This window comes from Ziziphus jujuba, chromosome 2 (genome assembly GCF_031755915.1).
Source record: "Ziziphus jujuba cultivar Dongzao chromosome 2, ASM3175591v1".
Taxonomy (NCBI): domain Eukaryota; kingdom Viridiplantae; phylum Streptophyta; class Magnoliopsida; order Rosales; family Rhamnaceae; genus Ziziphus; species Ziziphus jujuba.
In genome coordinates, this window is record NC_083380.1 from 32,142,306 (window position 1) to 32,214,394 (window position 72,089).

Consider the following 72,089-nt stretch of genomic DNA (forward strand, 5'->3'; position numbering starts at 1 on the left):
ATCCTTGGGTAGATTTGTCTATGGATTTTATTCTTGGTTTGCCTAGGTCAAGGACAGGTAAGGGTTCAATTTTTGTTGTTGTAGATAGATTTTCTAAGATGGCACATTTTATTGCATGTAATAAAACTAATGATGCATATAATGTAGCTAATTTATTTTTCAGAGAAATTGTGAGGTTACATGGAATGCTTAGGACTATTGTTTCGGATAGGGATACTAAGTTCTTAAGTTATTTTTGGAAAATTTTGTGGGCTAAGTTAGGTACTAACCTTTTATTTTCAACTATTTGTCATCCACAAACTGATGGCCAAACCGAAATAGTGAATAGAACTTTGTCTGCATTGTTGAAAGCATTAATTAGTCGAAATTTGAGAACTTGGGAGGATAGTTTGCCACATGTTGAATTTGCTCATAATAGGTATTTGCATTCAACAACTAAATTTACTCTTTTGAAATTGTTTATGGTTTTAATCCTTTGACTCCATTAGATCTAACACGTTTACCTTTAAGTGAACAAGCTAATCTAGATGGGAAACAAAAAGCTGATTTTGTTAAGCAGATTCATGAAAAAACTAAGGCAAATATTGAGAGGAGGACCGAGCAATATGCAAGGAATGCTAACCAAGGCAGAAAATAGGTTGTTTTTGAACTTGGGGATTGGGTTTGGTTACACTTGAGGAAGGAAAGGTTTCCTGAACAGCGGAAATCAAAATTGATGCCGAGAGGCGATGGATCTTTTCAAGTTTTAGAGCGGATAAATGACAATGCTTACAAACTTGATTTACCAGGTGAGTATAATGTTAGTGCTACATCCAATGTTGCCGATTTGTCTCATTTTTCTCTGGGTGATGACTTTGATTTGAGGGAAAATCCTTTTCAAGAGGAGGGGAATGATGCAAATCCACCCGAGCTTGCACAATTGACAACTCACTAGGGTACTGATCCGATATGGATGAAGACCGAACCGATCACTAGGGCTTAAGCTAAGAGGTTTAAGGACAACCTTGCTGCCTTTATCCAGGAAGTAATTCATTCTCAAAAGGGCTTATCCAAACCTAAAGATAAAAGACCTGTTTTAAGCATCCAAGTGGTGGAGGTTGATACATCGGACACCCATACATCGGACATCTGACTTTGGACTTCGGACTTCGGACATCAGGCAGACATAAGTTAGCTCGGACAGACATAAGTGAGCTCGGACATCAGACAGACATAAGTTAGCTCAGACATCAGACATAAGTCAGCTTAGTTGTCAAACTAGTCAACTCATTTTCTAATTTTCGTTTGACTTTTTGGGTTTTTATTTATTTATTTGCTGGACAAATAAGTTTAGGAAAGTTATTATTTTATTATTTTCATTGTAAATTAATTAATTCTTACGTCAAAAGAAGGGAATTAATTAATCCAAATTAGATTAGGAAAGGATGTGAAATTAGGCAATATCCTAATTGGATTCTATGTTAGCCGAAATTTCCTAATCCTTTTAGGGTTTTATTTTGTTCATTCAAAGCCTATTTAAAGGCTTATTTTCAATGAGAAATGAAGCTTGAATTTTATACAGAAAATTATTTGTGAGATTGAATTCTCTTTGTTCTTTTGAACACCTAAAACATCATTAGTAAATGAGTGTTTTACCTTGACTAATCAATAGGCCTTCCATCATCTATTGTGGCGTCCTCATTATATACTAAGGTTTCTAATCATAGGTTGGTTAAGGGTCAAGATGACCATTAGAACCTGAACATAATTAGATCCGGGCTTTTATAATACGGGTTTAGGAGTAGGTCATCCTAGGTTCGTATCATAGTTGACCCTCGAATTACCTAAAACCATGAAGATAAACCACATGAGTATGGAAGACATGCTATGTAGACAACAACACAGCCACCAAAATTAATTTTTTATTCCATGTCAACATCAATATATCAACTTCAAATGTTCTAATAAACATGCAAGCAAAAGAGAAATTAGGCTCTGAAATAAAGCATTCGACCTTAGAAAAGAACTTTTGAGCGTGACTTCGAATCTGAACTGCAGTTTTGGTTTCTACATGCTCTACATGAAAATAAAGTAACTTCCTATCACTGGCCTGTGAAAGAGGAAATTTTCTAAATAGATTAAAATACACTAAGCATACCTTCTATTTGATGCCAACCACGACCACACAAGTTCAAGTCTTCAAGGAACTTCTGATGCTCCTCCTTTGTCCATTTTTCTCTTTGTTTTTTGATTGTACGAGGCTTCCTGGCCTAAGAAGAAAAGAACACAATTTGAATCAAATTAAAGACTACTAAAACCATCATTCGAATCAATACATAAAGTTTTAGACTAAACTGAAATATTCTCCACAAGAAAAGTTATGAGTTTAATGGTACCTTGGCTGAATAGTAATTCCCAATTGAATATATCTCCTTCACCGGGATCTCCGATCCAGATTTTGCATCGCCCATCAAATTGAAATGACCAGCCACAACAGTGGTGTTTAACCCCATGCCTTAACTCTAGTCCTGTGTCCAAAAAATTATAGAGATTGAGATTAAGACAACCTTTCTCTCAACAATATGCATTTGAGTGAAGTACTGTTATTCAACGAGGCATAATTCAGTTGCTCAAAAATCCATTCCATCTACAATCTATTTAAACTTATAAAACTTTTCAATTTGGCTTTACTCTAAAAGCACATCACTTGCAGAATTTAATACAAAGTTTCATGGCCTCGTAAATGAGAATTTGTTTCTAAAACAAGTAAGGGAATAAAAGCATATATTTGTTTTAGTAAATGTGAAATTAACAAACCTACCATTCTTATACTTTATCTCTTTAACTTGATTCTATAATTTGACTAATGTCTTCGGAGCCGTCATGACATGAAGTTGTAGTTGAGTCTCTTGAATCTAATTTCACCCCTTCATTATTTATAGGCTTTACAGGCTTTATAGGCTTTTCTTGTGGACATACATAAGGCTCTGGAGGCATTTGCAGGCTTTCAACATCTCCTTCAAGCATCTCTTTGACTCTGCTCATTATCGGTCGATCATTTGGATTCATATGTATACACCACAATGCAACTATAATAATCTTCTTTCTTATTTTTTATTCATCCTCTATTCCACCATCCATTTCAACGTCGTTTCCTTCTTTGAATTGATCATAAATCCATGAAGGAATGTAAATTTGACTTGTATGATCTGCACCAGCATTTAAATTCTTTCTTCTACTAGCCATTTCCATCAATAGCATTCTGAAACTATAAACATCTGCTTTGATAGAAACCGCACCAATATTCTTGTAAAGCAACTCTAGAGCTATGTACCCTATGGTTCCTCTTGCTACGGTAAGAGAGACAATGCTATTGCCTAAGGGAGATAATCTTGCCAGCTTGAAATTAGAAACCCTTGGAAGAAAATTCTCATCCAAAAGAACATTTTACGGCTTAATATCAAAATGTAGGATTTGCATTTTGCATCCTCGATGAAGATATTTAATACCACAAGCCACTTCACATGAGATTTCACACATTGTCTTGCAATCTAAGGAGTTAATTCCTTCTTGAGGAAAAAGATATTTGTCAAGAGATCCATTTGGCATAAAATCATATACATGAGCACATTTTGATCCCTTAGCACAGAAACCAACAAGTTACACGACATTGACATGGTGAATGCTTCCAACAGTAAAAACTTCATTGTTGAATTCTTGCCCATTAGCCTTGGATTTCTCTAACATCTTGATTGCTACAAAACGTCTACTTCGAAGCTTTCGTTATAGACAGAACCATAACCTCCTTCACCTAGTTTGTCCATGAAACCGTTGATCATCTTTCTAATTTCGGAGTATGAATACCTTATAGGCATAAGATCATTGTTAGTTTGTAAGAATTCTTCAATAATATTATACATTGATAAATGCCGCCTTCGCCATTTGCATATAAGAAATGCAATTGCAAATGGAGTCCCAACTACAAGTTTGACTCCAATCCCTAAAGACACTGTAGGAAAATATATACCAAAGGAGTTATTAGCCGATATATATGATCATAGAAATTCTCACAAATAAACTATCAATAATCAGATTTTTCATATTTATCAAGAAATTTGTGCAAACTGTTTCTTTATGGGATTGTAATAGCATATTAGGATGTTGAGACTAGAGAGAGGATCCTCACCGCCAATTCCGTAAAGAAACATAAATTAACACTGTCAACTCAAACCATTATTATATGGTTTTTTCTTTTTCTTTTTTTTTTCTTTTTTGGCTATGCCCCTAGGCACCCCTTACCCCCTCAGTGGACTAGAACCCCAGACCATGATTATATTGTATATCTTAAAGGTAGTGGAAACTATATTAATTCCATAATTTAAAAAAAAAAAAATCAGGCTTCTAAATATCCTTACAATAGAACGTGTTGTTGTAACGCATGGCATAGCATGTTAAAGGCTGTTTTAGCATAGTCACGTGCTTGCTTTTCAGTTGCACGTGTTTTTCATTTACTCAGTTAGTTAGCTATTATTAAGCTATTTTAATATAAGAAGACTGGTAATAATTCTTTCAAGTTGGGTTAGTTAGTTAAAACTGTAATGAGCTATATTAACTGGCTCAAAACCTCTTTTCGTTTTATGTAATCATTTTGTCATTTTTCAATTGAAAGGAACTCTCTGGTTTTTTGTTTCATTTTCTCAGCTTTTCTTTATCTTTCCTTCTTACCAAACGCTAACCTTCAGAGCCTAAGTTTGTTTTCTGAACTTTGTCATGGTGTCAGAGCCTTATTCCATGGCGGAACTGCACAATCCGATCTTAACTATTTCTCCTTTTCTAAATAATATCATCAAGCTTGATGATTCTAATTTCTTTATTTAGAAATCACAAATTTTACCTGTTATTAAAGGTCATAGATTTCTTAAGTTTCTGTTTCCCTTCTTGTGTAGATTATTTGAAAGATCAGAGATCTGATTCCGCTCAGCCAGAAGCAATTTCACCAAGCTCATCGACTAGTTTCAATCAACTGAATAAAGAAGATTGGGACATTCAGGATAAATTTCTTGTTAGATGGCTGTGAAGCACAATTGAAAAATAAGTTTTAGGGCATTTCAATGGAAAGGATACCTTATTCAGTCTCCGGAATGCTATTGCTAATAGGTATGCTACTCAATCTCCTACTAGAATCTTGCACTATAGACAATTGATTCAAAGTACCAAGAAGCATGGTCTTACCATAGATGCTTATATACTGAAAATGAAAACTCTAGCTGATAAACTAGTAGCTGCTGGCGATACTGTTACTGAAAGAGATTTAGTGTTGTATATCTTTGGGGGATTAGGTTCTGATTTTAAGCCAATCTCCACTGTTTTACAAGTTAGACCAGAACAGTACACATTAGATGAAATTCAATATCATCTTTTATCCTTTAAAGCTCAACTTGAGGAGGAAAATATTGCTCTTAACTATGAAGTGTCTCATAAGGCTGCTCACATTGCTTGTGATTCTGGTATGGTCTCGAAAATTATGTTGATACCAAATTTGGTGCTAATCGTGGATCTGATAATGACTATATTTCTTATGGTGGATTTCATAATAATGGTGGTTTTCATAACCAGTTTCAAGCTTTTCAGAGTGTAAATCAATATCGTGTTGTTGGTTTTCAAGAGCCAACCTTTGAAAGTCAAGTTTTTAATACTGTCCAACAAATCCTTGGTCAAGGAAGAGGTAGAAGTAGGACTTTTGGTAGAGGAGGTGGTAGAAATTCTAAGCCAACTTGCCAAATTTGTCAAACTTATGGTCATTTAGCTGCTTACTGCTATAAGAGATTTGATAGTCAATATGTGGGAAATACCAATATCAATTCTGGTTATAACTTAAATTTTCAGTTTAAAACTCGGCAGCTTGTTCCTTTTCAATTTCATAGACAACAGCAAGCTATCAATCAGCCATTTGAAGTCAACATTAATCCTCAGCAGGTTGTTCCTTAGTAGGTTGTTCCTTCTCAATTTCATAGACCACAGCAGGCTATCAATCAGCCGTTTGAAGTTCAATCTCAGAATTCACCTTTTCCCTTCCCTACTTAACATCTTCCTTTACCAGTAGCTTCCTCTGGTTATAACAAGGATTTGCCTGCTTACTCTCAACTTTCAAACTCTCAGATTTAAGGACACTTGGTCTGCACTAATGATACTTCTCAACCTTTAGGAGGACATAATACAATCTCACCTATTGTCACTCTTTCTGAAAGTTTGTTGGGGCTTGTCAAGTGGCCAATCCAATGAATCTTGCTGATTCTTCATGGTATCTTGACAGTGGAGCAACAGATCATGTTGTAGCTGATGGCACCTCTTTACTTAATCAAGTTGAATACAAGGGGCCCAATAAACTAATGGTTGGCAGTGGAGCACACATATTGGTAATAGTCTTATTCCCACCTATCATTCTAATATCAAATTGTTGCACGTGTTAGTTGTGCCTTACATTGCTAAAAACTTACTTAGTATTTCAAAATTGACTCATGACAATAATATGTCTGGAATTTTATTCATTTCATTGCATGCTAAAGGATCATCAAGGGAAGCCAATTCTTAAAGGAGTAAGAAAATGAGGGCTTTATAAGCTGTTACTTCTTTCATCTCTAGCTTCCAAGCACAACATCATTTTAGCCACTGGTCTCAACTGCCAATACACCAAGTTTCTTAGCCACTGGTCTTAACTCAGCCAATACACCAAGTTTTTGTTCCAGCCATAATTCTTTGTTATAGCCTCCTTTTTCTCTAACTAATGATCATTTAGTTAGTATAAGTCGAATTCTAGTGTTCCTGTGTTTTCTTCTTGTATCTCTACTTTAGTTTCCCCTTATATTTCAGTTTCCACTTGTAAATGTTCTAGTTTAGATTCATGTTTGAATCATGATAACAATGTTTGTTCTTCTAGTTCTTGCATTTCAGCTACTGTACCTACTTTTTCTGTAAATAATAATAATAAAGGCACACCAGTTAGCAATTTTTCTTCTTTGTTATCTAACTCATTGTCTCTTGTTGCTACAAACACAGTAGATGTTAATATACTACACAAAAGACTTGGTCATCCTTCCTCTAATGTTCTTACTAAAGTTTTCACTTTATGCAATCTTAAATCAAATTCAATTCCTCTTCATTTTTGTGATGCCTGCCAACTTGGTAAACAACACTTAATCTCTTTTCCCAGTTCATCTTCTTGAGCTTCTGTTCCATTGGAATTAATACACAGACTTATGGGGACCTTCACTTGTAGTTTCCTCAGAAGGCTTTAGATACTATATTCAGTTTCTTGATGACTTTTCTAGATATGTTTGGATTTATCCCTTGAAACTTAAATCTAAAGTTCTTCCCATTTTCCTTAAGTTTCAGAAAATGGTTGAGTTGCTTTTTGGTCATAAAATTAAATCTATTCAATCAGATTGGGGGGGGAGAGTTTAGAACCTTTTTACGTTACCTCACTTCTCAAGGCATACTTTTTCATCACTCTTGTCCTTATTTACATTCATAAAACGGAAGAGTTGAACGAAAACAAAGACACATTGTTGAAGTAGGTCTAAATTTATTAGTTGAGGCACATATGCCTTTAAAACTATGGTGGGATGCTTTTAGGTGCTCAATTTATCTTATTAATCGGCTTCCTACCCAAGCTTTGCACAATCAAATACCTTTCCAACTTTTGTTCAAGGAACAACCAGATTTTAACTTCATGAAAGTTTTTGGCTGCACCTGTTATCCTTTCATTAGACCCTATAATGCTCATAAGTTTGAATATCATACCCAAAAATGTGTTTTTCTGGGCTATAATCCTGACCATAAAGGGTATCGATGCCTTCACCATATTGGTAGAATTTATATCTATAGATCCAAATTTTATTTCAATATTATCTTTTTCTTCTACGTCATTTTCCAATACTATTGATACTCCTTATGCTTCTCTCTTCATTTATCATCGACCTTCTATTTCTCCACCTTATAGTTTACCACTCATAAAAAATTCTCAATCCATTCCAACATCTCCTTCTTTGCATCCTCATTCTTCTCCTGTTCAATCAGTTGTTGTTTTACCTTCTACTTCTTTCGGTCCTTTGCTTCCTAATTCTTTTTTTTTTTATCAACCTCTTATGTTCATCCCATGATTACTAGATTTAAAACTGGGTCTCTCAAACCTAAAAGTTTTCTCTCTACTAAATATCCTCTGCCTTCAGTTTCTTTTGCTTCCATACAAGAACCCTCAAATGTTAAATAGGCTCTAGCTGATCCTACTTGGAAACAAGCAATGACTCAAGAGTGTAATGCTCTTTTTCAAAATAACACTTGGACATTGGTGCCTTATGATCTTAGCATGCATTTGGTTGGATATAAATGGGTCTTTCGAACTAAGTATAAAGCTGATGGCACCGTTGAGAGACCTAAAGTTAGAATTGTATCAAAAGGTTTTCATCAAACTCCTGGGATAGATTATATAGAAACTTTTAGTCCTATGATTAAACTAGGTACCATTCATATTGTTTTGTCTTTAGCATTGTCAAATCATTGGGAAGTAAGGCAATTTGATTTCAACAATGCCTTCCTTAATGGTGACTTAACTGAAGCTGCTTTTATGGAGCGACCTCAAAGGTTTGAAGATTTGCAGAAACTCAATTATGTTTGCAAGCTTACCAAAGCTCTATATGGACTTAAGCAGGCTCCTCGAGCGTGGTTTGAGAAATTAAGAACAGTTCTCCTACATTTTGGTTTTAAGAATTCAGTCTCAGATTCTTCTTTGTTCATTCTAAAGACACCTTAAGCTTATGTTCTTCTTCTTGTTTATGTTGATGATATTCTCATCATTGGAAATAATTCAATTTTTGTTACTCAGCTGATCAACCAGTTACATGATATCTTCTCACTAAAGGATTTAGAAGCTTTGCACTATTTTTTAGGAATTGAAGTTACTAAAACTGATTCTTCAATGTTCTTAAGTCAAGCTAAGTACATAACCAATTTGTTAAAGAAGTCAAACTTAGATGGTCAAAGACCAATCTCAACTCCTATGTGCTCAAGTACAACGCTTTCTAAATATGTTGGAGATCCTTTCCATGATCCTGCAGCCTATCGAAGAATTGTTGGTGCTTTACAATATCTCTCACTTACTCGGCCTAATATATCCTTCACAGTAAGCTCTCTCGGTCAGTTTCTAATAGCTCTTACAACTCAGCACTGGGAAGCTTGCAAACATGTACTTAGATATCTCAAAGGAACTTTATCCTATGGTTCAAAGCTTGTTGCTAATTATGTTCTTCAAGTTCAAGGGTTTGTAGTCTCAGATTGGGCAGGAAATGTAGATGATCGAAGATCAATAAATGGATATTGCATTTATTTTGGCTCAAATTTGGTATCATGGGCTCAAGGAAACAGCAAGTGATTGCAAGGTCTAGCACAAAGGTAGAGTATCGTGCTCTAGCACATATAACCTTAGGAATTTGTTGGCTCCAGAATTTAATAAAAGAACTTGATCATCATCTTGATTGTCCTATAGTTTAGAGTGATAATACAGGAGTTGCTGCTTTAGCTCCAAAAACTTGATGGTTGATATACGATGATTTCGCAAGTATACAAATCGTATCAAGTAATAGAGTGATGAGAGAATATCGTTCCCACGAGGATTGGTTTTAATAATAACTAATTACCAAAATTTTGACTAATTGTTTTTATCTAGGCACCCAATTTATATGAGAAAATTGAAATTAAAAGCAAAGTAAGAAATCAAACAATGAATTAAGTCACAAACACACAATTCAACAACTTAAAATGGAATTATAATGAACTAAAAGCCTAGGATGTTGATGTACCTTCTACCCTTCCTATATTTAACTCATTAGGTTGACAAAATACCAAATTTTACCCAATTTCTAGCCTAGAGAAATTCAAATTTAATCTAATCCCTTTTTCTAAAGTAAAATTAGAATCTATGAGTCCTTAATAAAAATTAGAAATTTGTTCCTAAAATTCCTAAGTCCTCATGCCTTGAACCCTCTCTTTTGTAGCTACCCAAATCCTAGTTAAATTTTCCAATATTAACTAGGGCCTAGGTTGTGTCAATCTAGTGACCAATTCACCAAATTAACCTTCCCAAGTATAAAATAATGAATCTACCCAATACCCAAGAAAATTCCCAAATGCAAAAGTATATTGAATAATAAATACAAGATTCATACAAGCAAATTGGATAAAAAGCAAAATAAAATTCAACCCATTAATTAAATATCATCCAAGTAGAGGTTCCATCAAAAACCTAGATAGAAATTTAGCTACACATGTTCTTTGTAAATACCATAACAAAAATCAAAGAAAAACCCATAAAGGAAGACATAATATTCAAGAAAATATTCAAATAAATCCAATACAAATAAGAGAAAAGGAGATGGAGAGGAAAAACTAAGTAGTTGAAGAATCTTGATGTTATGTCTTGAACAGCTTCAATCTCCTTCAATCCAAGGTTTCTCTCTCTAATTCTTCTTCTTCTCTCTCTAAAATCTTCCTTGGTAAATATGCCTCCCTTTTTTCACCTCCTTTCTAAAATGGTGGCTGCTCCTTTCATTAAACCCTAGCCAAGATTGAAGATCCACCCTTGTTTTTTTTTTTTTTTTTAATCAAAAACCTTCCCTTTTTGACACCTCATCATCCAATTTTTATCCCTAAAAAAATGCTTCAAGTAAAAAAAAATGTGGTGTGGAGCTAAAAAGTACACGCCATTTTGGTGTGGCTCCACGCCACTATCTCTGTGAAGAAAGATTGCTGTTAGCGTGGACTCAAGCGTGAACCATGGTGTGGAGGGGAGTTTTGGATTGGAGGGTGGTCTTGGCGTGAAGTGGGCTGGTTTTGGTGTGGAGCATGGGGTGGATGGTGGCGTGGAGCATGACTTGGTGTGGAAGGATATCTTCTAGCTTGGAGCTTGGCATGGAGGATGGAGTGGAGCATGGGTTCACTCCATTTTGGCATGAACCATGGCGTGGAGCAAGGGTACATGCTATTTTGGCGTGGAGCCTTTCCATCTTTTGCCAAAATTGCTCCAAACTTGTCATTTTCCTCAATAATATGCCATTATCTCCAATCTAAAGCTTTCCTTCAAGATTTTCAACAAAAAGCATTAGAAATAAAATAAAGCTTGAGTTTTTTAAGCCATTAATCAAGCATTACGGGCTAAATAAGTGAGTAAAAATCTCACTTATCACTGTCAATCCAGTTTTACATCAAAGAGTGAAGCACATTAAGATTGATCTTCATTTTTTCAGGGATAAAGTCATCTAGAAAAGCTTAGTGGTGGTGCGTTATGTTTCAACACTTGACCAAGTAGCCTATATCTTCACTAAACCTTTTGGTCCTCTTCGTTTTCAGCTACTGCGAGGCAAATTGCATGTGGAAAATATTAAGAGCAACATTTTTTCTTTGTAGCAAAACACTTGAAGTTTCTAAGGCTAGAAGAAGAGGTTACATCTAATGGGGAATGTTAGAGTCTGTTTTAGCATAGTCACGTGCTTGCTTTTTAGTTGCACATGTTTTTCATTTACTCTGTTAGTTAGCTATTATTAAGCTATTTTAATTTTTCCACGTGTATAACGAAGACTGGTAGTAATTCTTTCAAGTTGGGTTCGTTAGTTAAAACTGTAGTGAGCGATATTAATTGGCTCAAAACCTCTTTTCGTTTTATGTAATCTTTTTGTCATTTTTCAATTGAAAAGAACTCTTTGGTTTTTTGTTTCATTTTCTCAGCTTTTCTTTATCTTTCCTTCCTGCCAAATGCAAACCTTCAAAGCCTAAGTTTGTTTTCTATACTTTATCATAGCAAAGCCATCTACCTTTTTTAGCAAAACTTGGAAACCATGAAAGCTCAAAGTCGTATACAAGTTGATTTTGTATGTCTCTGTAGGAAATGTCGGTGCTGCTGTTTTCCCAAATTCTCTACAGTCGTGATGTGATCATAACCATCAGCTTTATACAGCAAGAATCCTTTAACTCCGATGTATTTGTTCCACCAACCTTCACATAAGAGTAGTATTCCTCTTTGGATAAGGTAGTACGAGCAGCACCGCTACTATTAATGCATGGATCAGTGAGTACATAAAGAGGAAACTCAACTGGATTTTCACACTTGATGAATATTATAGCCTCTAAAAGTGAGATGTTATTCATAGTCATTCTGCTATAATTCAAAAATGATCCTAAATATGGAGATTTGTCAGTGAAGTTATACGCGGCCAAGGGGTAAAGTGGTACGGTGGAGCAATTAGCCTTGTTAATATTGACATCAGCCAGTCGCATTGTGTAGTTATCGTAATCAGGAAAACAAATGTCACCGAGATGACCGAGAATTCGTCGATATTATCGGTTGTCGTCCACTGCCGACACCAAAAGGGAGGGGAAAAAGTTTCTGTCATGGTTGCCAGAGGAATGTCATCGGAGTCGACGCATATCGCCTGAATCGCCAGGTGTCGGTTGGAGTTTCGCTTTTGGGTGGAAACAATGGAAAAAAGATGGAGAAATCGGCGGCTTGTTGTCGGTTGTCAGGATCTCGGCCGATGTGTGTGTATATTTGAGATATGATCTGAAAATGGTCTATGTATTGTGTGTTTGTGTGTTTAGGCCGAGAAAGAGAGGGGGGAAGACGATGAAGGGAAGAGAGGAAGAAGAAGAAAGGATAAGAAAGAAATCTTTCTTCCCACATGGGGGAAAAAGGAAAAAGAAAGAAAAAAAAATATTTGGTATATTTCCAATTTGGTGGACCGGTTTGGGGCCAAAAAGGGTAGATTATATTTGGTATATTTCCAATTGAAGATGTAAGGAAAAGATGGTGATCATGATGTTTTACATAGCTAGTTTGAAAATGGAAAACCATCAAAATAAGAAAGATGAAGCTGCCTAGGCCTATCAATGGTGAAGAAGAGGGTCTTCCAATCTCCATATGTTGGGGGGAGGGATTGAAGAATATGAATTAGGGGATCTTAATTATCATAAACAATTTCTCTATCTTCCTCTTCTTCTTGTTTATATCATCCACATATATGTACCAAGTCTGACTGTAAGGGAATTTTATGTTAAATATTGACACAAACATTTCCGTACGTTGACTGCCTCTGTAAGCGAATGTTACGCCACTTTCGTAGCTCATTCCCCCAGAAAATTTTTTATGTGGGAACCTCAGGTACCCTTCTTCCTAGCTCATTCCTAATTGGAAAGTAAGTAGAAAGTTCTAATATATATATATATAGCTTTTTGAGAAAAAGACCTCTTTCACTGGCAGAGACTAATTATTATAAGTGAAAAAGCAGCGACAAAGGGCATCAATGAGTGTATTCCAATTGGGTCTCTGTCATTACTTTCTTCTGATTTTCAAAAAAGAAAACAAAATTTGTACGTTATTGTGTATTTCTAGTGTTAGACCTAAAACATGAGAAAGATCCTTGTATGATATTCGGTCTCTTTTATTTTTTCTTTTTCTTCCTTTTTTTTTTTTTTTTTTACTTTTTTTCCCTTTTTGTTTGTAAAGTTTTTGTATTACTAGTGTATTGTCCAATAACTTTTATAGACTTTATAAATAGAACTATATAATTACTTCAATTTGTAATTGAGTGTCAAATATAAATATCAAACCTCACAATTTATAGCTTATTCACTAACAATGACTTTTGAATATTTTTGGAATCTCTCCAACTTAGTTTACTTTGCACACCATTTTTGTGGCATTCACGTTCTTCCTCTTTCTGTCTCTACTCCAACCGCAGAAAACCAAAGCCCAACAAAAAGTAAAATGCCAAGAATTTTTGAAGAGGATTCGTCCACATATCGGCGAGAGGGGAGCTATGAGTCAGTCACCTGGGGCACCAATTTGTCAGTTGGTTGATTCTCGAAACCATACAAAGAGAAATAAATTAACAAAGGAAATTGCATATCATAGTGCTCCTCTACTAAATTTGTCAGGACCTGTCCAAAATTTCTCACCGGAACCCTAGACAAGCCCTGATCCCAGGGAAACCCTACCAGACCCTCCAATGGAAAATCCGGCAGAACCTCCCCTAAAGGTTGGACTTACCACAAATTCCTGCACTGAAAACACACTTCTATATTCCTCCCCTTATTCCTCCCACATTACTACAATATAATTCCACAAATTTTCAGTGCTCCAAGTGAATAACAGGGAAACAATGCAGTATTTAATAAAATACGTCCAATACAGTATACAGAGCATTATACAAATAAATATGAAATTAATACGATGACAGATAAAGAAGTAATACAAGATGAAGAGGAAAAAGGGAGGAAATACTTCTTGGACTTTCGGCAATGAACTGAGACGTCGAGTTCGCCTTGGACGATCAACGTCTCCCAACCTGGACTTAGGGGAACAGAATTTAAAAATATGAGATGCTAATCATCTTAGTGAGTGACCCTATCTACTGAACACCTTTAATATTAATAATATAACAAATAAAGGAATTTAATTAATATCAACAATTAAATAAATAAATAATAATAACAATTGAAGTAATATTTTCTCTCAAAACCCTCACTATTCACTCTATTGGAAATGTTCCCCTTTTAAAATATTTTCTCAAAACCCGACATTCATATTTTCCGAAAACCAAGGGATCAATTAATTTAATAAATAATAGATAAATACCCCAAATATAAATAAAATGTAATAATTTATAATAAATAATTTTTGAACACTTTGGGGTTTGAAATTTCTATCCGAAAATTTATACTTGACGCACCACACCATATACCAGTGATGCCCTCTGATACCCAGCGTCCCAAGCACCGACTAGCGGGAGATTAAAGAGAGAAACTTGCATACGGCACTTCGGCGTCCCGACAGTACCGCTGCTAAAACCGTCATCCCAGCCAAGGAGGGGGGCGGCTATGTGCACTATAAAACTTGTCTGCCCTCGGTCCAATGGCAACCCACGGGAAACATAATAACTGCGCGCTAACCACATATATACCGAAACACCAATACTGTATGAGTGCATCTAAAATAATTACTAAATTAATTATAACCGTACCGATTTTCCAAAATCACCGTGGGAAATATACCAGTTTTCAAATTTACCATCCTACATATTTTCCTTTAACATACCTGGTACGAAACCATCATTAACAAAATAAAAATAATTTTTCTCGTGACACAAGGTCCAACAAATAATATTCCACGGGCATAATTATAAAATTTAAACCACCAATTTAAACAAATAATTTCCCTAAAATATTTAAACCAATTATGCCCACAAAATAATATAAAAATCCAGACACAAATTAATTTATGAAAATACCTTGCTCATGTGTAATAAATACAATTAAATCACAATAATAATAATAGTCGGGAATTTCTTAATAACCCAAAATTCCGTTCAGCACCAACAACATATACGTACTTATAAAATAATAATTTTCCACAATTATAATTAAATTGCACCACATGAGCATAATTTCAAATATCAATTAAACACCAAATAAATATAATTAATTACCCCAAAATATTTTTAAAGGTGGGTCACTCACCTGGAGCACGCACTTAACCTAAGATCCTCTATGGGATCAATTCCACGACTCACCCGTGCTCCTAGAACAACAACATTACACATCTCAAATAAATTAATATTTTATTCGGATAAATAATACCCAGTACCCGGGGGGATCTAACACAAATGTTAACCAAAATTGATAAATTATATGTCTATGGAAAGCTTACGAGATGAGGAACGTGAAACCAACCTTCGTCGGACCCATTTTGACCGGCGGTGGCCGGAATTTACACCGTGAAGCACCGGTCGAAATTCAACTCCTCATATCTCGCAAACCGCTTCGAATTTAAACAATTGGAGACCATAATTGAACTCAAAGGACCTAAAATAGGGGGAAAGGGGTGGCAATTTGGACTGGGCTGGCCAGAAACGGCAAGAATCGCCGGAAAAATTCAACCCGCCCCCGTCGACTTCACCAGCCCGATCTGGGCACGTCGCCGGTTGGCCGGCCGCCAAATTTGGCTAGTGAGCTCACTGGCATGTGGTCTTGGACGGTGGCCGGTGCGTGTGGCTTGTGGTGGCCGGAGAAAGATGAACACGGGAGAGAGAGAGAGATGGCTGGTGGGAAGGAAGAAAGAAGGAAATAAAGAAGAAGAAGAAGAAGGGGAAGGGGCCCGTGGCCCTTTTTTCCCACGTGGGGGAAAAGAAAAAAAAGAGAAAAAGAAAAGAAAAAGAAAGAAAAAGAAAATAAAAAGAAAATAAAAGAAATAATTAAATAATAACAAAATAATATTATTATATAAAATAACAATAATAAAATAATATGGTATTAAGCATGGTTGACATGTGGCATCTCAACATGGTGACACATGGTCACATTTATTAAGTCACACGTGGCACATTGTTACACGTTTAAAAAATAATATTAAAATAATACAATATTTGAAAAACTCTACAAGTCCATAACTTTCAAACCACATGTCCAAATCGGACGTGCCGCTAGTCTATGGACTAGTGTCGACGAGTAGTTTACAACCATGCATGAGTCAAAGCTCAACTTTGCATGAATAAAAAAGTCAACTCCGGCATCCCTTGGACAGTTTGGACCTCAACTTGTTTTGCTCATAACTTTCAAACCGTAGCTCCGTTTTCGACGTGCTACTAGTCTATGAACTCGTGCCAACGTGTACTTCGTAACGGTACCTCAGTCAATCTAGAATTCCATCAGAGTTAAAAAGTCAACTTTTGACCCCTTCGTCAACGGTCAACCTCGGTCAAAGTTGAAAAATTTTCATTGTACTTTGGGACGGGGTGTTACAAAATTTCCATTCAATTTTCGCACATATTATTTATAATTCATCATCATTGTTATTAAAGCATAGCTATCCCACAATTAATTAGCCTTTGCATTATCTTTTTTCATCCCTCTCTATATCAACCCTCTAGTCTAACATTGTTGTTAGTGGCCATTCTGGTTTCAGACTAAGGTATCTTTACAATTAATTTGAAATGCAAAAGCCATTAGAAAGTGGACCTAACTCTGCATATGCAAGCCACTTAAATAGATACAAAACAAAGTATCCAAAAAAAAAAAAAAAAAAAGACACTCAGAATAGGAAATGACCAAGACAAACTGCAAAGCTTCCCCAGCAATTTGTTTTGGTCAATTAACTACAATTCAATAACAAACAAGTGCCATTAGGCATCATAAAAAATGGTCATGGGCCTCATGGATGACCCATGAATAAATCCTCAATGATCACCATCTGGATCTTCACCAGGTCAGCCACTGCTCCTTTGAACTCTGTTTTGTAAGATGGAAGCGTGTCCTGTATCCTTGAATGGTGAGCCTATGCTAGAATTCTTCTGTACCCTTTAATGGTGAGACTATGCTACAATTCTTCTCCATGGGAGGTTCTGACAATGTAATAGTTAAAAATTGGAGCTTTCATAAGAGCTATTCAATTCACCTCTTTTAATGGCTTGTACATAAGACTTCTTTGGTTGGCAGCTATTCTTATATTATTCTAAACCCCTACAGTCCTTTAGTTGTAACACTAGAGGCATTTATAGTTACTAGAGGCATTTTTAGTTGTGACACTTCAAAGATAATCAAAAGAAAGTCGGCACACAAATCTACCGAAGTATTGGCATTAAATCCTTGACCAAGGAAAAGATTAGGTGTATTATCTGAACCACATCATTATAGAGTTGAAGTGATCTCCAATGTCCAAGTGACTGACTGTAATTTACCCTGACAAGGGGGCTTATCCAATTTATCAGAAAGAACTGAGGTATGATTTCTCCGTTGCATGAATATATATTACTAGAGAAAAGAACAGTCTACCACATCATAACTCTAGAAAGAATAGCTCTAAGCAATTAATGCCACGCTTACTAGTTTTAGTCCTCAACATTGCTTTCCCATAGGAATTATAACTACAAGAAAATGGCATGTAAATGCTTAAATGTGGCGAGCCAATAATCAATGCATTCAAAGGAGAAAAGAACAGGAATTTTTCAAGAAAAGAAATTTCTCCAATGAAAGATGTGAAGCTTTTGTACTCATCTATGTCATTTAAGTCCTTGAGTTGCTTCAGGCCCACAACAAGTCAACAACTATTTGTGTAGCTAGCAAAATAACAACTTTATACTAGATTGAAACTAATGTACACTCCAAGCCTACTTATTTTCTAGGGATAAATTGCAGTCAACCAATAACATAAAAAACAGAACAATCTGATCAATGAATGTTAAAAAGAAAAAGAAAAATACGTTAGAAATACATTGACAATCATATTTGTATTGTAGGTAAAAAGCTGCATACCTCAACTTTAGCTTATGGCTTTTGTTGGCTAACTGATGTTCAAGTTAACTCCTAAACTCCGGTACAGAATCAGCATTCACAGCCTACCCATAGAAGGACAAGTCTAACATAAACATATGTATAAACTTGATATGACTGTACATTGAGAATTCAGTCATCAATTCACTTGTGCCTAATAAAACACTTCCACACTCTGAAGCAAGTAAGTACAAGAACATATATAAAAATGCTACATTGAACCATGTTTGGAGAGAGAGAAGGATACATTGACTATACCAGGCAATGTCCAAATGCGCCACTTACAAGAGCAATCTCATATGATTGACCGAAAGAATCATTTCCTGCCTTTAGGATAAGCTGGCCAATCCCTGACTAATTACATCCTCCAAATTCAAACAAAGCAACTGCAAAAACCTTATACACCCAAATAAAGAGAGTGAAACTTTTAGCTTTATAGCTTCAACAAAAAATAAAAATAAAAAATAAAAAAATCAACCCTTAAAAAACAAATTACCTGCTTGAACAAGGATGGATTCAAAGTTCAAACCCACATCGAATCAACATTCAAATCTCTTAGACCACTACCAGCTCTTTCCTTGAAATAATCAAAAGCAATAGTAGCTCCATTCCTTCGGATATCAATAACCCTCTCCACATTCTCACCAACTGAACAAGAACTCTCACCGCAAAGACTCTCCATTGTGGTCTAGTGATGATCCAAAACCACCATTTGCTGACCTTGGAAGAGATTTCCTGAACAAACCCAGATGGATCCACGAAGTTTAGAATATCGTTGATTACAGCTAGAGGGAGCTGATTGGAAGCGATGGGGTTGTAGACGGTGTTGGGGAAGAACATCACCAGAAGACAAGCAGCAGAGAAGAAGAGGTGAGCTGCTAAAGCTGCAAAAGCTCCGTCTGGGCATTGATAGTGGCATAGAACCACAGGTTTCTTCTGCATCATCATCGTAATCATAGTGGTTATGGGCTTGGCTAAACCCAAACCTTCAAGAGCGTTCAACGCCATGTTTGGATGCTCTGCTTCAGAGAGAGTTTCGAGGGAAAGAAGAGAATGGCTTGGCAGCTTTAGTGGAAAACATCTATTAATTTAAGTGAAAGAAAGTACGAGAACTAGATTTTTGGGCTTTGAAAGCTGTACTTTCATATTTTGGGAACCTGAGCTTCTTGTTGTAAACAGAGTCATAGACTTCGAATCAGGGAAAACTACCAAAGCGAAGTCAGAGCTCAGAACACGCCTATTGACAATAAATGAATAATTTTTTTTTTCTTTTTTGCCTAAAAGCAATTTGTTTATTTCTATTTTTTTGAAGATTAATTACAATATTCCCTTATTAAAATACAAATTTTATTTATTTTTTTTCCCTTTTGAAAGGAAAAAATAATGATTATTAACTATCTTCATACATTTTTAATTAATAATGCCATTAGGCATAAAAAAAATTTACCAAATGATGTAGCAAAATAACATTGTATTACTTTGTTGATTTTGATATTTAATTACATTTATTTATCAAAAAGTTAAATAAATATAAAAAAATTTACTTATCTATATTTAAATTATATATAGAAGAAAATTCTACGGTATGGACCACACTTAAGCCGATTGCTGTGTATGTGTACATAGCATACACAGCAAAGTCGATATTTTTTTTTTCAAAAAGCATCAGCTTAAATATGATCCGCACCGTAGAACTACTATATATATATATGTATATTTATCAATCAATAGAATAATAATACATCATTTTTGCCATATAAACTTTTTAGTATCTACAACACTATTAATTATTAATTGGTTTCCTCCGTTTTAAGTCATATGAAATAATGAGAAGAACCATGAGTTTGATGACTTCCAAACAAAGAAGTATAGAATTTTTTATTTTTGAAGTACTGATTAAATCATTAAAATAATGATCTTTGTAAGCAATAAGTGCAATTTTTATGATCATTCTTATTGTCTTATATTCATGGTCTGTTTTTATTAAACCAATCCGAATCATCCCCCAACATAGAGATTACTATACCTCTAAAATGGAAAAGACAAATTTAATACAAAGTCTCATGGCATTGTAAATGAGAATTTGGTACAAAAACAACTAAAGGGATAAAAGCATATATTTGTCTTAGCAAATGTGAAAACAACAAGCCTACCATTCTTAGACTTTATCTCTTTAACTTGATTCTATAATTTGACTAATCTCATTGTAGTCGTCATGATATGAAGCTGTTGTTGAGTATCTTAAATCTAATTTCACCCCTTCATGATTTACAAGCTCTACAGGCTTTTCTTGTTTACATGCAAAAGGATTTGGAGGCATTTGCAGGCTTTCAACATCTCCTTCAAGCATCTCTTTGACTCTGTTCATTGTTGGTCGATCATTTGGATTCATTTGTATACACCATAATGCAACTATAATCATCTTCTTTCTTATTTTTGACTCATCCTCTGTTGCATCACCCATTTCAACGTTGTTTCTTTCTTTGAATTGATCATAAATCCACGAAGGAAAGTAAATTTGACTCGTATGATCTACACCTGCATTCAAATTCTTTCTTCTACTAGCCATTTCCATCAATAGCATTCCAAAACTATAAACATCCGCTTTGTTAGAAACTGCTCCAATATTCTTGTACAACAACTCAGGAGCTATGTATCCCATGGTTCCTCTTGCTGCAGTAAGAGAGACAATGCTATTGCCTAATGAGGATAATCTTGCGAGCCCAAAATCAGAAACCTTTGGAATAAAATTCTCATCCAAAAGAATGTTATGCGGCTTGATATCAAAATGTAAAATTTGCATGTTGCATCCTCAATGAAGATATTCAATACCACAAGCCACTCCACATGAGATTTCACAAATTTTCTTGCAATCTAAGGAGTTAGTTCCTTCTTGAGAAAAAAGATATTTGTCAAGAGATCCATTAGGCATAAAATCGTATACAAGAGCATGTTTTGATCCCTTAGCACAGAAACCAACAAGCTGCATGACATTGACATGGTGAATCCTTCCAATGGTAGAAACTTCATTGATGAAATCTTGCCCATTAGCTTTGGATTTCTCTAACAACTTGATTGCTACAAAACGTCCACTACGAAGCTTTCCTTTATAGACAGAACCATAACCTCCTTCACCAAGTTTGTCCTTGAAACCCATAGTCATCTTTCTAATATCAAAGTACGAATACCTTACAGGCATAAGATCATTGTTAGTTTGTAAGAATTCTTCGATAATGTTATACATTGATAAATGTCGCCTTCGCCATGCATAGAAAAGAAATGCAATTGCTAATAAAATCCCGCTGAACAAAACTGTAAGAAAATATATACCAAAGGAGTTATTTGATAATTATCAATATATAGTTTTAAAACTGCATGTATAAATTTTCTTAACACATAGAGCAATAGTTAATCGATGTCACAAATTTGAATTGTTAGTATATTTACTTTTCAGCAAAATATTATGTTCAAGCAATAAAATCATTGTCCCTTCTCAGACAGCCTCAATGTCAAAGAATAATAACGATAAAATGATAAAATCATGAATCTAATTGACCTTGTTATATTAATTCCTTATTCTCATATTTTTACATATTTGAGATCCTTTACTTGTTTTTCATCTATGCTTGTTTTTTAACACTTGAAATATATGTCCACACATATTTAATTTGAATTTATTTATCTTTCCAATTTTTTATTTTTTATATTTGTTGATAAAATGGTTTTGTATCGTTCATTCAATTGACAAATCAGGATTGAAAAACAAGTATAGGACAAGGATAGGAAAAAAAAAAAAAAAGGATTCTAATTCAATTTATAATAAAATAGATAGATGTAAGACACTGATTTGCATACAGAGAGTTAAATTGTTAAATTACACATGTTAGACAAATATGGGAGTTGTAAATTAAGGATTTACCGATAAATAGGATCATGATAGCGACGAGCACTACAAGACCAAAAAAGAACAAATAAAAGAGGTTAATAAATTAGATGTCCAAAAAAAATGATCCTGAATAAATCAATCAAGTAAAAAGGCTTTGTGTGTGCAGCTTTAAATATTAGCCTATATATATATAATCATAGAAATTCTCACAAAAAAACTATCAAAAATCGATTTTTCGTACTTCTCAAGCCGTTTGTGAAAACTGTAATGGTATATTAGGATGTTGAGACTTGAGAGAGGATACTCACAGGGAATATCAAGAATGCCCGGAAAAATAGTACTCCAATCATCGCCTACAGTAAGAAACAGAAATTAACACTATCAGCTCACACCATTGTTATATTATATATCTTAAATGTAGTGAAAACTATATTAATTCCACAATTTAATTAAAAAAAAAAATTTTCAGGCTCTTTATATCCTTACAATGGACCATGTTGTTGGAGCCATTGACATAGCAAGTGTAACCAAAATGAACATCATTAACAAAACTTGGCAACCATGAAAGCTCAAAGCCATATACAAGTTGATTGTGTATGTCTTTGTAGGAAATGTTGGTGCTGCTGTTTTCCCAAATTCTCTGCAGTCGTGATGTGATCATAACCATCAGCTCTATACGGCAAGAATCCTCTAACCCCGATGTATATGTTCCACCAACCTTCACATAAGAGTAGTATTCCCCTTTGGATAAGATAGTAGTAGCAGCACCACTACTATTGATGCATGGATCAGTGGGTATGTAAAGAGGAGACTCAACTGGATTTTCACACTTGACAAATGTTATAGCTTTTGAGAGTGAATATGATTCATTGCCTATATTCATCTTAATTAAATATGGATCTCTGCAACTGAAGTTATAATTGAACAGAGAATAAGGAGGTACGGAGGAGCAATTAGCCTTGTGAATATTGAAATCCGCCACTTGAATTGTGTAGTTATTGTAATTGATTGCATGGACATGGTATTTTCCTGAATACAAGTTTAAGACAGTGGAATGGTTGTTATTCTCACAAGATAGTTCATACCTTTTCTTCCCGCAGTTTGGTGGATCGGTTTGGAGCCGAAAAGGGTAGCTTATATTGTGTATATTTCCACATGAAGATGCAGGGCAATGATGATTATGATGTTTTGCATAGCTAGTTTGAAGATGGAAAACTATCAAAACAAAAAAGATGAAGCTGCCTAGGCCTATGAATGGTGTAGAAGAGGGTCTTCCAATCTCCATTTTAGGGGAGGAGGTAGGATCAGTTGGGGTTTTTCCTACTTTATTTTCTTCCAATCTTCTTCATATATATATATATATATGAAGTCTGCCATATAGGGGATGTTTATAGATCTATATATGTAGAAAATTAAGTTTGTTGACTATCACTATCCATATGGATGATTTTCCCTAGGTTAGGACCACAGGAGTCCGGTCTTCTTAGCTATTCAGCATTGAAAAGCCAAAACTAGAAAAATAAACTCTCTTAGTCAAACATAGAAACAGTTCCATTATATCATATCTAAACTATCTAAAAATTCTCTTATCCAACAAAAGAACCTCTAAAATCGTATGGCAACATTGGTGGGATGAGTTTCCTGACAATCTGATCAAAAATTTCTTGAATGAGAGAATTATTATCCATTAGTGCTATAGGGATATAATATAGGATCCATTCCTTTTGTAAGAGATAAGTTTGTAAATATGCAAGAGCATTTCTCTAATCAATATCATTTCTATTCCCTTTATATATTTATGGCATCAAAGCAGAGTTTGTTTCTCAACCAGTTCTTTCTCAAGAAGCGAAATGCCTCTTTTTGAAGAAACCCAAACTTTCCATACAGTCGTTTCATCAATGCTCAAGTTTAAAACAAGAAAAACGAGGCCAAGGCCTATGAAGGGTGAAGAAGGTCTTCCAAATAATTGCCATTTAAGGAAAGAGGAAGAATATATGAATTATATATTCATAGCTCTTTAAAACAAACAAACTAGAGTCTATGTATATCAACTACTTCATATCAACCACATATATGAAGTTTATCTATACTGGATGACCACGTTATGTGTAGAAAAGGTTTGTTGACTGTCACTATCTATATGTAAAATTTTTCCAAGGCAAGGACTTCTTCCTAGCTCGTTTATAATTGGAAATTCAAAACTAGAAAAAACTCTGTTTGATCTGGTCAAACATAGAAAAACTGAATATTATTAATATCTTAAATATATATATATATATATGGATTTTGATCTGTTGGAAGCATTTCTTTATTCTGGGAAGTTAAAGATGTGGGAAGTACTTTAGCAGAAAGCGTTGGTTCATGATGATTATGGCTTTTCTTGGCTAATTGATGAACAAGTTCCCTCCTCAACTCCGATACAGAATCAGCATTCACAGCCTACGCATAGAAGGACACGTCCAACATAAACAAATGTATAAACTTGACATGACTGTACACTAAGAATTCAGTCATCAATTCACTTGTACCTAACACAACACCTCTACACGCTGAAGCAAATAAGTACAAGAACATATATAAAAATGCTACAATGACCCATGTTTGGAGAGAGAGAGAAGGATACATTGACTATACCAGGCAATCTCCAAATGCTCCACCCACAAAAGCAATCTCATATGATTGACCGACAGAATCATTTCCTGCTTTTAGGATCAGCTGGTCATATGATTGACCGACAGAATCATTTCCTGCTTTTAGGATCAGCTGGTCAACCCTTGACTAAGTACATCCCCAAAATTCAAAAAAAGCAACTGCAAAAGCCTTATACACCCAAATAAAGAGAGAATTTTTTAGCTTTACACCTTTAATAAATAAAATAAAATAAAATAAAACCAATAAACCCATAAAAAGCAATTTACCTGCTTGAACAAAGATGGATTCAAAGTTCAAACCCGCATCGAACCAACATTCAAATCGGTTAGACCACTACCAGCTCTTTCCTCGAAATAATAAAAAGCAATAGTAGCTCCACTCCTCTGGATATCAATAACCTTCTCCACATTCTCACCAACTGAACAAGAACTCTCACCGCAAAGACCCTCCACTGCGGTCCTGTGGTGATCTGAAACCACCACTCTGCTGACATTGGAAGAGATTTCCTGAACAAACCCAGATGGATCCACGAAGTCTAGAAGGTAAATATCACTGATTTCGGCGAGAGGCAGCTTATTGGAAGCGATGGGGTTGTAGATGGTGTTGGGGAAGAACATAACCAGAAGACAAGCAGCAGAGAAGAAAAGATGAGCTGCTAAAGCTGCAAAAGCTCCGTCTGGGCATGGATAGTGGTATAGAACCGCAGGTTTCTTCTGCATCATCGTCGTAATCATGGTGGTGATGGGCTTGGCTAAACCCAAACCTCCAAGAGCGTTCAACGCCATGTTTGGTTGCTCTGCTTCAGAAAGAGTTTCGAAGGAAAGAAGAGAAGGGCTTGGTAGCTTTAGTGGAAGAGATCTATTAATTTAAGAGAGAAAGAAAGTACGAGAATTAGATGTTTGGTCTTTGAAAGCTGTAGTTTCGTATTTTGGGAACAGAGTTAAATGACTTCGAATTGGGGAAAACTACCGAAGCGAAGTCAGAGCTCTGAACACGCATATTTACAATAAATGAATAATTTTTTTTTTTCCTTTTTTGCCTAAATGCAATTTGTTTATTTATATATTTCTTGAACATAATTACAATATTCCCTTATTAAAATACAAGTTTTGATTTTTTTTTTGTTTTTTGGCCCTTTTGAAAGGAAAAAATAATGATTACTAACTATCTTCATACAGTTTTAATTAATAATGTCATTAGGTATAAAAAAGATTTACCAAATGATGCAGCAAAATAACATAGTTTTATTTTATTGATTTTGATATTTAATTACATATATTTATTAAAAAGTTAAATAAATATAAAAAAATTTACTTATCTATATTTAAATTATATATATATATATATATATGTATATTTAATAGAATAATAATACAATTTTTGCCATATAAACTTTTTAGTACCTATAACACTGTTAACTATTAATTGGTTTCCTCCGTTTTACATCGTATGAGATAATGAGAAGAGTCATGAGCTTGATGACTTCCAAACAAAGAAGTACAATTTTTTTTTTTTCATTTTTGAAGTATAGATTAAAACATTAAAATAATGATCTTTGTAAACAATAAGTGTAATTTTTTTGATCATTCTTATTGTTTTATATTTATGGTCTTTTTTTACTAAACTAATCGGAATCATCCCCAAACATATAAATTACTTGACTTCTAAAAAGGAAAAGACTAATTTAATACAAAGCCTCATGGCATTGTAAATGAGAATTTAGTTCTAAAACAAGTAAAGGGCTAAAAGCATATATTTGCCTTAGCAAATGCGAAATGCGAAAACAACAAACCTACCATTTTTACTCTTTATTTCTTTAACTTGATTCTATAATTTGACTAATCTCATTGTAGTTGTCATGATATGAAGCTGTTGTTGAGTATCTTGAATCTGATTTCACCCCTTCATCATTTACAAGCTCTACAGGCTTTTCTTGTGGACATACAAAAGGCTTTGGAGACATTTGCAAGCTTTCATTATCTCCTTCAAGCATCTCTTTGACTCTATTCATTGTTGGTCGATCATTTGGATTCATCTGTATACACCATAATGCAACAATAATCATCTTTTTTCTTATTTTTGATTAATCCTCTGTCGCATCACCCATTTCAATGTTGTTTCCTTCCTTGAATTGATCATAAATCCACGAAGGAAAGTAAATTTGACTCGTACGATCTGCGCCTGCATTCAAATTCTTTCTTCTACTAGCCATTTCCATCAATAGCATTCCGAAACTATAAACATCCACTTTATTAGAAACTGCTCCAATATTCTTGTAAAACAACTCAGGAGCTATATATCCCATGGTTCCTCTTGCTGCGGTAAGAGAGACAATGCTGTTGCCTAATGGAGATAATTTTGCAAGTCCGAAATCAGAAACCTTTGGAATAAAATTCTCATCTAAAAGAATGTTGTGCGGCTTGATATCAAAATGCAGAATTTGCATGTTGCATCCTCGATGAAGATATTCAATACCATGAGCCACACCACATGAGATTTTACACATTGTCTTGCAATCTAAGGAGTTAATTCCTTCTTTAGAAAAAAGATATTTGTCAAGGGATCCATTAGGCATAAAATCGTATACAAGAGCACGTTTTGATCCCTCAGCACAGAAACCAACAAGCCGCACAACATTGATGTGGTGAATCCTTCCAATGGTAGAAACTTCATTGATGAAATCTTGCCCATTAGCCTTGGATTTCTCTAACATCTTGATTGCTGCAAAACGTCCACTACGAAGCTTTCCTTTATAGACAGAACCATAACCTCCTTCACCAAGTTTGTCCTTGAAACCCTTAGTCATCTTTCTAATATCGGAGTACGAATACCTTATAGGCATAAGATCGTTGTTAGTTTGTAAGAATTCTTCAATAAATGTCGCCTTCGCCATTTGCAGATGAGGAATGCAATTCCAAATAGAATCCAGCCAAAAAAAACTGTACGAAAATATATACCAAAGGAGTTATTTGATAATTATCAATGTATAATTTTAAAACTGCATGTATTAAAATTTTCTTATCACATATACCAACAGTTAATCGATGTCACAAATTTGAGTTGTTTAGTATATATATTTGCTTTTCGGTTCAAAATTATGTTCAAGTAATAAAATCATCATCCCTTCTCAGACAGCCTCAATGTCAAAGAATAATAATGATAAAATGATAAAATCATGAATCTAATTGATCTTGTTGTATTAATTCCTTATTCTCATATTCTTACATATTTGAGCTCCTCTACTTGTTTTCATCTATGCTTGCTTTTTAACACTTGAAATATATATCCATTAATATTTAATTTGAATTTATTTTTATTTTCGATTTTTGATTTTTGATTTTTGTTGCTAAAATGGTTTTATGTTATTCATCGAATTGACAAACCAGGATTGAAGAACAAGTATAGGACAAGGATAGGAGGAAAAAAAAAAACAAAAAAAAAAAAAACAAAGGATTCTAATTCAATTTATGCATAAAGTAAATAGACAGACGACACTTATTTGCATACAGAGAGTTAAATTGTTAGATTACTCATGTTAGACAAATATGGGTGTTGTAAATTAAGGATTTACCGATTAATAGGATCATGATGGGGACAAGCACTACAAGTAAAAAAAACAAGTAAAATAGTTAGTAAATTAGATGTCCAAAAAAATGATCCTGAATAAATCAATCAAGTAAAAAGACTTTGTGTGTGCAGCTTTAAATACTAGCCTATATATATATATATATATATATGACCATAGAAATTCTCACAAAAAAACTATCAGAAACTAGATCTTTTGTATTTTTCAAGCAGTTTGTGAAAACTGTTTCTTTCTAGGATAGTAATAGTATATTAGGATCTTGAGACTTAAGAGAGGATACTCACAGCCAATTTTAAGATTGGTCGGAACACTAGTACCCCGGTCAAAGCCTACAGTAGGAAACAGAAATTAACACTGTCAGCTCACATCATTATTATATTATATATCTTAAAGGCAGTGGAAACTATACGAATTCCACAATTTAATTAAAAAAAATTTACGCTTCTATATATATATATATACTTACAAACGACCATGTTGTTAGAGCCATTGACATAGCAAGCAAAATCAACAAAACTAGTCAACCATGAAAGCTCAAAGCCGTATACAAGTTGATTGTGTATGTCTTTGTAGGAAACGTTGGTGCTGCTGTTTTCCCAAATTCTCTGCAGTCGTGATGTGATCATAACCATAAGCTCTATGCGGCAAGAATCCTCTAACTCCGACGTATTTGTTCCACCAACCTTCACATAAGAGTAATATTCCTCTTTGGATAAGGTAGTACTAGCAGCACCGCTACTATTAATGCATGGTTCAGTGGGTACATACAGAGGAGACTCAACTGGATTTTCACACTTGATGAATATTATAACCTCTGAAAGTGAGATGTTATCCAAAGTTTTTCCGTTATCATTCAAAAATGATCCTGAATATGGAGATTCATCAGTGAAGTTATATGCGGCCAAGGAGTAAAGTGGTACGGTGAAGCAATTAGCCTTGTCAATATTGACATCAGCCAGTCGGATTGTATAGTTATCGTAATTGATTGCACGGACATGGTATTTTCCTGAATACAAGTTTAAGACAGTAGAACGGTTGTTATTCTCACATGATAGTTCATACCTTTTCTTCCCGCAGTTTGGTGGATCGGTTTGGAGCCGAAAAGGGTAGCTTATATTGGGTATATTTCCACATGAAGATGCAGGGCAAAGATGATGATCATGATGTTTTGCATAGCTAGTTTGAAGATGGAAAACCATCAAAACAAGAAGGATGAATCTGCCTGGGCCTATGAATGGTGAAGAAGAGGGTTTTCCAATCTCCATATTTTGGGGGAGGAATAGAAGAATATAAATTAGGGGATCTAAATTATTACAAACAATTGCTCTATTACAGTTTATATCATCCACATATACATACCAAGTCTGACCGGGAATTTTATGTTAAATATTGACGCAGACATTTCCGTACGTTGACTGCCTCTGTAAGCGAGTGTTAGGCCACTTTCGTAGCTCATTCCCTCGGAAAGTTTTATAGGTAGCAACCTCAGGTACCCTTCTTCCTAGCTCATTCCTAATTGGAAAGTAACTAGAAAATTCTAATATATATGTATATATATATATATATATATAGCTTTTTTAGAAAAAGACCTCTTTCATTGGCAGAGAGTAATTATTATGAGTGTAAAAGCAGTGACAGAGAGCATCGATGAGCGTATTCCAGTTGGGTCTGTGTCATTACTTTCTTGTGATTTTCAAAAAAGAAAAAAAAAAATTGTACGTTATTGTGTTTTTCTAGTGCTCTTAATAGACCGAAAACATGAGAAGATTTATGTATGATATTAGGTCTTTTTTATTTTTTTCTTTTTCTTCCTTTTTTGTCTGTAAAGTTTTTGTATTACTAGTGTATTGTCCAATAACTTTTATAGACTTTATAAATGGAACTATATAAACACTTTGTTGTTTTTTTATTCTAAATTAACGATGAACATGAGAAGTTGATGGGATGAGGTTTGGTGATAAAGGGAAGAGAAAGAAAGCAAGAAAAAAAACAAATAAAATTATGATTTTGCCCCTCTTTAATGATATATTAGCCTAGAAATTCGAACCATAACAGATGAGAGGCTTTTCTACTGGTTTTAGAGAGAAAAACAGTGGGTTTTTCAAAATCCCATCACTGTTACTATGCTCTTGGTGAAAAATCATCATCTCAAAATCCCATCAATGGTACTATGCTCTTAATGAAAAATCATCATCTCTTTGTTTGTCGGTGGACGTAAATCACCTTGATCGAACCACATAAAAACATTTGTGTGTTTTTTGTTCTCTCTCTCTCTCTCTCTTCTCTTATATTTATGTGTTTTGTCTCTTTTTCTCTCTAGATTTTTCATGAGTTTGTTATGAGATTTTCTATTTCATCAATATTTGTTTGTTTGTGGATTTTTGTGGGTTGTGTGTTGCTTGTGGATATATATATTGCTTGCTATATACAGGTTGAATCTCTACATACTTCAATTTGTAATTGAGTGTAAAATATAAATATCAAACCTCACAATTTCTAACTTATTCATTAACAACGACTTCCGAATATTTTTGGAATCTCTCCAACTTAATTTACTTTGCACACCATTTTTGTGGCATTCCCGTTCTTCCTCTTTCTGTCTATTCCAACCGCAGAAAACCAAAGCCCAACAAAAAGTAAAATGCCAAGAAATTTTCTCTCTTCTTCATTGTATACCCTCAAAACAAACAATTCTTGTTTTGACTAAAAAAATGGATATACACTTGATTGATGTTAACTTCACTTTTTAAGTAAAATGTCTCCTGAAGCATTTCATTATTGATGGTAAGAGGAATCACAGAGGATGATAAAAATTTTACAGTGGAAGAACCTCTTATATTCTTATATTCGCCTTTACTGGTTCTTTTTGAAAAGTTTTATTTGCTTTTACGTCAATAATGTTGCAGCACATGAGTTAGCAAAGTTTAATTTAGTAAGGGCCCTAGTAGCTTATTCTTCTTGTTTGTGTTATTTATTTTCTTATTATCTTATATTTATTTTTTAAAATGTATATTATACTTTTCTTTAATATAATTTCATTTGTTTCTTTGAAACAATAAACAAAAAAAATAAAAAAATAAAGTAAAATGCCTCCTTTATTTTTAAATTTTTAAAAAATTTAAAACGAAATAAAATATTTTTATTCACATGAGGTATATATATTTTTGTTACAACAAAGTATATATTATATTTAGTAGTCAATGAATCTTTATCAATGTCAATGAAAACCTATCAATACCTATAGAATTCGTTTAAAATGAAAATATATAAAGAGTTTGATAATTTTTCATAATTCTGTTAACTCTATAAAAGTTAATTGAATTTATTTAACTTTGCAAAAGTAATCACTTAAAAATACTTCATAAAAATATTCAAAAGTCTATATTAGATCTACTCCAGTCATTGCGATAAGGGTGGTCAACGAAGACTTATAGAAGCCCTTATCGAATTTGAAGAGGAATGGTCCACATATCGGCGAGAGGGGAGCTATGAGTCAGTCACATGGGCCACCAATTTGTTGGTTGGTTGATTCTCGAAACCATACAAAGAGAAATAAATTAACAAAGGAAATTGCATATCATAGTGCTCCTCTACTAAATTTCCATTAAATTTTCGCACATATTATTTAAAATTCATCATCATTGTTATTAAAGCATAGCTATCCCACAATTAATAAGCCTTTTGCATTATCTTTTTTTCATCCCTCTCTATATCAACTCTCTGGTCTAACATTGTTGTTAGTGGCCATTCTGGTTTTAGACTAAGGTAGCCTTACAATTAATTTGAAATGCAAAAGCTATTAGAAAGTGGACCTAACTCTGCATATGCAAGCCACTTAAATAGATACAAAACAAAGTATCAAAAAAAAATAAATAAATAAATAAATAAGACACTTAGAACAGGAAATGACCAAGACAAACTGCAAGGCTTCTCCAGCAATTTGTTCTGGTCAATTAACTACAATTCAATAACAAACAAGCGGCATTAGGCATCATAAAAAATGGTCATCGGCCTCATGGCTGACCCATGAATAAATCCTCAATGATCACCATCTGGGTCTTCACCAGGTCAGCCACTGCTTTTTTAAACTCTGTTTTGTAAGATGGAAGCATGTTCTGTATCCTTTAATGGTGAGACTATGCTAGAATTCTTCTCCATGGGAGGTTTTGACAACGTAATAGTTAAAAATTGGAGCTTTCATAAGAGCTATTCAATTCGCCTCTTTTAGTGGCTTGTACATAAGACTTCTTTGGTTGGCAGCAATTCTTATATTATTCTGCAACCCCCTATAGTCCTTTAGTTGTGACACTAGAGGCATTTTTAGTTGTGACACTTCAAAGATAATCAAAAGAAAGTAGGCACACAAACTTACGGAAGTATTGGCATGAAATCCTTGACCAAGGAAAAGATTAGGTGTATTATCTGAACCACATCATTATAGAGTTGAAGTGATCTCCAATGTCCAAGTGACTGACTGTTATTTACCCTGACAAGGGGGCTTATCCAATTTATCAGAAACAACTGAGGTATGATTTCTCTGTTGCATGAATATATATTACTGGAGAATAGAACAGTCTACCACATCATAACTCTAGAAAGAATAGCTCTAAGCAATTAATGCCACGCTTACCAGTTTTAGTCCTCAACATTGCTTTTCCATAGGAATTATAACTACGAGAAAATGGCATGTAAATGCTTAAATGTGGCGAGCCAATAATCAATGCATTCAAAGGAGAAAAGAACAGGAATTTTTCAAGAAAAGAAATTCCTCCAATGAAAGGTGTGAAGCTTTTGTACTCATCTATGTCATTTAAGTCCTTGAGTTGCTTCAGGCCCACAACAAGTCAACAACTATTTGTGTAGCTAGCAAAATAACAACTTTAGACTAGATTGAAACGTACACTCCAAGCCTACTTATTTTCTAGGGATAAATTGCAGTCGACCAATAATATAAAAAACAGAAAAGTCTAATCAATGACTGTTAAAAAAAGAAAGAAAAATATGCTACAAGTACATTGACAATCATATATGTAGGTAGATAGCTGCATACCTCCACTTTAGATTACGGCTTTTGTTGGCTAATTGATGAACAAGTTCACTCCTCAACTCTGATACAGAATCAGCATTCACAGCCTACCCATAGAAGAACAAGTCTAACGTAAACAAATGTATAAACTTGATATGACTGTACACTGAGAATTCAGTCATCAATTCACTTGTACCTAATAAAACACTTCCACACTCTGAAGCAAGTAAGTACAAGAACATATATAAAAATGCTACACTGAACCATGTTTGGAGAGAGAGAAGGATACATTGACTATACCAGGCAATGTCCAAATGCGCCACTCACAAGAGCAATCTCATATGATTGACCGAAAGAATCATTTCCTGCTTTTAGGATAAGCTGGCCAATCCCTGACTAATTACATCCTCCAAATTCAAACAAAACAACTGCAAAAAACTTATACACCCAAATAAAGAGAGAACTTATTAGCTTTATAGCTTCAACAAAAAAAATAAAAAAATAAAATAAAATAAGCCCTTAAAAAACAAATTACCTGCTTGAACAAGGATGGATTCAAAGTTCAAACCCACATCGAATCAACATTCAAATCTTTTAGACCACTACCAGCTCTTTCCTTGAAATGATCAAAAGCAATAGTAGCTCCACTCCTCCGGATATCAATAACCCTCTCCACATTCTCACCAACTGAACAAGAACTCTCACCGCAAAGATTCTCCACTACGGTCTAGTGATGATCCAAAACCACCACTCTGCTGACCTTGGAAGAGGTTTCCTGAACAAACCCAGATGGATCCACGAAGTCTAGAAGGTAAATATCGCTGATTACGGCCAGAGGGAGCTGATTGGAAGCGATGGGGTTGTAGACAGTGTTGGGGAAGAACATCACCAGAAGACAAGCAGCAGAGAAGAAGAGGTGAGCTGCTAAAGCTGCAAAAGCGCCGTCTGGGCATGGATAGTGGTATAGAACCGCAGGTTTTTTCTGCATCATCATCGTAATCATAGTGGTTATGGGCTTGGCTAAACCCAAACCTTCAAGAGCGTTCAACGCCATGTTTGGTTGCTCTGCTTCAGAGAGAGTTTCGAGGGAAAGAAGAGAAGGGCTTGGCAGCTTTAGTGGAAAACATCTATTAATTTAAGAGAAAAAGAAAGTACGAGAATTAGGGCCTTGAAAGCTGTAGTTTCGTATTTTGGGAACCTGAGCTTCCTGTTATAAACAGAGTCATAGACTTCGAATTGGGGAAAACTACCAAAGCGAAGTCGGAGCTCAGAACACGCTTATTTAGAACAAATGGATAATTGTTTTTTCTTTTCTTTTTTGCCTAAATGCAATTTGTTTATTTATATTTTTTTGAAGCTTAATTACAATATTCCCTTATTAAAATACAAATTTTGATTTATCTTTTTTTACCCTTTTGAAAGGAAAAAATAATGATTACTAACTATCTTCATACATTTTTAATTAATAATGCCATTAGGCATAAAAAAATTTACCAAAGCAAAATAACATTGTATTTCTTTATTGATTTTGATATTTAATTACATTTATTTATCAACAAGTTAAATAAATAGAAAAAAATTATTTATCTATATTTAAATTATATGTATGTATAGGAAAATTTTATGGTGTAGATCACATCTAAGCCGATTATTGCGTATGTGTATACAACGTACACAGCAAAGTTGATATTTTTTTTTTAAAAAAACATCGGTTTAAATGTGGTCCGCACTGTAGAACTACTATATATATATATATATTTATCAATCAATAGAATAATAATACATCATTTTTGCCATATAAACTTTTTAGTATCTACAATACTATTAATTATTAATTGGTTTCCTCCGTTTTAAGTCGTATAAAATAATGAGAAGAACCATGAGTTTGATGACTTCCAAACAAAGAAGTATGGAATTTTTTTATTTTTGAAGTACTGGTTGAATAATTAAAATAATGATCTTTGTAAGCAATAAGTGCAATTTTTAGGATTATTCTTATTGTCTTATATTTGGGGTCTATCTTATTAAACCAATCGGAATCATCCCCCAACATATAGATTACTCTACCTCTAAAATGGAAAAGACAAATTTAATACAAAGTCTCATGGCATTGTAAATGAGAATTTGGTACTAAAACAACTAAAGGGATAAAAGTATATATTTGTCTTAGCAAATGTGAAAACAACAAGCCTACCATTCTTAGACTTTATCTCTTTAACTTGATTCTATAATTTGACTAATCTCATTGTAGTCGTCATGATATGAAGCTGTTGTTGAGTATCTTAAATCTAATTTCACCCCTTCATGATTTACAAGCTCTACAGGCTTTTCTTGTTTACTTGCAAAAGGCTTTGGAGGCATTTGCAGGCTTTCAACATCTCCTTCAAGCATCTCTTTGACTCTGTTCATTGTTGGTCGATCATTTGGATTCATTTGTATACACCATAATGCAACTATAATCATCTTCTTTCTTATTTTTGACTCATCCTCTGTTGCATCACCCATTTCAACGTTGTTTCCTTCCTTCAATTGATCATAAATCCACGAAGGAAAGTAAATTTGACTCGTATGATCTGCACCTGCATTCAAATTCTTTCTTCTACTAGCCATTTCCATCAATAGTATTCCAAAACTATAAACATCCGCTTTGTTAGAAACTGCTCCAATATTCTTGTAAAACAACTCAGGAGCTATGTATCCCATGGTTCCTCTTGCTGCAGTAAGAGAGACAATGCTATTGCCTAATGGGGATAATCTTGCGAGCCCAAAATCAGAAACCTTTGGAATAAAATTCTCATCCAAAAGAATGTTATGCGGCTTGATATCAAAATGTAAAATTTGCATGTTGCATCCTCGATGAAGATATTCAATACCACAAGCCACTTCACATGAGATTTCACACATTTTCTTGCAATCTAAGGAGTTAGTTCCTTCTTGAGAAAAAAGATATTTGTCAAGAGATCCATTAGGCATAAAATCGTATACAAGAGCATGTTTTGATCCCTGAGCACAGAAACCAACAAGCTGCACGACATTGACATGGTGAATCCTTCCAATGGTAGAAACTTCATTGATGAAATCTTGCCCATTAGCCTTGGATTTCTCTAACATCTTGATTGCTACAAAACGTCCACTACGAAGCTTTCCTTTATAGACAGAACCATAACCTCCTGCACCAAGTTTGTCCTTGAAACCCATAGTCATCTTTCTAATATCGAAGTATGAATACCTTACAGGCATAAGATCGTTGTTAGTTTGTAAGAATTCTTCGATAATGTTATACATTGATAAATGTCGCCTTCGCCATGCGCAAAAAAGAAATGAAATTGCTAATAAAATCCCGCTGAACAAAACTGTAAGAAAATATATACCAAAGGAGTTATTTGATAATTATCGATGTATAGTTTTAAAACTGCATGTATAAATTTTCTTAACACATAGAGCAATAGTTAATCGATGTCACAAATTTGAATTGTTAGTATATTTGCTTTTCAGTTCAAAATTATGTTCAAGCAATAAAATCATCGTCCCGTCTCAGATAGCCTCAATGTCAAAGAATAATAACAATAAAATGATAAAATCGTGAATCTAATTGACCTTGTTATATTAATTCCTTATTCTCATAGTTTTTACATATTTGAGATCCTCTACTTGTTTTTCATCTATGCTTGTTTTTTAACACTTGAAATAATATCCATACATATTTAATTTGAATTTATTTATCTTTCCAATTTTTTATTTTTTATATTTGTTGATAAAATGGTTTTATATCGTTCATTCAATTGACAAATCAGGATTGAAAAACAAGTATAGGAAAAGGACAGGAAAAAAAAAAAAAAAGGGATTCTAATTCAATTTATAATAAAGTAGATAGATGTACGACACTGATTTGCATACAGAGAGTTAAATTGTTAAATTACACATGTTAGACAAATATGGGAGTTGTAAATTAAGGGTTTACGGATAAATAGGATCATGATAGCGACGAGCACTACAAGACCAAAAAAGAACAAATAAAAGAGGTTAATAAATTAGATGTCCAAAAAAAATGATCCTGAATAAATCAATCAAGTAAAAAGGACTTGTGTGTGCAGCTTTAAATATTAGCCTATATATATATGATCATAGAAATTCTCACAAAGAAACTATCAAAAATTCGATTTTTCGTATTTCTCAAGCCGTTTGTGAAAACTGTAATGGTATATTAGGATGTTGAGACTTGAGAGAGGATACTCACAGGGAATATCAAGAATGCCGGGAAAAATAGTACTCCAATCATCGCCTACAGTAAGAAACAGAAATTAACACTGTCAGCTCACACCGTTGTTATATTATATATCTTAAATGTAGTGGAAACTATATTAATTCCACAATTTAATTAAAAAAAAAAAAATTCAGCCTCTGTATATCCTTACAATGGACCACGTTGTTGGAGCCATTGACATAGCAAGTGTAACCAAAATGAACATCATTAACAAAACTTGGCAACCATGAAAGCTCAAAGCCGTATACAAGTTGATTGTGTATGTCTTTGTAGGAAATGTTGGTGCTGCTGTTTTCCCAAATTCTCTGCTGTCGTGATGTGATCATAACCATCAGCTCTATACGGCAAGAATCCTCTAACCCCGATGTATATGTTCCACCAACCTTCACATAAGAGTAGTATTCCCCTTTGGATAAGATAGTAGTAGCAGCACCACTACTATTGATGCATGGATCAGTGGGTATGTAAAGAGGAGACTCAACTGGATTTTCACACTTGACAAATGTTATAGCTTCTGAGAGTGAATATGATTCACTGCCTGTATTCATCTTAATTAAATATGGATCTCTGCGACTGAAGTTATAATTGAACAGAGAATAAGGAGGCACGAAGGAGCAATTAGCCTTGTGAATATTGAAATCCGCCACTTGAATTGTGTAGTTATTGTAATTGATTGCATGGACATGGTATTTTCCTGAATACAAGTTTAAGACAGTGGAATGGTTGTTATTCTCACAAGATAGTTCATACCTTTTCTTCCCGCAGTTTGGTGGATCGGTTTGGAGCCGAAAAGGGTAGCTTATATTGTGTATATTTCCACATGAAGATGCAGGGCAATGATGATTATGATGTTTTGCATAGCTAGTTTGAAGATGGAAAACTATCAAAACAAAAAAGATGAAGCTGCCTAGGCCTATGAATGGTGTAGAAGAGGGTCTTCCAATCTCCATTTTGGGTGAGGAGGTAGGATCAGTTGGGGTTTTTCCTACTCTATTTTCTTCCAATCTTCTTCATATATATATATATATATATATATATACACCATATAAGGGGATGTTTACAGATCTATATATGTAGTCAATTAAGTTTGTTGACTATCACTATCCATATGGACGATTTTCCCTAGGTTAGGACCACAGGAGTCAGGTCTTCTTAGCTATTCAGCATTGAAAAGTCAAAACTAGAAAAATAAACTCTCTTAGTCAAACATAGAAACAGTTCCATTATATCATATCTAAACTATCTAAAAATTATCCAACAAAAGAACTTCTAAAATCGTATGGCAACATTGGTGGGATGAGTTTCCTGACAATCTGATCAAAAATTTCTTGAATGAGAGAATTATTATCCATTAGCGCTATAGGGATATAATATAGGATCCATTCCTTTTGTAAGAGATAAGTCTGTAAATATGCAAGAGCATTTCTCTATTCAATATCATTTCTATTCCCTTTATATATTTATGGTATCAAAGCAGAGTTTGTTTCTCAACCAGTTCTTTCTCAAGAAGCAAAATGCCTCTTTTTGAAGAACCCAAACTTTCCATACAGTCCTTTCATCAATGCTCAAGTTTAAAACAAGAAAAACGAGGCCAAGGCCTATGAAGGGTGAAGAAGGTCTTCCAAATAATTGCCATTTAAGGAAAGAGGAAGAATCTATGAATTATATATTCATAGCTCTTTAAAACAAACAAACTATAGTCTATGCATATCAACTACTTCATATCAACCACATATATGAAGTTTATCTACACTGGATGACCACGTTATGTGTAGAAAATGTTTGTTGACTGTCACTATCTATATGTAAAATTTTTCCAAGGCAAGGACTTCTTCCTAGCTCGTTTATAATTGGAAATTCAAAACTAGAAAAAACTCTGTTTGATCTGGTCAAACATAGAAAAACTGAATATTATTTATATCTTAAATATATATATTTATATATATTGATTTTGATCTGTTGGAAGCATTTCGTTAGTCTGGGAAGTTAAAGATGTGAGAAGTACTTTAGCAGAAAGCGTTGGTTCATGATGATTATGAAACGTTGAACCCGTAGAAAACCAAAGCATAACAAAAAATAAATTGCAAAGAATTATACTTTCTTCTTTGTTGTATACGTACCCTCAAACAAACAGTTCTTTTAAAAAATAAAAAATAAAAAACAAACATGGATATACAATACAATTAATGGATAATGTTTTACTTCGCTTTTTAAGTAAAATGTCTCCTGATTCACCCCCAAAAAAATGTTAAATGCCTACTGAAGCAATTTTTTTATTGGTGGTAAGAGGATCATAAAAGATGGTAAGAACTTTCCAGTGCAAGAACCTATTATATTCCTCTTTACTGGTTCTTTTTTTAATTTTTGTTTCCTTTTGCTTATAAAGTCAATAATGTTGTAGCATGAATTAGCAAAGTTTAATGCGAAAAACATGTATATATGATTTAGATTGAGTAAGGGCCTTAGGTTGCGGACCTATCGAGATGCTTCCTTATTCCATTTCTTCTTTCATTTATTTATTTATTTATTTTTTATGTTTATGCTACTTTTCTTCAATACAATTTCATTTGTTTCTTTAAATATATAAAAGTAAATTGCTTCCTTTATTATTAAATATCGGACAAATTATAAAACCAAATAAAATATTTTTATTCACGTGAGCAATATATACAATTTTGTTAGTAGAAAATATATATTACATGTCGTAGTCAATACTGAAAGTTTATTTTTATTCACTAATACCTATGGAAATAATTTAAAATGGAAGTCTATAAAAATCTGATAATATTTTATAATTCTGTAACTCCATAAAAGTTAATAGAATTTCAGTAACTTTGACGTTACAAAAGTAGTCACTTAAAAAAGTTCACAATAATATTTAGAAGTCTAGATTAGATATACCCCTAGTCTTTGAGATAAGGTGGTCAACAGATGGTCAACGAAGACTTATAAAGCCTTATTACCGGATCACTACAAAAGGATGTTGAATTTGAAAGCCGTGAAATGTCTACAGTAAAGAGAAACTCAAATAAATTAAGAAAGAAAATTATATCCAGAAAAAAAAAAATGAGAAAGGAAATTGCATACCAAAGGGCTCCTCTGCCAGTTTTTCCTTTAAACTATCACACATATATTACTAAAATCATAATCATTGTTATTAGAGCAGAGCTGTCCAACAATTAATTAGCCTTTGCATGAGCTATTTTGTTCACTCTTTCTTTTCCTCTCATTGGTTGCAATCCCACTTTTGATTTTAACTTTGTTTATTTAGTTTTTAAAAAATCTCCTGGTGAGATTAAGGGGCGAGTTCTATGTATGTACTAAGCTATTCAACTAATATTTTTTGCAAATAGCATTTTGACCATTAAATGAATTGATCTAACGGTGTATAAATCATGATAATAACTTCTCAATGCTTATTAACTCTGGTATATTCAATGAAAGGCCAATATGACTGGTCAAAAGATATTATACATATCGTTCACATATTTGTGGTGAAGAATGAAGTGGTTCTGCTTGTAGATAGCAATAAACCAAATCTTTAAGTTCCATTTTGTCAATTTTTATTTTATTGGTCAGGTCTTCACCGTAGTTCGTTCATAATTGGTCAGTCAAAACTACGAAACAAAAAATAAAAACAAAAATAAAAACAGTCTCTAGTCAAACTTAGAATCACCAATATTATGTGATATCTTAGCCATATTTTTCCAACCACATTGATGTAGAAAAACTTCAATAACTCTGGTAAGATGGACTTAACTTCAAAAAAAAAAAAAAAAAAAATTTCCATATAGATAAGTAAGACTCTACATTCAAGTAAATTAAAAGAAGGAAAAATTCTAAAGTTAGTAACCTGTTACTAAAAGTTACCTATTTCCTTTATTAGGGCATACTTTCGATCACATATTTTTATTGAAGATTCAACAAAACCAATGAGAAATATAGTGAGAAAAACTTTTAAAAAGTATGATAATTTGAGCTGGGGACAAAAATACTAACAAATCAAAAATGGAGATGGGTTTGCTACTTCTATCGTTTTACATCTACTAGTCCTTGTAACCATTCTACAATTAAAGCCAAAGAAGCCATAACTAGAGGCAGGTTTAAGAGAAAATATAGGAGAGGAGGATTACCTTCTACAAAAGCCATAACTAGAGGTAATAATAAAACGGTACTTGGTATTGAGTCCACCAAAGCAGAGGAGAATCACCTTCTACATTTGGTTAACTGAAGCACCACATACCAAAGGATTCCAATTATCAACAACTCCCATTAAGAGACAAAACATGTGTCTAATTTATCCAAATCCAACGTTAATCTTTGAACAACCTTCTCATTCTCAAAGTCAAAAAGTCAAAATTTGCTTGCTCTCAGTCTATGGGTCCAACAGCAGCAAAACTGTCATTAGAAAAACAAAGACCAGCCCAAGTCTTAGCAAATTTTCATTGAAATAACCATAAGAAAACTACCACGTAAGTCTTTAAACAGTACTGGTATTCTGTACTGTATATGTTGATATGATTAGTGTGCATGTTTACAGTGTTGTCTTGTGGATGTCATTGGACCTGAGGGCTGGCAGGGTATAATGTACAGTAAGCATCAGCCACCCCCCTCCATGGTCAAGATGACTGTTGATAGCATCGGTGCTGGTGCAATGCCACGGCGACCGGATGCAGGTTCTCTTCTTAATCTCCTCGTCAAGCAATGCTTGGGACGCTAGATACTGTCGGACATCATTAGTATATAGTATGGTGCATTAGGATATTTTCAACAGGAATTTTCAAACAAAATATGTTTTAAAGTTGTGTTTAGAATTTAATGTATTTATAAGCGTTTCATCATTACTTCAATTGATGCTTTAATTTATATTTTATCATTTATTTTAAATTGATGTATACAATGGGTTTTATCATGATTTTAATATTTATTTTATATTGGTGTTTTAGAATTTCATTTTACCATATTGGCATTGTTTATTTAAATTTAAGATTTTAACATGAAAATTTTATTGCAATTTATAATCTATTTCAAAATGAGGTTTAAAATTAATTAAAATATTTCCTTAATTATTTCATTGATTTAATTAATAGATTTTATAATTTATATATTACGTTTATATTTGTTTTTATGCCAAATTTCTTTAATACAAGTTTACTTATGATTTTATTTTATTTTATCTTATGATACCTTATTCTAAATTTAGTAATTGGTTTTTAAAGTGTTTCCAATGTAAATTTTGAGTTCTAAATTATTATTGTATTTTATGTGCATTTTAAATTATTTGTATTTTATTTATATAATTAATTATTTCTTGATTTTTGGGTGTACAAATATTGGGCTTTGTGAAAATGTTTTAAAATGAGAACATTTCCAACTAAATGAACTGTGAGGGTTTTGAGAGAAAACATTATTTTCAACTACTTATTATTTATTTACGTATTTATTATCAATTAATCAAGTTGATTATGCTATTATTATTGTTATTATTATTACTATTACTGTATAGTAGTGTATAGTAGACTGGATCACTCACTGAGATGATTAACATCCCATGTTTTTAAATTCGTTCCCCTAAGCCCAAGTTGTAAGTGTTGATCGTCCGGGGCAAGCTTGACGTTTTGGCTTGTTGCCGAATTCCAAGGAGTTCTCTTTTCTTTTCCTTCTATCTTGTATTATTTCTTTCCATCCTTTATTGTATTAATTTTATATTCAAATGTATCTTTATAATACTCTGTATACTACATTGGACATTTATTTAATTGATATTGCACTTATTCCCTGTTGGTTACTTGAAGTACTGGAAATTATGGATTCAGATTGTAGCAAGGTAAAAGGAATAAGGTGCTGTTATTAGGAGTGTTTTCTGTGCATGTAATTTTGTGGTAAGTCCAACCTTTAGAGGAGATTTTACTAGAATTTCCATAGGGAGGTTCGGTAGGATTTCTCTAGGATCAGGGTTTGTCTAAGGTTCCGATAAATGATCTTGAACGAGTCCTGACACCTATGGCTTCCATGAAAGAGCACGATTGCTTGATTTTAATATCTAGTCAGACCTCATCCCATAGTCCCACTATAAAACAACCCACCAGATAAGACTCGGGCAATTCATCAATACATTGGGACAACCGCTCAAATCATAGAGACTTGTTTCAACTGCATTAGTGCCTCAGATGGATCTTCATACTTGGTAGGGTCAAACTATTAAAGCACCACTCACAGGAACTCTTTTTGGAGAGTGGTCCCTTAAATTTACTTATCCACCGGAACTACTAAAATGTCACTCTTTGTAAATGGAAGGAGGCCAATTGGAATTGTTATGGCTCTGCTCTTTGGAACTCAAAATACTGTTCACACTTAAAGATCCACCCATTAGGATCTTCTCCATCAAATTTTATAAAATTTAGCTTAAGACTAGCCTGATTTCTAACTTGCCTAAAAGTTTTGTTCTCCCTAAGTGACATTATTTCTCGACTCCAAGATGACTAGCCTAGTGTGAAGGGGTTCAGATCCCTTGTCCCCATGTTCTGCCCTTGTTGAAGTTAGAAGGCTTGGAGTTCCATCAACACCATCTGCATGGTGGCATTCAACTTATCGTAGTTAGCTCCATGGCTGGTGAGAGTCTCCTAAACCTCATTGCGGAACTCAACATTAGTTTTCCTAGGGGTGTCCATGGATCAACGTGCTCTCCGAGGAAAGAGGCAGAAGAAAGGATAGTTTTCTAATTCATGCTTTTTCCATTACATCACTTAGTTCATGTAGGCTATAACTACATGATAACTTCTCCTATACAAAAGGAAGAATATGGTTGCACGATAACTACTCCTACATAAAAGAAGAGCATGGCTACAGTTACATTTGCAGAGAAGAAAGAAGTGGGTCCTAATATTCCCCCACTCTCATCTACATTAACCCCTTGCAGCACGTGAGTCCCATGCAAGTGGCATAGTGAGCTTAGTTCGTGCATGGGCATAGGGGGATGTGCATGGGATGTAAGCTACTAAGTCCCCTTCAAATAATCAAAAGCAATAGTAGCTCCACTCCTTCTTCTATCAATTCCAGATTAAAATACAATCTTGAATCTTTTTCTTAAGATTCTTGAAAAAAAAAAAAAAGGCAATTACTGATTGCAAACATAAATATTTTAATTGGGTTCCTCTATTTTACGTGTATGAGGAGAACCATGAGCTTTCTTGATTTGCAAGCAACAAGTGCAGTTTGAAACATGGAAATGATGGTTTCAGTAAAAGCATATTGCAATAATAATTTAGAATATAGTAAAACAACCCAAAAAAAAAAAAAAAGAAGAAGAAGAAGAAGAAGAAGAAGAAAAAATGAAAAATAGAAGAACAAAATTTTACTGAAAGCTTTTGGCTCATGAACACTATTAAACGCCAATCCAATTGGATGATTATTTTTCCAATTTTAATTGAGAAGGACAACTGAGCAAATTCATCCTACTTGTTGTCATCTTTGAAACTCAAAAAAAAGAACAAAAAAATGTTTCCTATTGATTTTATATTCCTGGATAGTTTTTATTGGATAAATCTTACTCTTACCCAAACATAAATTACTCTGTTTCTAGAAAGGAAAGATTAATTTGATACGAAGTTTTATCACACCAAAAATGAGAATTTTGTTCTAAAACACTTTAATAGATAAAGCTCATCTATCTTAGAAAATTTGAAAACAACAATGGACTATTTTATACTAAATCTATTAACTTGATTCTATAATCTGATTCATCTCTTCGGAGTCATCATGATCTGATGCTGTGGTTAAGCATCTTGAATTTGATTTCAACCTGTCATCTTTTGGAGATCGTTCTCGTGAATATAGAAAAGGTTTTGGAGGCATTTGTAGGCTTTCAACTTCTCCTTCAAGCATCTCTCTAACTCTACTCATTGTTGGTCAATAACTTGGTTTCATCTGTATACATCACAATGCTACCACAATCATTTTCTTTCTTATTTTTTATTCATCCTCTGTTTTGTCTTCCATTTCTAAGCCATTTCCTTCATTGAATTGATCATAAACCCATGAAGGAAAGTAAATTTGACCTGTATGCTCTGCAGCTGCATTCAATTTCTTTCTTCGATCTACTGGCCATTTCAATTAATAGCATTCCAAAACTATAAGCGTTCACCTTGCTAGAAATTGCTCCAATGTTCTTGTAAAATAGCTCTGAAGCTACGTATCCCATGGTTCCCTTACTGCAGTAATAGAGACAATGCTATACTCTAATGGGGATAACCTTGCAAGACCGAAATTAGAAACCTTTGGAATAAAGTTCTCATCCAAAAGAATGTTGTGCGGCTTAATATCAAAATGCAGGATTTGCATGTTGCAACCTCGATGAAGATATTCGATACTACAAGCCAATCCACATGAAATTTCACATATTGTCTTGCAATCTAAGGAGTTAATTCCTTATTGAGAAAAAAGATATTTATCAAGAGATCTATTAGGCATAAAATCATAAACAAGAGCACGCTTTGATCCCTCCACACAAAAATCAACTAGTTTCACCACATTGATATGGTGAATCCTCCCAATGGTGGAAACTTCATTGATGAAATCTTGTCCATAAGCCTAAGATTTTTCTAACATCTTCATTGCTACAGGACGTCCACTATGAAGCTTTCCTTTATAGACTGAACCATAACCTCCTTTACCTAATTTATCCTTGAAACCCCTAGTCATCTTTCTTATGTTGGAGTATGAATACATTATTGGCATGAGGTCATTATTACTCTGCAAGGATTCTTCAATAATGCTATACATGGATAAATGCCACCTTCTCCATTTGTAGATAACAAATGCAATAACAAGTGGAGTTCCATGTATGAGTCTTCCTTGGTAGAACAAAGCTGCAGGAAAATTTACCAGAGGAGTAGAATTTGATAATCATCAAACCTTCAAGTTTTGGTTGAAAAAACTGCATAAAAATATTTCTTAACAAATAGAGCAATAGTTAATTAGTCTCACAAATTTTAATTGTTTAGTATACAGGAAGAACATAGCCAGGATTTCATATTAGGGTGGACTTCTATAAAAAAGAAATATTTCAAAAGTCAAAATGCACCTAATTAAAGGGGAGTATAATCCATCTTAACTCTCAATATGCATGTATATAGTTACCATAATACATAAAAAAATAATAATAATAATAAAAAAAAATAAAAGGAGAAGAATTCATGATCTCCAGTCCCTTTTTTTTTAATTTATTTTTCATTGAAAAAGTTCATATCAAACAATTTTTTTTTGTCAAGCAAAAATAAATAAATAAATAAATAATTTGACCAGGATATAAAGTAATTTACACACTAAACATTTTTATTCTCTTTTTCTTCTTTTATGAAATACTAATATATATATATATATGTATGTATGTATATATTTTCATGTGGTATATATGCTTTCGTTCTCAAAATTATGCTCATGTAATAAAATCATCTTCCCTCTTTTACAGCCCCAATGTCAAAGAATAAAATCATAAATATCTAGTTGAACTTGCTGCATTAATTCCTTATACTCAAATTCCTACATATCCAGATCTTCTACTTGTTTTTCTTCTATGCTTGTTTTTTAACACTTGAAATACATATGGATATCTGTACATGCTTAATTTGAATTTGATCGTCTCTCAGAATTTTTTTTTTTAATATATCCATACATTTTTTTTTTAAAATTTTATTTTTCATTGGTAAAATGGTTTTTATATCATTCATTGAATTTAAAAACAAGTATATATAGTGTAGAGGATTCTAATTCAATTCATATAGATTACGATATTGAATTGCATATATAGAGTTAAATTCTTAAATTAATCACGATAGACAACAATGGGAGTTCCCGATCATCGTGAGCGTGTCGTGGCATACTGCAAGACCAAAATAGAACCATTTAAAGGATGTTAATAAATTAGATATCCAAAAAAAATAAAAAATCCCGAATAAATCAAACAATTCATGACTTTTTGCGTGCAGTTTTAAATAGGATCGTAGAAATTATAACAAATAAACTATCAAGAATAATAATTTTGTTTTCAAAGTCTAAAAAAATAACAATAATATTTTTCATGATATTTAAAATTTAAAAGCATTAATAAATTCAGCAATCAGTTTGTGGATGTTGAGACTTGAGAGAGGATCCTCACAGGCATTTCAAATCATATCAATGGGCTTAAGATCCCAGTCAATGCCTACAGTTAGAAACAGAAATTAACATTGTCAGCTCACACCAATCTGAGATGTAGTTGGAAACTATATTAATTCCACAATATAAAAAATAAATAAACAAAGAAATTATTTTCAGGCTTCTAAACATCCTTACAGAGGACCATGTTGTTGGAGCCATCGACAACATAGCAAAAGTCACCCACTTGGCCTTTGTGAGCAAAACTTGGCAACCAAGAAAGCTCAAAGCCGTATACAAGTTGATTGGGTATGTCATTGTAGGAAATGCTAAAGCTGCTGTTTTCCCAATTTTGCTGCTGCCTCGGTATGATCATAACCATCAGTTCTATACAGCAAGAATCCTTTAACTCCGATATTGTATTGGTACTGCCAACCTGGATAAAGTAGTACTTTTATTGCATGAATGAGTTGGTATGTAAAGAGAAGACTTAACTGGATTTTGACATTTGATGAAAGTTATAGCCTTTGAGGGAAACTCATATGAATTCAAATATGGATCTCTGTAACTGAAGTTATAATTGGACAAAGATTAAAGAGATATGGAGGAACAATTAGCCTTGTCAATATTGAAATCCGCCACTTGGATTGTGTAGTTGTTGTAATTGATTGCGTGCACATAGTATTTTCGTGAATGCAAGTGTAAGGCAGTGGAACGGTTGTTGCAAGTATAAGGCAGCAGAACGGTTGTTGTTCTCGCAAGATAGTTCATACCTTTTTTTTCCCGCAATATGGCGGATTAGTTTGGAGTCGAAAAAGGCTGCTTATATTGGGTATAGTTCCACATAAAGATGCAGGGCAATGATGATCATGATCATGATTATGCTTTGCATTGCTAGTTTATAATTAAATACCAGCAAGATGAGGAAGACGATGCCACCTATATTGAATGGTGAAGAAGAGGGTCTTCCAATCTCCATGATCTTAGTCACAAATATAACTACTGCTCCATCATCTTCTTCTTCTTCTTCTCCATATCATCCACATGCATATACCAATTCTGTCAGGGAAGTGTTATTATTGATGTGCGTTGTAGACAAAGTTCCATTGACATGTCATCATCAATATGAATCACTTTTTCAAGGGAGGAACCTAATGTCTTCGTTCTATCTCATTCATTCATACTTGCAAGTCAAAATTCTTGTAAGAAAAGAAATGTCCCTAATCAAAATTAGAAGCACCCAAAAAAAAAAAAATTATGTAATGTCTTGAACCATATATATTTTTCTTACCACATTGAAGTTATACATGAAAAAAAAAAAACTTAGATTTGGCTGTTGCTTATGTGAACCCACCATAAAGTAAGACCGACATAAAGAAATAGTGAAAATATTGCAAAAATTGGGTGATCTGTTAGTAGAAGTTACCATTTTCTTTTTTTTTTCTTTACTTTTCATTTTTTGTTTTTGTTTTTGGGGTTATAAGTTACCCACTTTCCTTGTTTGGGCACACTTTACACTGCATATTTCTTATTTCAGTTGTCAACAAAATCAATCTGAGAGATCATAAAAATCTACCAATCACTTCATTTCAATTTTTTTGAAGTTTTTTTTTTATCTTTCTTTTTTTTTTTTTGTGGGTAAAATTGCTGTATTATTTTATTAACTGAGTTTGCATAAATGGTACATAACCATAAATGGAATAGATTTCTTTTGGTTGATGATACCTGGCATAGATTTCATGATAAAGTTTTTCATAAGTAGCTAGTCCTATGTGAAACGAATCATTGGAAAGAGGGGGAAACAAAAGAGATGACAAATTACAGAACAATTCTCTTTTTATATGTTTTATCCCTTTTTCTTTTTCTTTTTTTTTTTTTTTTTTTTTTTTTTTTTTTTTTTTTTTTTACTTTTCTATAACTAGAGAATTTCATTTTGCAAATCTATGAATGATCTTTGCTTTCTTATACCCCTTTGTCTACATTTTTTTTAAAGTTTTAGGCCACGTACATAGATAAATAACAGAAGATATTATTACTTCATAGGAGTTTAATATAACCAAAAAAAAGTTAGTCTACAATAAGTTACACGTATTTACCAGGCTGCATGGAAAATAAACAGTTACAGTCTTGTGCTCAACTTGAATGACCATGTAATATTTCAAAGCACCATATATGTTTGTACCTTTCTTCCTCTGGCCTTGAAATTCAATTTTGAACCATTGAAACTATATGGACAGAGTACTATTAATGCACAATCCCAATAAGCTCCCAACTTCTCACTCATCTTCTGCATATGATGATGAGGAGATTGGGGCAAAAATACTAAAAAATCAAAAATGAAAACGATTATGCACTACTTCCATCATTTTACACCTAGTAGTCGTTCTAACAATTCTACAATTAGAGCCAAACAAATTGGTGCAGGAAACAATACCGACATTTTAGGTTCCAGAAATATCTAAGATATTTTGCATACTTGGGGAGAAAGATAAGCCTTGAAAATGGTGAAGAAGAAATCTACAGAACCTGACATTCTAGAGACTTGGCAGCAGCGACTTAAGCATGTATAAAGAGAAGTGCTTACCTCTTGTTTAGATGAGCTACTCAAGTAAGTAGCTAGGCTCCTAGATAGCTCTTTGATTAGAGAGGGGTCTTTTAGATTTGTGAGTGAGAGCAAGTGTAAGTGTACGCAGAGTTCTGAAGTGTGTGTGAGTGGTGTCCCAAAAGCAAGAGTCCTGTACATGTGTTTGTATAAAGTGTAATACAGTGAGTTTACCAGAACATTAAGCAAGTTAATGTGAATTGTAGATAACAATAAACCAAATCTTGGACCAATCAGATCCAAATTATCCCCCAACATAAATTACTTTGTCTCTACAAACGAAGAAGATTAATTTGAAACTAAGTTTCATGACAGTATAAATAAGAACATGGTTCTAAAACAATAACTAAAATGGATAAAAGCAAAGTTGTCTTAGAAAATGTGAAAACAATGAAGCAACTATTGTTATACTATATCTCTTAACTTGATTCTATAATATGACTAATTAATCTTTTCAGAGACATCATTTGAACCTGTTGTTGAGTTTCTTGAATTTGATTTCTCTCGTTCATCATTTAGAGGCTTTTCTTGTGGACACAGAAAAGGCTTTGGAGGCATTTGTACGCTTTCAACTTCTCCCTCATGCATCTCTTTGACTCTATTCATTGTAGGTCGATCACTTGGATTCATTTTGTATACATATAATGCTAAAGTAATCATCTTCTTTCTTATTTTCGATTCATCCTCTATTGTATCTCGCATTTCTATGTCCTTTCCTTCCTTGAATTGATTATAAACCATGAAGGAAGGTAAGTTTGACTTGTATGCTCTGCAGCCACATTAAAATTCTTTCTTCTGCTGGCCCTTTCCGCCAATAACATTCCAAAACTATAAACATCAACTTTGTTAGAAACTCTCCTCCAATGTTTTTGTAAAACAGCAGAGCTATGTATCCCATGGTTCCTCTCACTGCAGTAAGAGTCACGATGTTATTATCTAATGGGTATAACCTTGCAATCCCAAAATCAGAAACCTTTGGGATAAAATTCTCATTCAAAAGAATGTTGCGTGCCTTAATATTAAAATGCAGAATTTGCATGTTGCATCCTCGATGAGGATATTCGATAGCATAAGCCACTCCACATGAGATTTCACACATTGTCTTCCAATCTAAGGAGCTAATTCCTTCTTGAGAAAAAAGATATTTATCAAGAGATCCATTAGGCATAAAATCATAAATAAGAGCATGATTTGATCCCTCGATACAAAAGCCAACGATTTGCACCACATTGACACGGCAAATCCTTCCAATAGTTGAAATTTCATTGATGAAACCTTTCCCATTAGCCTTAGATTTTTCTAACATCTTGATTGCTACAAGATGTCAACTGCGAAGCTTTCCTTTATAGACAGAACCATAACCTGCTTCACCTAACTTGTCCTGGAAACCCCTAGTCATTTTTTGAATGTTGGAGTAGGAGTACCTTATAGGCATGAGGTTATTGTTAGTTTGTAAGAATTCTTCAATAATGTTATACATTAATAATTTGCATCTTCACCATTTGCAGATAAGCAATACAATTACAAATGGAATCCCAAGTACCTGCTTTACTCCATACAACAAATCTGCAGGAAAATTTACTAAAGGAGTTATTTGATAATTTTCAATTTATAGGTGGAGAAAACTGCATAAAAATTTTCTTAGCATACATAGCGATGTTTAATCAATGTCACAGATATCAATTGTTTATTATTATATGGTTTTCGGTTTCAAAATTATGTTGAAGTAATTAATAAATCATTGAGACAGCCCCAATATGAAAAAATAATTTAAAAAAATAACAAAATGACAAATGTAGTTGCACTTGCTGCATTAATTCCTATCAATCCAAATCCTTTGCTTGTTTGTCTTAATGATTGTGCATGGTTGGTTTTTAACACTTAGAAATATATATATCAACACATGTTTAATTTGAATATAATTACCTTTTAGATTTTTTTTATCAATAAAATAATTTACATTATCCATTGGATTGAAAAGTTATCGTTTATTTTTTTTCCCCTTGCTAAAATTGACTAATAATTATTGTGATTGAAAAACAAGCAAAGAAAAAGAAGTAAAAAATAAAATAAAATAAAAATTTCTAATTAAATTCAACTCGTACATATATAGATAGATGTAAGATGTCGATTTACATACATATGTATATAGAATCAAATTCTTATATTAGTAAAGTTAAAATTGGAATTTCAAATGAAGGATTTACCGATCCATTGGAGCATGTAAACGACGGCGGAGTCTACAAGACCAGAAAAGAACTAATTAAGAAAGGTTAACAAATTAGATGTCCAAAAACAATAATGAATAAATCAATCAATTAATAACTTTGTGGTGACAAATAACATTTTTCTTTTAAATTGGCCAATATAGGATCATAGAAATTCTCACAAATTAAACTATCAGCTATCAGATTTTTCATATTTAAAATTTTAAAAGCATTGATAAATTTATAAAGCAGTTGCTTTATAGGATAGTAATAGTATATTAGGATGTTGAGACTTGAGAGAGGATCCTCACAGGCAATATTCAATAATGCTATAATTCCATCCAGTGCCTACAATTAGAAACAGAAATTAACAATGTCAGCTCACACCATTATATTATATATCTTAGTAGAAGGGGAATATAAATTCCACTATTATTCCAAAAAAAAAAAAAAAGTTATTTTCGGCTTCTACATATCCTTCTAGTGGACCATGTTGTTGGAACCATGGACATAGCAAGTGTAGCCATCATTTTTAGCAAAACTTGGCACCCAAGAAAGCTCAAATCCATATCCAAGTTGATTATGTCTTTGTAGGAAATGTTGTTGCTGCTGTTTTCCCAAATTCCCAGCTGCCAAGGTCTGATCATAACCATCTTCTCTATACGGCAAGAATCCTTTAACTAAGACATAGTAAGACTACCAACCTTCACATAAGCATATTCATTTTTTGATAAAGTAGTAGCTCTACTGCTCCTATTCATACATGGAGGAGTAATGGATGTATCAAGAGAAGACTCCACCAGAATTTTACACTTCAAGAAAGTTATAACCTCTGAAAGATACTTTATAATGATACCAATCATGTTTTTGATGTATCTCTTTCCATAAATAATTTGGATCTTGGTAAATGAAGTTATAATCAAACACAGAGTAATTAGGGATGGAGGAGAAATTACCAATATCGTTGCCAACAATATTGAAATCAACCAAGTGAATTGTGTAGTTGTTGTAATTGATTTCCTGGACATAGTATTTTCTTGAATACAAGTGTAAGATAGTGGAACTATTGTTTTCACAAGATAGATTGTACATTAGTTCCATGCAGTTTGGTGGTTCGGTTTGGAGTCCAAAAGGGTAGCTTATATTGGCTATTTTTACACATGAAGATGCACATGAAGATGCAGGGCAATGATGATGATTGTCACCTTGCATATCTAGTTTGATGAAGCAGCATCAAAACAAGAAAGATGACGATGCTTAGTCCTATGAATGGGGAAGAGGGTCTTCCAGTTTGCATCGTGGTGGAGGAATTGAAGAATATGAAATAGGATAGATCCTATGACAAACAAAATATGCTCTATCTTCTTCTTCTTCTTCGTCATACCATCCACATAAACCAAGTCAGTCTATATAAGGGAATGTTAATTATTGAGGTTGACAAAGTTGGTTGACTGTCATTATCCATATGAATCAATTTCGTTAAAGTAAGGCTGAGGTCTTCTTCCCATATAGCTCATTCATAAAGACTAGAAATTTTTTTTTTCTCTAGTCAAACATATATAGAAACGCCAAAGTTATATAGTACTTAAACCGGATTTTTCTTGCCACAATGAAGCTATAAAATATAAAGAACTATTTATATCTTATGAATTAGCAATGTTCAACTTTGGTATAAAAATCTCTGATTAAAATACAATTTTGAATTGCTTCTTAAGGGGGAAAAAAGCAATTACATATACACATAAATATTTAATTAGGTTCCTCTATTCTATGTTTATAACAATCTTAAGCTTCTCGACTTTCAACGAACAATTCCAGTCTGAAGAAGCATGGGAAGCAGTGAATGGTCCTTATGAAAAGAATTAATCAAGAAAATTGCAACTACAATTTTGAAGGTAGTAAAATGACCTCCAAAATAATTATTGGGGATTAAGCTCCCTTGTTTCACTGAAAAAAATGATAAAATGATCCCAAAATTAAAAAGGTAAATACAAGAACAAAATTTTAGCTGAAAGCTTTGGATTTATGAAGATTATGAAAGGCCAATCCATATAAATGATATTTTTCCAAGTTGTATTGAGAAAGGAAATTAATCTACTAAAATTTCAATTCGTGTTCCAGAAGCATTTAGGAAATGTACAACCTCTATTTGCCTTCTATTTGAGTTTGTGGAATATGCAAATTATTGTAGATACCAATTAACTAGATAATGTGTTGAATTTTGTTTATCATCTTTTGAAACTAAATAAGAAAAAAAAAACCAAAAAAAAAAACAAAACAAAACAATTCCTAATGTTTTTGTATTCCTGACCAATTTTTTGGAACCAATCTGAAAGCATCAAACATAATTTAACTCTATGTCTACAAATTGATTGATTTGTAAATACAAAAGATTATTTCATACAAAATTTGATGCATAACACCAAAGATGATAAAATAATAATAACAAAGCACATTTGTATCTGATAGTGTAAAAGTAAAGCTAACAGCATGTTTGTCTTACAAACTGCGAATCTGATTTGAGGACCTTAACTTTACCCTTTTACAGCGCCCCCCCCCCCCCCCCCCCCCCCCACAAAAAAAAAAAAAAAAAAAAAACCGACAACAACAACAACTAATGAATGTGATATTATATCTCTTAATTTGCATCTAGAATCTGAATAATCTCTTCAGAAACATCATTTAAAGATGTTGTTGAGCATCTTGAATTTGATTTCACCCCTTTATCATTTGCAGTATTTTCTTCTAGACATAGAAAAGGCTTTGGAAGCATTTGTAAACTTTCAACTTCTCCCTTAAGCATCTCTTTGAATCTGTTCATTGATGGTCGATTACTTGGTTTCATTTGTATACAGCATAATGCCACTATAATCATCTTCTTTCTTATTTTTGATTCATCCTCTATTGCATCCCCCATTTCTAAGTCATTACCTTTACTGAATTGGTCATAAATCCATGAAGAAAAATAAATTTGACTTGTATGCTCTGCAACTGCATTCAAAGTCTTTCTTCTACTGGCCATTTCCATCAATAATATTCTAAAACTATAAACATCGGCTTTGTTAGAAACTCCTCCAATGTTTTTGTAAAATAGCTCTGGAGCTATGTATCCCATGGTTCCTCTTGCTGCAGTTAGAGACACGATGCTATTGTCTAGTGGGCATAACCTTGCAAGTCCAAAATCAGAAACCTTTGGAATAAAATTCTCATCCAAAAGAATGTTATGAGGTTTGATATCAAAATGCAAGATTTCCATATTGCACCCTTGATGGAGATATTTAATACCACAAGCCACTCCACATGAAATTTCACGCATTGTCTTGCAATCTAAGTGGTTAATTCCTTCTAAAGAAAAAGGATATTTATCGAGAGATCCATTAGACATAAAATCATACAAAAGAGCACGCTTTGATCCCTCAACACAATAACCAACTAGTTGCACCACATTGACATGGTGAATCCTTCCGATGGTAGAAACCTCATTGATGAAATCTTGCCCATTGGCTTTAGATTTTTCTAACATCTTGATTGCTACTAGACATCCACTAGGAAGCTTTCCTTTATAGACAGAACCATAACCTCCCTCCCCTAATTTGTTCTTGAAACCCCTAGACATCTTTCTTATATCAGAATATGAGTACCTTATAGGCATGAGGTTATTGTTAATTTGTAAGAATTCTTCAATCATATTATACATTGATAAATGTCGCCTTCTCCATTTGTAGATAAAATATGCAATTACAATTGGAATGCCAAGTATGAATTTCCATCCTAGAAGCAAAGCTGCAGGAAAATTTACCAAAGTGGGCGGAAAATTATTCCCAAACTTCAACTTTGAGTTGACAAGAATACATGAAACTTATCTTATAGTTACAACAATAGCTAATTGATGTGTGACCTACTTCATTTAATTAGTATATATGTGCTTTTCAGTTCCATTAAAGTCTTGTTAAAGTATATAAATCATCAATCTAATTGCAATTGCAGCATTAATCTTGTATTCCGTTAAAGTTGGTGAGTTGAATTCTTGTTGACTCAACTCGAAAAGCTCGCGGTGCGACCCGTTTGGTGAATTTATTTTGAGAGAAAAAAAAAGGGCTCTGTGGTGGTAAGGCAGTGCCCCCGCGGTATGAACCTTTTCAATTTTTAAGTTTATTTCATCCGTACAAGATATATTTATTTTCGAGATTTTTTTTCGAAAGTATTAGTTTTGCAGCTCTATTTTTGCTTACCTTTTGTACCAATCTTCATCAATAAAAGTTTTGCCTCTCTTTGCCCATGATTTTTTTTCTTGTAAAGGGTTTTGCATGTAAATCTGTGTGTGCTTTGTTTTATTTTATTGCTATCGTTTTTGTTCTACTTTTCGCAACAAGTGGTATCAGAGCAAGGCTCGATTTCGACAGTGGCATTTGTGAAGTATGATATTCCACTATTGGATCACAACACCAGATTTGCGTTATGGCAGGTTAAGGTGCGGGCTATCCTTACGCAGATGGATTTGGAAGATGCGCTATTAGGGTTTGATAAAATGCCCTCGTCTGGACTGCGGAGGAGAAACAACGGAAGGATCGTAAAGCCTTAACTCAAATTCAACTTCGTCTCTCTAATCAGATTCTGCAGGACATTTTGAAGGAGAAAATTGTCGCTGCATTATAGCTGAAATTGGAGTAATTGTTCAGGATGAAAAGTTTGACTAGCAAATTACATCTGAAGCAGTGATTGTATTCTCATCGTATGTCTGAAGGTACATCCTTGGTTGATCACTTAGCTGTCTTTAAGGAAATTATTGCTGATTTAGAGGCTATGGAGGTTAAGTATGACGATGAGGATTTAGGGTTAATTTTGCTATGTTCGCTGCCTTCTTCATATTCAACTTTTAGAGATACGATTTCGTATAGTCGTGATACTCTTACTTTGGAAGAGGTTTATGACATTTTGTTCTCTAAGGAAAAGACGAAGCCGCTTGTAGTAGGATCTGAGACTCAGGTAGAAGGTCTTGTAGTTCGAGGCAGAACGCAAGAGAGGAATTCTGGTGGTGATTGGAGAGGGAGATCTAAATCTAGCAATAAGGAAAAGGTGTGTAGGTACTGCAAGAAGAATGGGCACATTAAATCAGAGTGTTCTAAATTGCAGAATAAGAATAAGAGGGCTGCTGCTAATCAAAAGGGAAAACAACTGGGCAATTCTGGTTAGGCCAGTGTTGCAGAAGATAATTATAGTGATGGAGAGCTCCTTCTCATTTCTGATAATAACTCGAAACCGTGTGATGAATGGATTCTAGATTCTGGTTGTACGTTTCATATGTGTCCCAATCGGGATTGGTTTTCAACATATGAAACTGTATCTAAGGGTGCTGTGTTGATGGGAAATAATGCATCTTGTAAGATCGCAGGTGTTGGAATAGTCAGAATTAAGATGTTCGATGGAGTTGTCAGGACGCTGGGGGATGTGAAACACATCCCAAATTTGAAAAGGAATCTCATCTCATTAAGTACTCTTGATTCGAAAGGGTACAAGTACACTGGTGAAGGTAGAGTTCTGAAGGTTAGCAAAGGTGCTCTCATTGTGATGAAAGGGCAAAGAAAATCTGCCAACTTATTTGTCTTGCAGGGCTCTACTGTTACAGGTGATGAGGCTGTTGCTACGCATTCTTTGTCAGATTTTGATGTCACAAGACTTTGGCATATGCATCTTGGTCATATGAGTGAGAATGGTATGGCTGAGTTAAGCAAAAGAGGACTTCTTGGCGGTCAGAGTATTAGTAAATTGGAGTTTTATGAGCACTGTGTCTTTGGGAAGCAGAAGAGAGTCAGATTCATAAAAGGCATTCACAACACCAACGGGATACTTGATTATATACATTCTGACTTATGGGGACCATCTAGAGTGCTATCTAAAGGAGGTGCTAGTTATATGTTGACCATTATTGATGATTTCTCTCGGAGACTTTGGGTGTTCTTTTTGAAAAAGAAGAGTGAATTTTTTGGTATGTTTAAAGATTGGAAGACCATGATGGAGAAGCATACATGGAAGCAGATAAAACATCTGCGCACTGACAATGGCTTGGAGTTTTGTTCTAACGAGTTTAATGTTTTATGCAAGTTAGAGGGAATTATGAGACATCATACAGTTCATCAAACTCCACAATAAAACGGTGTAGCAGAGCGGATGAATAGGACTATAATGGAGAAAGTACGATGCATGCTTTCTAATGCTGGTTTACCAAAGTCGTTTTTGGCTGAAGCGGCTTCTACAGCTTGTTTTCTCATTAATCACTCTCCTTCAACTGCTATTGACAAAAAGACTCCTCTAGAGGTATGGTCTGGTACTCCTGTTGATTACTCTAATTTGAAGATTTTTGGATGTCCTGCAAATGCTCATGTTGATAATGGGAAATTGGAACCTAGATCTGTTAAGTATGTTTTTCTGGGTTATAAGTTTAGTGTGAAAGGATATAAATTGTGGTATTCTAAAGCTGGTAAGATCATAATAAGCAGAGATATTATTTTGGATGAAAATGCTATACTGCGAGGCTTACCTTCTAGTGATTATTATGATACAAGTCAGCAGAAATCGAGTACACAGGTTGAGTTTCAGATTGAGTCAGAATCTACATCAGAGTTTACACCTCAACCTAGTTCAGAGACACATGGGGCTGTCTCTACACCACCACCTCCAGAACCATAGTATTCGATCACTAAGGACAGGCCTAGAAGAGATGTTAGACCTCCATAGAGATGTGCTAAGGCTGATTTGGTTACCTATACCTTGAATGTAGCAGAGAGTATTGATTCAAGTGAAGAACCTTCTACTTATTCAGAGGCAATTAGTTGTGATGATTCTGGCATGTGGATGATTGCTATGTAGGAGGAGATAAAATCTCTACATAAGAATGGCACATGGGAGTTGCTAAGATTACCCAAGGGTAAGAAAGCTGTTTGCTACAGATGGGTGTTCAAAAGAAAGGAAGGGATACCTGGAGTTGAAGAAGCCAGATATAAGGCAAGACTAGTTGCAAAGGGTTATAGTCAGGTTCTAGGTGTTGACTTTACAGATATATTTTCACCAGTTGTGAAGCATAGTTCAATTAGAGCTTTGCTTGGTATTGTGGCTTGGCATGATTTTGAGCTTGAGCAGTTAGATGTGAAGACAACATTCTTACATGGTAAACTTGAGGAGGATATCTACATACAATAACCAGAGGGCTTTGTAGTTTCAGGTAAATATGACTATGTGTGCTTGTTGAAAAAGTCCCTTTATGGTATGAAACAGTCTCCCAGGTAATGGTACAAGAGGTTTGATTCATTTATGATCTCTAATGGTTTTAAGAGATGCAGTTATGATAGTTGTGTTTATTTTAAGAGGAGTGATGATAGGTGTAACGCCCCACCCTGAAATATGCCGGAAATTTCTCAAGTTAATCAAAGTTGATCGAGTTTGACCGTCGTTGACCAAGAAGGATCAAACTTTGACTTTTTGACTCGACAAGAATTCTAGGTTGACCGAGGCACTGTCGCGAAGTACGCATCGACTTGAGTTCATAGACTAGTAGCACGATGAAAATGGAGTTAGTGTTTGAAAGTTATGGGCAAAACAAATTGAGGTCCAAATTGCCCGAGGGTGCCGGAGTTGACCTTTTATTATTGTGGAAATGATCTTTGACTCATGTACAGTTGTGAAGTACTTGTTGATACGAGTCCATAGACTAGCGGCGCACCTGATTTGGACATTTTGGTGAAAAGTTATGGACCTACAAAGTTTTTTCAAATACTTATTATTTTAATATTATTTTTAAACGTGTGAACAGTTTGCGCCATGTGTAACATTATGAAATGTGCCATGTGTCACAACAAGAAAATGCCATATGCCAGCCATGATTAAATAGTATATTATTTTCTATATATTTATTATTTTCTTTTTTTATTTTATTTTATTTTCTTTTTCTTTTCTTTTTTTTTTCTCCCCCACGTGGGGAAATGCCCCACGGGCTTTTCTTCTTCGTCTTCCTTCTTCTTCCTTCTTCTTCTTCTTCCTTCTCTCCTCCTCCCTCTTGGCGCCACCTTGGTTTCTCCATTTCTGACCTCCAGAAGGCCACACACGCCAGCCACCATCGAAGCCTAGTCGCCGGTGAGCTTGGTTGCGAAGTTTGGTTGCTGGCCGACCGGCGACGCGCCCAGAATGGCAAGTAAAGCCGGCGGTGGTACAAATTCCATTTCTGATGATTTCACCATTTTCCGATGCACTCAGTCCAAATTTATACTCTATCCCCCTTATTTTGGGTCCTGTGATCTCAAAAATAGCCTCCATTTGTTCAATTTCAAAGCGGATTGTGAGATATGCAGAGGAGGAGCTCTACCGAAGCTTCCCGGTCAAATTCTGACCACCACCGGTGGGTTTGTGGTCAATGGAGGTTAGAAATGTGTTCCTCATCTTATTGGCTCTCTATAGGCACCTTATTTGTGAATTTTGGTTAACGTTTGTGTTAAATCCTCTGGATAATTGTGTATAATTTATCTGATTAAAATATTATCTTAATCGGTTTACGTATTATTGATGCTTTAGGAGCATGTGTAAATTATGGAATTGATCCTATGGAGGATCTTGTGTTATTTGAAATTATGAAACATAAATGTGTTTGATATTGAGAGGAATTGATATTTAAAATTTATAATATCAAATTATGATTAATTAATATATGTAATGTCACCTAACTATATTTTGGGATTGCGAAAAAAAAAATATATATATATATATATGGTGCTAATTGAATTTATGAAAAATATGCTATATATGTTTAACGTTTAAGAGATTGTTATTTGAGCTTATGATGATGATTTATGTTGACTTAGTGCATGTATTGCATCAAAAAATTATATTTTGGGTTTTTAAATAAATTATGTTTTAAATTGTTATTAAATTTATTTTTGAATTTATGATGCCAAAAGTTTATTGATTTAAGGATATATTGCATGGAATTCATATATTTGGTTTGAAAGAAGTTATGGATTTAAATTATGATCGATTATTGTTAAATTTATATTATGGAATTTATTGCGTATAATAAATGTACTTATGTGGATTTAAGCAAATATGAAATTTATGTGATTTTGATATAAATTGATTTTAAGATTTTGAGAAAAATAATTGTATTAAAGTATTCATTTCAAAATCTGTATTTATACATTTGATTATTTATGGATCATGTTTTCATGGTGTTGAAAATTGTTATATTTAAATGGATGGATTTGAAATTGATGGATTTTAAAGTGATGGATTTATGATGAGGATTAAAGAAAAATGTGGGATTGTGAATTTGAAAAATGATATAATTCCCACGGTGAATTTTGGAAAAATTTGGTATTTTAATAAATTTAGTAATTGATTTTAGACGCACTCATACAATACTGGTGTTCTGTATTGTATATGTGGATGAGCGCGCAAGTTGTAATGTCTCCCGTGAGCTGCCATTGGACCGAGCGCAAGCAAGTTCTATATGGTGCACATAAGTCGCCCCCTTCCATGGTCGGGATGACGGTTTAAGTAGCGGCGCTATTGGGACGCCGAAGCCACCGTATGCAAGTTTCTCTCTTTAATCCCCTCTCCCCCGGCCAGATAGTGCTCGGGACACTGGGTATCATAGGGCATCACTGGTATATAGTGTGGTGCGTCAAGTTATTTTCTCGATACGAATTTCAAACCAAGATGCTTTAAAATCGTATTTAAAATTAAACGTACTTAATTTTGTTTTATGCTTATTTCAAACTAATATTTTCTAAAATATATTTATTTATGTTTTTATCAATTATTTTAAATTGGTGTTTTAGAATTTTATTTTACCATGTTGATATTATTTATTTAAATTTTGAGATTTTAACATGAATTTTATTGTATTCTTTTATCTATTTTAAATTAAGGTTTAAAATCTATTAAAATATTTCTTTGATTATTTCATTGATTTAAATAATAAATTTTATAATTTATATATTGAGTTTATTTTTGTTTTATGCCAAATTTCTTTAATACAAGTTTATTTGTGATTTTATTTATTTTATCAAGTGATGTCTTATTCTAAATTTAATTATTAGATTTTTAGAATGTTTCAATATATATATTGAATTCTAAATCATTATTTGTATTTATATGCATTCTAAATTATTGCATTCCATTTAATTTAATATTTCCTTGATTATTTTTAATGTAAATTTATTATGATTTTACTTATGACATTTTGGGTACAATTTAATAATTGTTATTAAAATTATTCATGTTTCTTATTATACATTCTTAATCTTTAATTTAATGTATTTTATTTATAATTTATTTAATTAATTATTCCTTGATTTTTGGGATACAATTATTGGGTTTTATGAAAATATTTTAAAAGGGGAACTTTTCCAACTGAGTGAACTGTGAGGGTTTTGAGAGAAAGCAATATTTCAACTACTTATTATTTATTTGATTATTTATTATTAACTAATCAAGTTCATTTTATTGTTATATTATTATTATTATTATTATTATTGTGTCGTAGTTAGGGTCACTCACTGAGATGATTAGCATCTCATGTTTTTAAATTCCATTCCCCTAGACCCAGGTTAGTAGACGTTGATCGTCCGGAGGCGAGTTCAATGTCTTGTTCGTTACTGAAAGTTCAAGGAGCCTTACTTACTTTTCTTCACTATCTTGTATTGTTTCTTTTATCGTTTGTTGTATTAAATTTCATATTTAATTGTATATCGATAAAGCTCTGTATACTGTCTTGGATATTTATTTATTAATTATGTACTAATTTCCTATTATTCATTTGAAGTGCTGCAAATTTGTGAAATTAAATTGTAGTAAGGTGGGAGGAATAAGGTGGTGTATATAGAAGTGTGTTTTTAGTGCAGGAAGTTTGTGCTAAATCAAACCTTTGAGGGAGGTTCTGCCAGATTTTCCATTGGAGGGTCCGATAGGGTTTCCCTGGAATCAGGGCTTGTCTAGAGTTCTGGTGAGGAATTTTGGATGGGCCCTGACAATGGGTCATTTGTTTACTTACTCTTGTATGTGGATGACATGTTGATAGCTTAGTAGAGAGTTTGAGATGAAAGATTTGGGAGCGGCGAAGAAAATTCTAGGAATGGAGATTCTTAGAGATAGACAGGTAGGCAGATTGGATCCAAGTCAGAAAGGCTATATTGAGAAAATTCTTAGTAGGTTCAATATGCAGAATGACAAACCTGTTAGTACACCACTAGCGGCTCATTTCAGGCTTTCATCTGCTTTATCTCCACAATCAGATGATGATATTGACTATATGTCTCGAGTTCCTTATTCTAGTGCAGTGGGATCTCTCATGTATGCTATGGTTTGTTCATGTCCAGATTTGGAATATGCAGTTAGTGGAGTTAGTAGATACATGGTGAACCCTGGTAAAGAACATTGGAAAGCAGTTCAGTGGATTTTCAGATATTTGCGTGGCTCTTCTGATGTTTGTTTGCAGTTTGGGAGGACTAGAGATGGAATCATTGGGTATGTAGATTCTGATTTTGCTGGAGATTTGGATAAAAGAAGATCTCTCACTGGATATGTGTTTACTGTTGGTGGCTGTGCTATTAGTTGGAAAGCTACTTTGCAGAATACAGTTGCGTTGTCAACTACTGAGGCAGAGCACATGGCGATTACTGAGGCTCGTAAGGAAGCTATTTGGTTGAAAGGATTATTTGGTGAGCTTAGTGATGATTTACAGATTACCACAGTTTTTTGTGACAGTCAGAGTGCAATCTTTCTTACGAAAGATCAGATGTTTCACGAGAGGACAAAGCACATAGATGTTTGGTATCATTTTGTGCGTGATGTTATTGCTTATGGTGATATTGTTGTCAGCAAGGTGAGTACTCATGATAATCCTGCTGACATGATGACAAAGGCATTTCTAATAGCCAAGTTTGAGCATTGCTTGGACTTGGTTGGTGTTCATTGCTAAGCTTTGGCTTTTGTGGAAAAGGATGGAAACTTTTATCGAAGATTGGAGTTTTGTATTTTTCAGTTCTTGGATGGAATTCGTGTCAAGGTGGATATTGTTAGAGTTGGTGATCCGAATTTTTGTTGACCCAACCCGAAAAGCTCGTGGTGCAACCCGTTTGGTGAATTTATTTTAAGAGAAAAAAAAAAAGGCTCTGTGGTGGTAGGGCAGTGCCCCCGCGGTACGGACCTTTCCAATTTTTAAGTTTATTTCGTCCGTACAACATATATATATTTTCGGGGTTCTTTTTTTCGGAAGTATTAGTTTTGCAGCTCTATTTTTACTCACCTTTTGTACCAATCTTCATCAATAAAAGCTTTGCCTCTCTTTGCCCATGGTTTTTTTCTCGTAAAGGATTTTCCACACAAATCTGTGTGTGCTTTGTTTTATTTTATTGCTATTGTTTTTGTTCTACTTTTCACAACATATTCAAATCCCCATATATAAACACACGTACTATATGTATTTGTATATAACATAATTGAATTCTTAAATTGCTTATGTTATACAAAAAGCTGGGAAAAGTAAATAAAGGATTTACCAATGTATAAGACAGAGTACTTCGATGCTAAGAACTGCAAGAACAAAGTAGACCCTATAGTAAAAAAAAAAGTTAAATAAATTAGATGCCCAAAAAATCCTAATGACAATTCATTTAATTTTTTTGTGCATGCCATCTGATAGAATATCAAAAAATTCTCACAAATAAACTATTAAGAATCAATTTTCATATTTTCATCCCAAAAAAAAAAAAAGTTTTTCATATTTAGTAAACAGCATTAAGTAGTACTATCTGAAAACTGATTGTAGGATGGTAATGTGGTATATTAGGATACTGAGAGAAGATCCTCACAATTTTCAATATAAAGAATGATATTGATACCTACACATTAGAAACAGAGAAATATTGTTAGCTCACACCATAATCATATTCCATAAAAAATAATAATAATAATAATAATAATAATTCTTTCTTCTACTTATATATCCTTACCACACTGGACCTTGTTGTTGGATTCATGGACATAGCAATGCTCACCTAATTGGCTTTTGAGAGCAAAACTTGGTAACCAAGAAAGCTCAAAGCCATATACAAATTGCTTGTGTAGGTCTTTGTAGGAAATGTTGTTGCTGTTTTCCCAACTTCTCTGCTTCCAAGATGTGATCATAGCCATGTGCTCTATACGGAAAGAATCATGTAACTCAGATGGATATGTTTGACCAACCTTCACATAAGCATATTCATTTTTTGATATAGTGGTAGCTCCACTACTATTACTGCATGGAGGAGTAGTAATGGCTTTATAAAGAGGAGACTCCACCGGAATTTCACACTTCAAGAAAGTCACAGTGTAACACCGCGTCCCGAAATACACCGAAAATTTTTCAAATTTGACGGAGGTTGACCAGGTTTGACCATCATTGACCGAGAAGGGATTAAATGTTGACTTTTTGCTTCTGGTGGAATTTCACATTGACTGAGGTACCGTTAAAAAGTACACGTTGTCATGAGTTCATAGACTAGTAGCACGTTGAAAATGGAGCTACTGTTTGAAAGTTATGAGCAAAACAAGTTGAGATCCAAACTATCCAAGGGGTGCCAGATTTGACTTTTTGTTCATGCAAAGTGGAGCTTTGACTCATGCATGGTTGTGAAGTACTCATCGATACGAGTTCGTAGACTAGTGGTATGTCCGAATTGGACATGTGGTTTGAAAGTTGTGGACCTGTGAATTTTTTCTGAGACAGCATTTACTATTCATGGACCTGTTTGTGTGTGAACAGTGGTGCCACGTGTCAAAAAACTGGACCCACCAGTGAGTGCACAGTGGCACCCACGGGCGTTTTGACAGGCTGAGAAGGGGAGGGAGGAGAGAGAAGGAGAAGGAGGAGAGAGAGAGAGAGAGAGAGAGAGAGAGAGCTAGAGAGAGAAACCCAAACGGCCAACCACCGTCCACCCATTTCCAGCCACCAGAACAGTACACATGCCACCCTAGCTTGAAGCCCACCTGAAAACCGGCCGGCCAACCGATCGCCGACGAGCCCGGATCAAGACTTTTTCCGGCGGCGGCGCAGATTACTTCAAACCTAGATTTCTCTCCATTCTGACCTCTGTTTACCTCACTGCCGGTCCCGTTGAGTCACCCATTCCCCGATCTACCTTCCCACCAAAAATCACGGCCAGTGGCCACTGGATGCGCCGCCGGCGGTGGTGGATTCCGGTGACCACGGCGGCTCATTGGGAAATCGACTTTCCGGTTGCACCGCCCATCCTTTCCCACTAATTCCGACCCTCTGAACCCAAATCTGAGGTTGTTTTCCTCCAATTCGTGATGGATTGAGAGAATCAAGGACTTGAATTCCGAGAGCTTTCCGGCAAGATCCTGGCCACCACGGGTCCGATCTCCGGGAAGTAAGACCAGATTCGTAATCCTCGTTTCACAAGCTTCGTTTCGGTATATTACTCATAAATTTTGGTTAACGTTTGTGTTAAACCCCCCGGGTACCGGGTATTATTTACCCGAATAAAATATTAATTTATTTGACCCTGTGTAATATTGTTGTTTTAGGAGCACATGTGAGCCGTAGAATTGATCCTATGGAGGATCTTGGTTGGATTGCGTGCTTGAGGTGAGTGACCCACCTTCAAATTAATTTCGGGAATTAAATTTGTGAATATTTTGTGTGAATTGAATATTTGAAATTTGTATTTTATGTGTCAAATATTTAGTGGATTTATATGTGGAAATTTGATGCTCAATTGAGTGAATCAAAATATTTATATATTAAGAAATATTTTGATCTAAAGAACTTTATAAAATTGAAACTGAAATTATTAATTATTAAATTAATTTGTTAGAATATTTCAAAAATATATTTATGTGTTCGATATTATGAGAAATTCTATCTAGAATTGTATTGCCAATTTATAATATTTTTTATATATGTTTTGGTGCCCAAAGAATATATTTGGAAATTTAAAGAAATTGTGGTTTTGATTTACTTTAATTATTGCTATGGTTATTATTCGATTATTGTGCACAATTATATGAATTAATTATATATGGAATTTATATGGTTTTCATATTATTGATTTAAATTGATTTTTGAGAATTTGAGAAAAATATGGATTTAAATTATTATGTTTTAAAAATATTTATGCATTGAAATATTAATGGCTTGACCTTATGCCATTGAAAAATTTGTATATTCAAATTGATGGATTTAAACTTCGTGGATTTTAAAGTGATGGACTTATGATGAGGATTGAAGAAAAAAATGTGGGATTGTGAATTTGAAAAATGGTATGATTCCCACGGTGAAGTTTGGAAAAAATTGTTATTTTAAAAATAATATGGTTATTTGTTTTAGACGCACTCATACAGTACTGGTGTTCTGTACTGTGTATGTGGATGAGTGCGCAAGTTATAATGTCTCTCGTGAGTTGCCATCGGACCGAAGGCAGACAAGTTTGATATTGGCCATAAGTCGCCCCCCTCCATAGCCGGGATGACGGTTTAAGTAGCGGCACTGTCGGGAAGCTCAAACGAGCGTATACAAGTTTATCTCTTTAACCTCCCGCTAGATGGTGCTCGGGACGCTGGGTATCATAGGGCATTATTGGTATATAGTGTGGTGCGTCAAGTATTATTTCTCATATATTAATTTCAAATCCTAAAGTTTTAAAGCAACATTTAAATTAAATGTATTTAATTTGTTTTATCATCTATTTCTAATTAGTATTTTCTAAAATGTATTTATTCATATTTTATATCATTTATTTTAAATTAATGTTTTAAAAATGCATCTTGCCATAAAAATATTATATAGGTTGGTTGAATATTTCAAAATGAATATTATAATATTTTTCTACCACTTATTTTACATGATTGTTTGTAATTATTTAAATTATATTTTTGATACTGTTTATTTTGATTTATTAAATCAAATTTTACGAATTATATATTGAATTTCTCTTTTATGTTATATTTCTTTAATGCAAATATTCTAAATTTATTTTATTATATTTCATTACATTTTATTCTTATTTGGATTATTTAATTATTTATTAAACTAATTATTCCTTGATTTTAGGGGCATAAAAGATTGGGTTTTGCGAAAATATTTTAAAAGGGGAACCTTTCCAACGGAGTGAAAGGTGAGGGTTTTGAGAGAAAATATTATTTTCAATTAATTATTATTTATTTACTTATTTATTCTTAATTAATCAAATGTGCTACAATTATCGTTACTATTATAATTGTACAGTAGATAGGGTCACTCACTGAGATGATTAGTATCTCATATCTTTAAATTCCATTCCCCTAGGTACAAGGATTGGTAGACATTCGTTCGGGGCGAGCCCGATGTCTCAGTTCATTGCCGAAAGTCCAAGAAGCATTTCCATCCATTTTCCTCCATCTTGTATTGCTTCTTTATCTGACATTGTATTAATTTCATATTTATTTGTATAATGCTCTGTAACTGTATTAGACACATTTTGTTAAATACTGCATTAATTCCTTGTTATTTATTTGAAGTCCTGCAAACTTGTGGAAATATATTGTAGTAAGGTGGGAGGAATAAGGGGATGTATCTAGAAGTGTTTTTCGTGCAGGAAAATTTTGTGGTAAGTCTAAACCTTAGGGGACGTTCTGCCGGATTTTTCTTTGGAGGGTCTGGTAGGATTTTCCTGGGATCAGGGCTTGTTTAGGGTTTCGGTGAGAAATTTTGGACGGGTCCTGACACACAGCCTCGGAATCTAATTTCCTATACCAATAATTTCCATTTTGACTATCCATCCAAAAAAAATATGGATCGCTGCCACTGAAGTTATGATCGAACAAAAAGTAACGAGGGATGGAGAAGCAATTACCATTATCATTGCCAACAACATTTTAATCCACCACTAGGATTGTGTAGTTATTGTAATTGGTTGCCTTGACGTAATATTTTTTTGAATACAAGTATAAGATAGTGGAATGATTGTTGTTTTCACAAGAAAGATTGTACCTTAGATCCCTGCAGTTTGGTAGATCTGTTTGGAGACGAAAGGGGTAGCTTATATTGGCGATTTTTCCACATGAAGATGGAGGGCAATGATGATCATGATCATCATTATTCTTTACATTGCTAGTTTGATGAAACACCAGCAAAATGAGGAAGAAGATGCTACCTATGAATGGTGAAGAAGAGGGTCTTCCAATCACCATGATCTTATCACAAGTGCAAGTACTGCTCTATCATCTTTCTTCTTCTTCTTCTTCTTCTTCTTCTTCATGTCATCCACATACATATACCAAGCCTGTCAGGGAAATGTTAATTATTGATGTGCATTGTAGACAAAGTTCTGTTGACATGTCATTATGAATATGAATCACTTTTCCAAGGTAGGGACTTAATGTCTTCGTTCTAGCTCATTCATCTTCATAATTGGAAAGTCAAAGTTTTAATTAAAAAAAAATGTCTCTAATCAAAATTAGAAACACCAAAATTTATTTAATGTCTGAAAGCATTTATATTTTTTCTTACGACGTTGAAATTATGATGCATATATATATATACATATATATATGAAAGAAACTTAGATTTGGCTGTTGCTTATGCGAACCCCATTAGAGTAAAACCGACATGAAGAAATAGTTAAAATATTGCAAAAGGTAGGTGATCTGTCACAAAAAGTTACCCATTTTCCCATTTTCCCATTTTTCTTTTTTCTTTTTCTTTTTTTTTTTTTTGGGTAATGATTTACCCATTTTCTTTGTTTGGGCACACTTTACATATTTCTTATTACAGAAGTCAACAAAACCAATGAGAGAGATCACAAAAAACTACCAATCACTTTATTTAATTTTGTTTAAAAGTTTTTTTTTCTTTTTCTGTATTTGTTGTAAAATTGCTGTATTATTGTTAACTGAGTTTGGTAAATAACCGTATATGGAATAGATTTCTTTTGCTAGGTGATCCGTGGCATTCTCACAAAAAAATTAAAATAAATAAATAAAGGGAGGTGATACCTGGCATAGATTCCATGATAAAGTATTTAATGAGTACATTGTCCCATGTGACAGAAATGATTGAAATGCGGGGGGAACAAAAGACATGACAAATTTAAGAAGAATTCTTTGTTCTTACGTAACAGACTTCTTCTCTCTTTTCTTCTTCTTTTCCTTTTTTTTTTTTTTTTCATTTTCTATACCCAGACAATTTCATTTCGCAAATCAATGAACAGTCTCTGCATTCTTGTGAAGTCCCTCATCGGTTGGAAAGGGAAACGAAGCATGCCTTATAAGGGGCTGTGGATACCTTTCCCTTGAGACGCGTTTTGAGAAAACTGTGCAGGCTAGGTCCAAAGAGGACAATATCTCATGCCGGTGGACTACCCGGATCGATGTGCCAGCGAGAACGCTGGGCCCCAAAGGGAGAGGATTACGAAGTCCCAAATCGGTTGGAAAGTAGAAAGAAGCACGCCTTATAAGGTGGTGTGGATACCTTTTCCTTACTACACATTCCCATAAGGGAAAGTAAAACCGTGATGGGTAGGATTGGGCTCACCACCTAGCTTCCAAAGCGGACAATATCTCGGTTGGGCTTGGGAGGTCCGGACCAATAGGACTGGCAAGTGAAGGGGTAGGACCCCTAACCACTACGACGCATTTTGAAAAAACCATGTGGGCTGGGACCAAAGCGGATAATATCGCATGCGGGTGGTCTGAGCTATTACATTCTGATCTCCCTTTCTTTTTATTTTTCTTTTGTTTCTTTTTCGTTTAAGCACAAAGATAAATAATAGCATACATTATTACTTCAAAAGAGTTTAATTTAACCCCATAAAAATTAGTCTACAATAAAGTTACAACTATTTGCAACAAAGCTAGAAAAATACTCTTTAAACATACTAGACAACATGGAAAATTGACAATTACAATTTTGTGCCTTTTCTTCCTCTGGGCTTTTAGTTAATTTTGAACCATTCAAACTATAAGGATCGAGTACTATTAATGCACAACCCCAATTAGCTCTCAATGTCTCTGCCATCTTCTGCATATGATGATGATGAGCTAGAGGCAAAAATACTATCAAATCAAAAACAAAGATGAGTTTGTGATACTTGCATCCTTTTACATCTAGTAGTTCTGCTAACATTCTACAATTAGAGGCAGAGAAGCAAATAACTAATGCAAGTTCAAGAGAAAATTTAGCAGTGAGAACTATGAGCAAACCAGAGTCCGTTGTCTCTCCCTCTCTTCCAAAATGGGGTTCGAGACATGAAGAATCAACAGTCTCTATATTCTTCTTTCCTACATTTTCCACTCCAAATGATCCCTCATTCGAATCAGAGCAAGATCTTTCCTTGTCTTTCATTCTTTCATCCACACA

The 72,089-nt window shown here is 33.9% G+C and overlaps 5 protein-coding genes and 1 pseudogene across 6 annotated transcripts; all 6 read right to left on the bottom strand.

Annotated features, from left to right (window-relative positions):
- Positions 1-3,093: 3,093 nt before the first annotated feature.
- LOC132800801 (rust resistance kinase Lr10-like) lies at positions 3,094-3,726 on the bottom strand. The gene is made up of 2 exons (XM_060815101.1): positions 3,644-3,726; positions 3,094-3,394 (listed from the first exon to the last, which is right to left on the bottom strand). Exons 1-2 carry the CDS (start codon positions 3,724-3,726, stop codon positions 3,094-3,096), a joined length of 384 nt encoding a protein of 127 aa, XP_060671084.1.
- A 16,757-nt stretch (positions 3,727-20,483) lies between these two features.
- On the bottom strand, positions 20,484-34,854 carry LOC107419539 (uncharacterized; annotated as a pseudogene).
- On the bottom strand, positions 24,687-25,944 carry LOC132800505 (uncharacterized). Its single transcript, XM_060814352.1, has 2 exons — positions 25,153-25,944; positions 24,687-25,054 (listed from the first exon to the last, which is right to left on the bottom strand). The coding sequence occupies exon 1, from the start codon at positions 25,669-25,671 to the stop codon at positions 25,180-25,182; it is 492 nt and encodes a 163-aa protein (XP_060670335.1). The 5' UTR covers positions 25,672-25,944; the 3' UTR covers positions 24,687-25,054; positions 25,153-25,179.
- On the bottom strand, positions 29,110-31,458 carry LOC132800802 (uncharacterized). The gene is made up of 2 exons (XM_060815102.1): positions 29,162-31,458; positions 29,110-29,127 (listed from the first exon to the last, which is right to left on the bottom strand). Exons 1-2 carry the CDS (start codon positions 29,735-29,737, stop codon positions 29,110-29,112), a joined length of 594 nt encoding a protein of 197 aa, XP_060671085.1. The 5' UTR covers positions 29,738-31,458.
- Positions 34,855-35,454: 600 nt separating the features above from the next.
- Positions 35,455-38,780, bottom strand: LOC107417031 (rust resistance kinase Lr10-like). 2 transcript variants are annotated; one of them, XM_060814089.1, is made up of 4 exons: positions 38,513-38,722; positions 37,914-38,145; positions 37,736-37,780; positions 35,455-36,851 (listed from the first exon to the last, which is right to left on the bottom strand). In XM_060814089.1, the coding sequence occupies exons 1-4, from the start codon at positions 38,582-38,584 to the stop codon at positions 35,713-35,715; spliced, it is 1,488 nt and encodes a 495-aa protein (XP_060670072.1). In that variant the 5' UTR covers positions 38,585-38,722; the 3' UTR covers positions 35,455-35,712. The 2 variants fall into 2 exon arrangements, with proteins under 2 accessions (XP_060670072.1, XP_048329745.2); XM_048473788.2 differs by having other exon boundaries at positions 35,468-36,851; positions 37,914-38,780.
- Positions 38,781-55,343: 16,563 nt separating this feature from the next.
- On the bottom strand, positions 55,344-56,551 carry LOC125418321 (rust resistance kinase Lr10-like). The gene has a single exon (XM_060815103.1). The coding sequence runs from the start codon at positions 56,400-56,402 to the stop codon at positions 55,344-55,346; it is 1,059 nt and encodes a 352-aa protein (XP_060671086.1). The 5' UTR covers positions 56,403-56,551.
- Positions 56,552-72,089: the final 15,538 nt, after the last annotated feature.

Coding starts and splice junctions, on each gene's coding strand:
- LOC125418321 (XM_060815103.1), bottom strand. CDS start 56,402: ATGTATAATATGATTGAAGAATTCTTACAAATTAACAATAACCTCATG.
- LOC132800505 (XM_060814352.1), bottom strand. CDS start 25,671: ATGGCGTTGAACGCTCTTGGAGGTTTGGGTTTAGCCAAGCCCATCACC.
- LOC107417031 (XM_048473788.2), bottom strand. CDS start 38,712: ATGGAGATTGGAAGACCCTCTTCTACACCATTCATAGGCCTAGGCAGC. Junction 37,781..37,913: donor CTCCAACAACGTGGTCCATT/GTAAGGATATAC, acceptor TTCTTACTGTAG/GCGATGATTGGAGTACTATT. Junction 36,852..37,735: donor CGGCATTCTTGATATTCCCT/GTGAGTATCCTC, acceptor ATTTTCTTACAG/TTTTGTTCAGCGGGATTTTA.
- LOC132800801 (XM_060815101.1), bottom strand. CDS start 3,726: ATGTTAGAGAAATCCAAGGCTAATGGGCAAGAATTCAACAATGAAGTT. Junction 3,395..3,643: donor ATTCACCATGTCAATGTCGT/GTAACTTGTTGG, acceptor TTTTCTTCCAAG/GGTTTCTAATTTCAAGCTGG.
- LOC132800802 (XM_060815102.1), bottom strand. CDS start 29,737: ATGGAGATTGGAAAACCCTCTTCTTCACCATTCATAGGCCCAGGCAGA.